Below are 72,089 nucleotides of genomic sequence, written 5' to 3'. Positions count from 1 at the left end.
TTCCATACATGAGGCTATGCCAGACCCCATGGCTGGAAGAGATGAAGGAGCCCATCTGCCAGCCTCCTTTCAGCTCAGAGGGCCAAAGGGAATAATTAAGAAAGGAAAACTGGCCTGGGGATCAGGAACATGGGTGGTAGTCTTGTCCTGGCCTCTAACTAGCTGTGTGGCCACCTTTCCTCTCTGGATCACAGTGTCCTCTGCTGAAAGAGAGGGGCTTAAACGGGGTGCTTTAAAAAGTCTTTCCAACTCCAAGTCTGTCTCTAAAAGCCTGAGCTGCTGCCCAGGGATCACCTCTCTTAGGAAAGAAAAGAGGAAGCAGCAGAGATCTTTTTCCCAGCTTCTCATTCCACTTTCTAGGTCTTCATGATGCTAAATGATGAAGCATATCCAGAATTGGTTCTGGCACCAGAAGGTGAAGGAGAAAAAAGTAACTCTCTGCTGAAGAACGCAGGCTCCAAGGTCTTCCAGCTCCGGCTCCAGCCTTGGGGCCGAGGACATGGGCTGTGCCCTCTCCTGAGTACTGTGTGACATTTAAAGTGGCAGAGACCATGAACTTCTACCCTGTAGCCTCAAGGGAGGACATGGGCTGTGCCCTCTCCTGAGTACTGTGTGACATTTAAAGTGGCAGAGACCGTGGACTTCTACCCTGCAGCCTCAAGGTAGGACAGTTTTGTAGTATTCTTAAAGGTCCACAGCTCCCCATGGAATGGCTCGGGCCTCCTTTGCAGCTTCATTGCACTTCAGATTTCTCCTCTACTTGTTCTCGCTTCCTTTGCGTCTCGAAGGTGTTGATCCTAAGTGGTCTAGAGATCTCCCCAATAACTTCCTGCATATAAATATCGATCTCAGAGTCTGTTTCTCAGGGAACTAGACCTATAGGAACATAACTCATGGCCTACAGGGTCCTTCATGATCTGGTCCCTGCCATCTCTCTCGTCTTATTTCTCTCTAGTGCCCCCTCGCACTCTACTCTTCAGCATCACTCAACCTGAGCATCACTCAAACACCAAGTTCTGTCTTGTTCTGTGAAAATTTGTGTGTGATGGTTTCACATAATTCATTCTACAAATATTCATTATGCTACTGTATCAATCATGATGCTATCAGAAAAGAGATGGCATACTCAAAAGGAGGAACTGAAGGAAGTTTAATGAAGGGACTATTTAAAAGATGTAAGCAGGGTTATGGGAAATCAGCAAAGCATCCTAAGACTAATAGCAGTGGGAAGCTCCTAGGCTTGATGGGGTAAAGGGAAGAGTGGTTAGTGGAAGCTACACTGCCAGAGCTGTAGCTACAGGCAAAAGCCATCTGACAGGAGCTGTGACCTTCAGGAAGCAGGCAGCCATTGCCAATCCAGCCCAGCTGGAAGTGAGCTCGGGTGAAAAATACCCCAATCTCTCTCTCCCGCCACCCTCCAAACTCCCACGGGTATAGCTGAACCCAACTGGAAACCCCAGAAAAAAAGATGTGGTCCACAGAGCTGGGTGGAGAGGTGGAAGAGTAGATTTGGAGGGGCGAGGAGAAATCATTCAGCATAATCCCTGTTGTGTGCCAGACACTGAACAGCACAGAATAGCAGTGCCCTTGTCTCATTTACTCTCAAAGGGCAAAATGGACTCCCATCAATGAACCATTAAAAAGTAATGAAAATACTGATTATTTTCATGTTCACATAAAACTCTCATTAAAAATTCACCATGAGGCCCCGCCCCGCCTGCTGCTAAGTTCTGCGGAGTTGGCCAGGCCGTGCTCCTAGGTTCCCGTGCCGCGCGCTCCCTTCCGCGTTCCGCCGTCTGCCTCACCTGCGCCCCAGCCCGGCCGCTGGGGCCCCGCGCCATGGCCCGAGCGTCCGGGGCGCGGCGCTGACGGCAGCTTGCAGAGGGCGCCATGTCTAGCAGGACCGGCCGCAAGATGGACAGGAGCGGCGGCCGCGGACACTTGAAGGCGCACTACAGCGGGGACATCCTGATCACCAGCCTGGACTCCACCACCACCTTTGACAAGCTCTGTGAGGAGGTGCGGGAGATGTGCCACCTCCACCAGGGCCACCCGCTCACCCTCAAGTGGGTGGACAGTGAAGGTGACCCCTGCACTGTGTCCTCCCAGATGGAGGCCTTCCGCCTGTCCTGTCAGCGCAAAGACGAAGGGCTATCCTTCACGTTTTCCCCGGCATCCCCGAGGAGCCAGCATGCCCTGTCCTGGAGAAGACATTGAGTACCGCCTCTCCCACGACGTGTGTCACGGTGATGGGTTGACATGTCTGCTCTGCGAGGCGGGGAACGATGGAGCTTGGTGGCCCGAGGCTTAGGTGCTCCTCGCGAAGAGTCTGAAAGCAGAGTGGGCAGCGGGTGTGGCCTCGTGTGGGGTTTTCACTGGTGTCCTCGCCCTTGGCTAGGGGTGTGTCCACCATCAGGGCACCGGCTTGGTCAGTGGTGCCGTGAGGTAAAGCCCAGGAGAAGCCCTGATGCCCCCCGGCGGGAAGGGCCCTGGCTGGGATGGCTGGACACTGCTCCCGTGTGTCTGTCCCAGCTGCGGCCACCCCCAGACCTGGTCATCGGCCCCTCCCAGTCCCTACCGGGCCCCCCAGGGAGGCATCCGTTCCTCCTCCACGGCAGGTCTGTTGGTTGAATATAGAGTCCCAGGGGCTGTGGGTCAGAGGAGAGCTTCTGACCATGACCCGGAGGCCCCGACCCTGAACAGCGTGCCCTGCCTCGTCTTCCAGGGCAGGGCCCCCACTGGGCATAGAGAAACTTTACACCAATCACCAGACCCTCCTCGGGCCCTGGCCTGGTGCTGAGGGGCTCTGGACCACGGTGGCCGCTTGTTCAGTTAGGGGAACTTGGCTCAGCCTCCTGCCAGCAGGGGTCCCAGGGTGGGCTCCGGATCAGGTCCCTGGGCCCAGCCTCTGGGTGCCAGCAGCGTCCTGTGTGGGGTGGGCGCAGATTTGAGCAGAGGCCGGACTCAGTCTGTGGTCCGTCAGACCCAGTGAAGCTGTTCAGTGGGCACTTGGGTGCGTGAGTCTTGCATTTCGGGGAGCAATCGGGGCTGAAGAGAGATTTGGGAGCCCTTAGCATAGAGGAGGTTGTTGAGGCCACGGAGGGTGTGGCCAGTGATGAGGGCCAGGCCCTGGGGTCTCCCAAAGAGAACAGTGGACCCTGGAGGAGCAGTCAGCAAGGCCATGGAGACATCCCGATGGTGGAGTCCTGGTGGGAGTGGAGCAGGCAGTCTGAAAAGGCCGGAGCAGCCCAGGGGCCGGCGGGAGGTGCTGCCCCAGCAGGTGGTTGTGGGGGCAGACGTGCGGGCAGGTCTGGGAAGGCTGGGGGGAGAGTGAGGAGTCCCAATGCGTCCTGGCTGGGAGGCAGATGTCCGCCGGTGGTAGATAAAGCTAGAGGTGGGGGGTGAACCTGGAGCTTCTGAGGCCTGGAAGTCGCCCTGAGAAGGTGGGCGGGGGGGGGGGGGGAGTCAGTCCCATGGGTAAGACTTTCTGGCCGCCGCCCGCCCCGTCCAGGACAGCAGGCTCCTGTGTGCATGTGTGGTTTCGCTGCGAGCGGCCCTTGGACCTGCCAGGACGTGGCTCAAGGCAGGACATTGAGGGGGTGGAGAGTGCAGCCCGCTGGGAGCAGACCCCATGAGCAGACACCCACCCGCAGGAGCCCCAGGTGGCCAGAGAGGAGCTCGTCGGTGGGGGGCTCGGAGGCGGGTGGGCCTCCCAGGGGGTCCTCATCCCCCGCGGGGTGCCCCTCCTCATGACCCCCCGCCCTGGGGTACCCACGTATCACAGAAGGGGCGCACTTTTGATAGTTCACGTTGTCTTTTCAGACACATAAAAGGATAAAATAAGGTAGACCTTCCTGCTGGAAGGAGGGTCCCCTCCATTGTGCTCTGTACGAGGGGTCCCCCAGCTCGTTTCTTTGCCCCCTTGATGGCTCTCAACCACAGTGACAGGCTGTCTGTCTACCCAGAGCCGTCGCCAGCAGCCCGTGCTGGCCCGCGGCACAGGGGTCACCCAAGCATCTCTGCGTCTCGGTCTCCGGCTGCCCGACCATCAGCTCAGGCCAGGGCCCTGGCAGTGCCGCCCCGAGGGGTTCGGGCCTGTCCGTTCTGTCCCCGACTCGGTTCCCTCCTGGCTTCATCCCCGCGTGGACGCCTGTCTGGGGCCTCACGTGGGGGATGGTGATGGGGGTCGGCACAGCCGATGCGGTGCCCTCCTGGGGTCGTGGGGGTCACGGGGTCTCTGCTGGAGGGTGATGTGGGGTGACGCGTGGGCAGGGGCTGCATCACCGAGGCGGAATGCGGAGAATGTGGGGCCATCCCCACTCGCAAGCAGGTCCTTGAGATGCTCACCAGGGGCGGCTCCGAGCTCCGGGCCACTCACTTTTGTTGGAACATTCCAGTAGCCTCTCGGCGGCCAGTGGGGGGTGGGGTGGACGGAGGGTGGGGGTGGCGTCCTCTCCCGGGCTCTGCTCGTCCAGCTCGATCGTGACAATGACCTTGGGCAGTTAGGACGGCCCTGCGCTGGTCCCCTGATGGTCCGGGTGCAGGCGTGATCCTGGCACCTGCGTGGGCATTGGTGTTCACTGCCAAGGCCGGGCGAGTGAGAAGGGTCAGGCTGGTGGGACAAATGGCACCCTTGACCCGGGTCAGGACCGCATGCAGATGCCGGCGGGTCTGACGGGCGGTAGCCAGACAGGGACACACGGCAGAGATGCAGCCTCGAGGTCATGCCTGGGCATGTCTGGCCGGGCCTGTGTTCGTGGCAGCAGAGCCCCTTCCAGCACCTTCTGTGCAGGTTGTCAGCCTGAATTTAATCGGTTCTATAGGGTTTTTAAAAAATGGTGTAAAGTACACCTAACATAAAATGTGCTATTTTGACCACTTAAAAAAAATAAACTGAAGAATTCAGTGGCATTTTGTAGGTTCACCACCTCTGCCGTTTCTGAAACACGTTCAGGAAATAAACCTCGTGCCCACGAGCAGTCGCAGCTCCTCCGCTAAGCACCCGACAGCCACCAAACTGCACCATCTCTACGGAGTTACCTGGTGTAGACATTTCATGTAAATGGAATATATGATGTGTGGTCTTTTGTAACTGGCTTCTTAGCGTGATGTTTTTGAACTTCATCCATGTTGTAACGTGTATCAGAACTTCAATCCCTTTTTTTCCCCCAATTTTTTATCACGGTGAAATACACATAAAATAAATTTATCATCTTAACCATTAAAAAAATAAAATTCACCGTGAGCTAGTCCATAAAGCAAGTTCCCACAAATTTTTAAAAACTGGCATCATACAGACCATGCTGTCTGCCCACAAAAACATAAAGGAATTTATCCTCACACTTAGAAATTTTAAAACATGCCTATGTAAAACTCAGGGCAAAGAAGAAATCACAATGGCAATGAGAAAACACTTAAAACTGAATAATAACAAAAAATGTTACATATTAAAAGTTATGGGATGCAGCAGTAGTTGTATTTAAAGGGAAATTCTGAACGTAAATGTTTACATTAGAAAGATTGAAAGAAAGATTAGAAAGATTGAAAGATTATAAAATGTTTACATTAGAAAGATTGAAAATCCATAAGCTAAGCATCCAACTCAAGAAATGGGGGGAGGGGCTTCCCTGGTGGCGCAGTGGTTAAGAATCCGCCTGCCAGTGCAGGGGACACAGGTTCGAGCCCTGGTCCGGGAAGATCCCACATGCCATGGAGCAACTAAGCCCGCAAGCCACAACTACTGAGCCTGAGCCCACGTGCCACAACTACTGATGCCTGCACGCCTAGAGCCCGTGCTCCGCAACAAGAGAAGCCACCACAATAAGAAGCCTGCGCACCACGACGAAGAGTAGCCCCCACTCGCGGCAACTAGAGAAAGCCCACACACAGCAACAAAGACCCAAGGGAGCCAAAAATAAATAAATTTATTAAAAAAAAAAAAGAAGGTCCTGGGAAAATGGACAATGGAATAACCCTAAAAAGAAGAACAAAGATAACTAAGACAAGAGCAGAAATTAATGAAATAGAAAACAAGAGATACAATGGGAAAACAACCAAACCAAAAGTTGGTTCCCTGAGAAAAAGCAAATGGCTCGACTGCAGTACATGTGCACATTGGAATAATACACTGCAGTGAAGTGTATTATACTACAGTGACAACAAATTAGCTTGGATAAAAATCAGAGACATGGGAGTGAAAATAAAGTTACAGAAGGTTAAATACAGGTAACAGCATTTTTGTAAAGCTCAAGAACATACAAAACCAAATTATGTATTGTTTAGGGTACATGTGTATTTGGGGAAAAAAATTTTTTTTTAAGCAAGAGAATGATAAGCACAATAGTAACCTTGAGGTGGGGGAGAGAGGCAGGGGACTGGCATCTGGGAAGAGCACAGAGGGCCTTCAAGACCATGGTAATGTCCTGGTCCACAGATTTACAAGGATGTTACACATGCTTTTTTGCAGGTAGCAAATAGTAAGTAATAATTTTTTTTTTTTTTTTTTTTTTTTTTTGCGATACACGGGACTTTCACTGTTGTGGCCTCTCCCGTTGCAGAGCACAGGCTCCGGGCGCGCAGGCTCAGCGGCCATGGCTCACAGGCCCAGCTGCTCCGCGGCACGTGGGATCTTCCTGGACGGGGGCACGAACCCGTGTCCCCTGCATCGGCAGGCGGACTCAACCATTGCGCCACCAGGGAAGCCCATAAGTAATAATTTTTAAAAATTGTAAGCAAATCCTGCTCAGTAGAATGTCTCAGACTAATTCTGTGTTGTTTCTCTACGTTCCCAGCTTGGAACCAGGAGCAGCTCCCTTAATTTTCGGAGCCTGTGGCTTCACATTGAGCCTGGCAATCGCCTCATCCTTTTAGCTTCCCAGTTCCTGGAATCCATACATAGAAAGCCTCTGAGCAGATACAAACTACTATGTATAAAATAGATAAACAACAAGGTCCTAGTGTATAACACAGGGAACTATATTCAATATCTTGTAATAAACTATAATGGAAAAGAATATATATATGTGTATATATATATATATATATATATGTATAACTGAATCACTTTACTGTACACCAGAAGCTAACACAACATTGTAAATCAACTACACTTTGATTTAAAAAAAAAAAAAAAGGCCTCTGATTTAGCACATTGCTAGGTGCTTGAGTGACTTTGTGATTAATCTTGTTGGGAAGCCATGCTAAGAAAACAAGGAAGGCGGAAGAAAGGAAACAGAAGCTAAGGGGGTCTTCTTACAATGAAAAAAAGTCCAGAGATTTAAAAATGAACCAGAGACCCAGCTGTTTCCCCTCCATGCACAGGTTCCAATCTATAAATCTCCTTCCACGACCTGGCCTCCCAGTAGTGCCAGAAGACTGGAGCAGCCCAAGAGGTGAACTGTAGTGGACATCTGTCAACCTGGAGCCTGTCCTGAATCTAGGTCCCTTTTCTAAATGTTCTTTGATTACCTTTCAGGAATTACTTCTCCACTGAATGCGGTTTTAGTGAGCAGGCAAATCTAGGCGCTTGTCTCCCACCGTGGAATCTGGAGGGGAGAGAGCCTTCCAGTTCAGAACCAGTACAGGTAGGAGATAGGCCTGGGGCCCATACTGGGCCAGTTGAGAAAATCCTCCCTGGCTGTGGATGCATCAGGAGTGAAGATGGTTCTTCACAGCCACAATGAAGAAGAGTTGCTCTGGTTCCAACCCACTGATTCTATCTATGAGCCTGAACTTATAGTTTCCTGTTGATTTTGTGAGCCCTAATGTCTTTCCAATACATATTTCCTTTCTCCTAAATTAGCCATTTCATTCATTTTCTTAAATTACAAAAAAAAAAATAGATGTTCATAGCAGATGAACAATACAATAACAGAAAATCAATACACTAAAAGTTGGAAGTTCTCTCCCTAGGAAAACCACTGTTATCATTTTGATATATATTCTTACAGACTTTTTTCTATGCATGTATATAAAGAGATGGACTAGATCTCCAGATAATTTGGTGTTATGGAAGAATGGAAGGGATTTTTATCAAAAAAGGGGTCATACTAAATATATCCTTTTTTTTTTTTTTTTTTTTTTTTTTTTTTTTTTTTTTTGCGGTACGCGGGCCTCTCACTGTTGTGGCCTCTCCCGTTGCGGAGCACAGGCTCCGGACGCGCAGGCTCAGTGGCCATGGCTCACGGGCCCAGCCGCTCTGCGGCATGTGGGATCTTCCCGGACCGGGGCATGAACCCGTGTCCCCTGCATAGGCAGGCGGACTCTCAACCACTGCGCCACCAGGGAAGCCCTGCCTCCAACTTTTTAGTATTACAAATAATGATGCAATAAACACCCTTGTACTTACATAGCTTTGCACACATGTGCAAATATTTCTGTAGGTAGGGACTCCCTGGAAGTCATTTCTGGCGCAAAGGATATATACATTAACATTTTTTGTAATATTTACTGCCAAATTGCCTTTTGCGGCTGTATCCACTCCCCGACAACATAGGTAGTGCTCATCCTCCACACTTATGAATAGGTTTTTCATATTTATTTTTAGTAATTTGACAGATGAAATATCATCTTGGTTTTCCCCGATTGTTAGTATAGATGAACATCATTTTTCAAATATTTATTAATCAGTTTGCCTTTAGATTTTTTGATTGATTTCTTCATATTATTAGGAATATGAACTTTTTATCAGTTATATATTGCAATTGTTCTCTCTAAACTAGTGATTAGTCTTAATTTTGGTTTTGGTGTCTTTGGCTCTTACATATGTTCTTTATATAATTTCTATCACTTTTTTTCCTTATGGCTTCTGGGTTCCTGATCATATTCAAGAAAGTTCTGCCTCAGAAATCTCTGGCATTCCTATACACTAATGATGAAAAATTGGAAAATGAAATCAAGAAAACACTCCCATTTACCACTGCAACAAAAAGAATAAAACATCTAGGAATAAACCTACCTAAGGAGACAAAAGACCTGTATGCAGAAAATTATAAGACACTGATGAAAGAAATCAAAGATGATACAAATAGATGGAGAGATATACCATGTTCTTGGATTGGAAGAATCAACATTGTGAAAATGACTATACTACCCAAAGCAATCTACAGATTCAATGCAATCCCTATCAAACTACCACTGGCATTTTTCACAGAACTAGAACAAAAAATTTCACAATTTGTATGGAAACACAAAAGACCCCGAATAGCCAAATCAATCTTGAGAATGAAAAACGGAGCTGGAGGAATCAGGCTCCCTGACTTCAGACTATACTACAAAGCTACAGTAATCAAGACAGTATGGTACTGGCACAAAAACAGAAAGATAGATCAATGGAACAGGATAGAAAGCCCAGAGATAAACCCACACACATATGGTCACCTTATCTTTGATAAAGGAGGCAGGAATGTACAGTGGAGAAAGGACAGTCTCTTCAATAAGTGGTGCTGGGAAAACTGGACAGGTACATGTAAAAGTACGAGATTAGATCACTCCCTAACACCATATACAAAAGTAAGTTCACAATGGATTAAAAACCTAAATGTAAGGCCAGAAACTATCAAACTCTTAGAGGAAAACGTAGGCAGAACACTCTATGACATAAATCACAGCAAGATCCTTTTTGACCCACCTCCTAGAGAAATGGAAATAAAAACAACAATAAACAAATGGGACCTAATGAAACTTCAAAGCTTTTGCACAGCAAAGGAAACCATAAACAAGACCAAAAGACAACCCTCAGAATGGGAGAAAATATTTGCAAATGAAGCAACTGACAAAGGATTAATTTCCAAAATTTACAAGCAGCTCCTGCAGTTCAATAACAAAAAAATAAACAACCCAATCCAAAAGTGGGCAGAAGACCTAAATAGACATTTCTCCAAAGAAGATATACAGACTGCCAACAAACACATGAAAGAATGCTCAACATCACTAATCATTAGAGAAATGCAAATCAAAACTACAATGAGATATCACCTCACACCAGTCAGAATGGCCATCATCAAAAAATCTAGGAACAGGGGCTTCCCTGGTGGCGCAATGGTTGAGAGTCCACCTGCCTATGCAGGGGACGCGGGTTCGTGCCCCAGTCTGGGAAGATCCCACATGCTGCGGAGCTGCTGGGCCCGTGAGCCATGGCCGCTGAGCCTGCGCGTCCGGAGCCTGTGCTCCGCAACGGGAGAGGCCACAAAGGTGAGAGGCCCGCGTACCGTGGAAAAAAAAAAAAATCTAGAAACAATAAATGCTGGAGAGGGTGTGGAGAAAAGGGAACACTCTTGCACTGCTGGTGGGAATGTGAATTGGTACAGCCACTATGGAGAACAGTATGGAGGTTCCTTAAAAAACTACAAATAGAACTACCATATGACCCAGCAATCCCACTACTGGGCATATACCCTGAGGAAACCATAATTCAAAAAGAGTCATGTACCAAAATGTTCATTGCAGCTCTATTTACAATAGCCCAGAGATGGAAACAACCTAAGTGTCCATCATCGGATGAATGGATAAAGAAGATGTGGCACATATATACAATGGAATATTACTCAGCCATAAAAAGAAACGAAATTGAACTATTTGTAATGAGGTGGATGGACCTAGAGTCTGTCATACAGAGTGAAGTAAGTCAGAAAGAGAAAGACAAATACTGTATGCTAACACATATATATGGAATTTAAGAAAAAAAAAAAATGTCATGGGCTTCCGTGGTGGCGCAGTGGTTGAGAGTCCGCCTGCCGATGCAGGGGACGTGGGTTCGTGCCCCGGTCCGGGAAGATCCCACATGCCGCGGAGCGGCTGGGCCCGTGAGCCATGGCCGCTGAGCCTGCACGTCCGGAGCCTGTGCTCCGCAACGGGAGAGGCCACAACAGTGAGAGGCCCGCGTAACCAAAAAAAAAAAAAAAAAAAAATGTCATGAAGAACCTAGGGTTGAGACAGGAATAAAGACACAGACCTACTAGAAAATCGACTGCAGGATATGGGGGGGGGGGAAGGGTAAGCTGTGACAAAGTGAGAGAGTGGCATGGACATATATACACTACCAAACGTAAAATAGATAGCTAGTGGGAAGCAGCCGTATAGCACAAGGAGATCAGCTCAGTGCTGTGTGACCACCTAGAGGGGTGGGACAGGGAGGGTGGGAGGGAGGGAGACGCAAGAGGGAAGAGATATGGGAACATATGTATATGTATAACTGATTCACTTTGTTATAAAGCAGAAACTAACACACCATTGTAAAGCAATTATACTCCAATAAAGATGTAAAAAAAAAAAAGTTCTTCCTGCCCCCCAACTGTAAGTATACATAGTTACATACATTTTCTCCTAGAGGCAGCACAGTGCAGTGGTCCTCTGTAGAAGCAGAGTTTCTGGTGCCGGACTCCTTAGTTTCACATCCCAGTTCTGGCACGTATCAGTTGCATGACCCTTAATCTCTCTATGCCTTAGTTTTCTCATCAGTAAAATGGGGTTGTGGTGAGGATTAAGTTAGTGAGTACAGGTAAAGCATTTAGAATAGTGCCGAGCATATGGTAAATAATGTGTGTGCTATTATCTAGTTCCTTTACAGCCTTTTTTCACATTTAGATCTTTGGTATACCTTTTTTTGCATGATGATTTGAGTCTATTTTTTTCTCAGATGGATAGCCAGTTTTGTTAAATAGTCGATTTTCCCACTGATCTGAAATGCTACCTTTAGAATATGCTAAGGAACAGGCCATCCCTAGAAGTGCCCTAAGAGGTCTCAACCAGTACATAGCCACCTGTGATAACTACACTTGAAAGCAGGCTATTCAATTAGCACTTTGTGGACTCCTTGGGGACCTGTTAAAGACAGAAATTCTGAAGTTGAATTTAATAATGTTCAGAAACTAGGCCTCTCCCCTCTGAGCCCCACCCAAACGGGTTTGGAAGGCCAGGAAGGCCACCCCAGTTGCTCTGCTTAAAGAACAAGGCCGCTGAGGACTGTGTTCTTGGAAAAGCATATGCAATCTAAAAATGTATATACCACAAACTATTTTCTCCAAAATAATAATGATGAGGAAGAGAACTTAGTCATTCTGAACTTTATAGTAGGAGAATATACGGTATATGCATAAAGATGGGATATATTTAGCTGTGAAAGATGGCTGGAGTTAGTGGAGAGTTTCACAAGTGTAACAGGCTTATCTACATTAGATGACTATTGTGTAGGGGAGGCTGAGAACCAGAGATTCAACCTTAGCTTTTTCTTTAAGACTTAATCACAAACACATCAACTGTTTAAGGTGTGCTGCCATCTCCTGGCCAAACTTGTGTTGCAGTCAGATCACAAGCAGTTACAGCAAAAAGTGAAGCAGCTATGAGTATGATGTGGTAATCCAAAACAAAACAAACACGCACACCCTCTGGGAGAAGGCATGCTGCGTGCTGACGGACAGTCCCTGGTGGCTACAGATAGTGCTGCTCTGCTGGTAGAGGCCTATGATGGTGTCCATCAGGCACTGCCGAGCAAGCAAATCTGAAGAGCAGGCTGAGGCTAAAAAGAAAATTCACATATTCCAAATGCAGATAGGCCCATATATAGATTCCACGCCCAGATTCTCTCACAGTGTAATGAAGAGTACATAGGCTTGTGCACAAGTTCAGAATGTTGCAAGTTCGTGCTGAAAAGAGGCTGGCGGAAAGGGTGTGAACCCAGGAGAGGCTCTGAAAATAAATTGCTATCACTCCACTTTGCCCCCGTCTTGGCTCTCCTGCCTCCCATTCCCGGGCCTTACCCTCTGGTAGTGGTTATGTCAAGTGCCCAGAGACCGAGAGCAATCCATGGGGGAGAGTAACATGTTCCATCGATCTCCAAGGCAAACTAAAAGACCTCTAGGGTCCCAGTGGAAATGGAATGGAATAGAGAGCATTCTGTAGACACAGTGAGGTTAAGGGAAAACAAAAGCCAAACAGATATGAACCTAAAATGTTAATGTGATCTTTATTATACAGCACATCTGGGGTTTGTGCACCCCAGAAGTATACACAATACTCTATAAAACCAAACCCAGCCATTCAAAATTACACTAAATGAAGACTTAACCCATAGTTGCATCTCTTAAAAATATACACAATTAACACTGTCCCGCTGTAACAATATCATGGAAAGAGACAGGTAGCACAAGGAGGGAGAGCGTGTAAGAACTGAAGTTTGTGCCAAAGTAATTTTCTCTTGTTATTGCACTTTTATTCTACACACTTAGTATATTACACTTTTTATTTAACACTGTAATAATAAACATTAGTCCTTTGAAACAAACAAAAACATTACATAAAGACAAAAGACAACAAGCTGTCCAGGCCAATTTCCTTTCCAACCCTCTGAGTAAGGTGTCCCCCCAGTGTCAGGTGTTCACACACAGTCTCTTCAGTCAGCTCTGTGGACTGGATGTTAGTTAACAAAGCAGATAAAGTTAAAAATAAAACCCTTTTCAGAACAGTAGTGTACTTAAAACCCCCCAAGGGAGTTTGCCATACAGGTTTCTCAAGTTGACTCCCTCCTAACCCACTTAAACATCACACTAGCCCTAACCCACCCCACCCCCACATTTAGAAAGATAAACCCTCTTTTTTTTTCTTTTAAAGAAAAAGTGGGTTATTTGATCCAGCAAATCCAAAAATCAAGCTTTGAAAACTCAAAGAAAGCAACTACTCTTTCGGCAATGGACTCTTCGAGGGCCATTTATTCCACTCTGATGCAGTATGAACTTAGGAGGTTCCCTGATTAGTCAGATGGAATACCATGCATGCCGTCTCTCCAAAGCAAGGCCAGAGGGAGTCTGTTCCCCAAAGTGCTGTTATAATCACCAATCCCTTTTGGCTTCTCAGTGCTAAATAATAAGCCAAAAAATAAAGTGTCATTCAGTGCAGTTATCACTTTGCAGCCCCGCTACCCCAAACCACTTTGCTGATCAGGAAAAAGCTTTGTCAACACCTCTTTGGCAGCTCAAGTGAAAATGCAAAAAAAACGCATTGGAGAGCTGACAGGTACTGCTTGAGAGTTCTACCAGTCCCCTGTTTCTATCCGTGGTAGTAATATATCCCTCCCTTCACTCTTTCCTTGAATTTTAGTGTTAAAAATTAGGAGAAGCTGCTGCCTAGGCTCTGTCCCCTTGAAACTGATGGAGTCACAAATGACTTCTTTGGTCTGGGAAGAACCAGCACAGTCCTCCTTCCCAGAGAAGTGAAAGGCTTTTGCTCAATCAATGAGCCACTCTCTGCAGAGGATCCAGGGAACTAGGGCATGCCTGTGGAAACCTCACCCCGACGTGCATTCCGCAACGCCCCCAGACTGACCTTGCCGCTGGCTCCCTAGGCACTAAGGCAGCTACTCTGGAGCCCCAGGCTCCACCGCGTCTTCTGATTGCTCTGCAGGAAGGTCCGTCACTCAATTCTGAAGCAACAGAAGCGACCAGACCTCAAGCACATTAAAAATGGCCAGGTAATCATTTTCAGGCTGGGGTAAATTGCCCTAATTAAGTTGGTAAGAAGGATGGAACACAGTGAGGGTAACTCTTTCATCCCATCCTTCTTCCTCCCCCTGCCACAATCTCACCTCACCACGTGGGAGCACAGACAACCAAAGCTAGGAGGTAAAATCTTCAGGACTTTGGCCTTGTTGAGCCCTCTACGGCCCAAGTGCTGCCAGGCCTCTTTGAATATCTAGTGTCTTCCCAAGTAATATACAATACAGTACATTTCATGGCATTGCATCACCTAAATAATGGATGCCAAGCAACAGAAGAACCCCAAATTAGCAGACACTGTTATTCAACAAAAGCAAAGTATACACACGTGTTATACATATGTATTCCTGTACTCAGCCTGCTGAGCGTTTAAATAACACTTCCAAATATCTACATGTGGACTCTGGCTGACCTGCACCTTTTCTCAGAATACTTTTTAAAAAATGAACTGCAACCACTCATCTCCTTACTAAGCGTTAGCCCCTCCCTTGCTTCTCCCTACTCAGGCAAAATATGTGCGCAATCTGCTAGAAAACTGGTATCTGAGAGCAGACTAAGCCACGGGGGATAAACTGAAAAGGGACTCTGGGTGGAGAAAAACCTAACCTCCCATGTGTAAACGGAGCTATGAACTAAGACTTCCAAAGAATGTTAGGAATGTGGGCTCCACTATGGGAGCACAGAGTCCCGATTATGGCTGGAGTTAAAAGACAGTCTGGAAAAGGGAACTAGGTAAGACTTTTCTTGAAATTTCATACAGAAGAGATTTATACTGACTTTTTGGCTAAAGAAACAGCTTGGGCATCAGTGAACTGCTGGATATGCTCAAAGCCATCCAACTCTTCCCTATCCAGGAGTCATCTCTGCCTGGAAAGGTCTCAAGTTGCCCCCGCAAGCATCAGTCCCCTTGGGAGCTCTCTGTAATGAATGTCAAATTCTTCCCATAGCCAAAAGGTGAGGGGAAGGAAAGAAAGAAAGAGCGAAAGAGAAAGGTCTCTGCTTTCAAGTAGAATCATCGAGTCCTCTGTTTGGCCTCTCAGAATGTGACTTGCATAGCCGGTCCATGATGCCCTGGAGCATGGGCTGGACAATGCCCAAGAGAGGTCTCTGCGAGGGGTCACCATCCCAGCAGGCTTCCATCAGCTGCCAGCACTCCTCGTCAAACACAGGGAGGCGTTCTGGACGGGCCCCTAGAGAGAGGAGCATGGAAATAAGACCCGAGGTGGCGAGAAGGGAACCGACACAATGAAGAGGCATGATCAGCTCACAGGCTCTGTCCCCTTGAAACTGATGGAGTCACAAATGACTTCTTTGGTCTGGGAAGAACCAGCACAGTCCTTCCCAGAGAAGTGAAAGGCTTTTGCTCTATCAGTGAGCCACTCTCTGCAGAGGATCCAGGGAACTAGGGCCCCAGTTGGGGCTCAGGATGCTACACAATGCAGTGAGCTTTGGCTTCAGCTGCAGGTATCTAGGTTAGAACCTAATAGTAACTGTGATGAAAAACTGGAATACACTGGCAGAGGATGTTGAAGAATTAGAAATTTTAAAGATAAAAACCTGTCTGAGAGTTCAGAACCACGCTGCCTGGAAGCAGAGGTTTGACTTAAATGTCCTTTCTGGATTCCATGATGGTTTAAATGTGTATGAGGTCCTGCTGTGGAGTGGCCAGAGAGGAGGACAGGAGGCCGCTGCGGCAGTGCCTGGTCTCAGTCTGCTCTCTTCTGGGGAGTCAGGGCAAAGCAAGGCTCGTGGTTCTTACCTCTCCGCACATTGTTCCAGAGATGGTCTTTGCTGGCACACCTCTCAAATGCCTCAGGGAGCTTGACAGAGCCTGAGCAGATATACCAGAAAAGAATGCCAAAAGCGTAGACATCCACAGAATTATCATACTTCCCTATAGCAAGAAAGGGTGACAAGTAGTGAGCCAGGGAGGGAATCAACAGCATCACCACTAACTTGCATCTGCAGAGGCCTTTACACATTCTTTCCTAAAGCCTTTAATGCCCATTATCTCTTATAACAACCCTGTTAGGCAGGACACATTTATAATGCCCATTTTATAATACGAAAAACTATGGCACTGGGAGGGCTAAAGATTGAAAGAGCCAAGACTAGAACTTGACAAAGGGGAAGGAAAACAGGCCTTTTACTTTATTTATTTTATATTTCACTGATAGTCATTATATTTTGTATTTGATTATTGTTTGTGTGAAGTACTTTTTTATTTTTAAAATAAATAAATTTATTTATTTATTCTTTCATTCATTCATTTTTGGCTGTGTTGGGCCTTGGTTGCTGCACACGGGTCCTCTCCAGTTGCAGCAAGCAGGGGCCACTCTTCGCTGCGGTGCACGAGCTTCTCATTGCGGTGGTTCCTCCTGTCACGGAGCACCGGCTCCAGGCACGCGGGCATCAGTAGCTGTAGCACTCGGGCTCAGTTATTGTGGCTCACAGGTTCTAGAGCACAGGCTCAGTAGTTGTGGCTCACGGGCTTAGTTGCTCTGCGGCATGTGGGATCTTCCCGGACCAGGGATTGAACCCGTGTCCCCTGCATTGGCAGGCGGATTCTTAACCACTGTGCCACCAGGGGAGTCCGGGCCTTCATTTTAATGGGACAATCAAAAAGATTAATCCTGAAAGGTCATGTTAGGGAAATAAAGTTGGGAAATACAGGTGGGTAGATAGGTTGGAACCATAACATAAAGATTTTTAAAGTCGGACAGAAGAGTCTGGATTTGATGGGCAGCAGGAGTAATTTATCCTTTAGAGCAGGAGGTGACATGAAGAAAATATTTTAGAAAGATTATTTTTACAGCAGTAGGATGAACTGCAGTAGAAATAATCAAATGAATTTAAATATGAAGTAGCCAAGATAAAATAATAAAAGTGGGAATAGAAATTTTTTTAAAAGTCAGGGAAAGAAAAATGATGACTGTCTATTTCTTTTCAATGTGCGTAGGACTACAGCTATCCAACTAACTCCTAATCCTTATATGTATCACTCAATGAAGGGTTGGGGGAAGACTTGTGGCTAATGAGAGAAATCCAAATATTATAAATTGCTAATTTTAAGTCTTACCAATACTAACAAGTGACCTGCCATTCCCTTTCCACCTTCCCCGGCGATGACGCAACCTTCCTCATCCATTCAGCCTCAAAACCTCGGAGTCATCTTTTAGTCATTCATTCCTGTTCATCACCCATATCAAGTTAGTTACAAAATCTTGCCCATCCTTCCTCTGAATTGATCTCAAATCTGTAACATTTTTTGTTTCAGCACTACTACCAACTTAATCCTAGGTCTGGTCTCCACCACTGGTCTCCCTACATGGCTCTTGCCACTCAATCTGCCTTACCTACTGCTACTAAACATTTCCATGAACATCTCTTTTCATCCGTCACCTGTTCAAAAGCCCAATAGCTCCTTACTTCTTTCACATCAAGCCTTCACTCCACTGCATAAATTTCAAGCTCAAATATATCTTATCTCCAACTTGTTTGCTATTACTTCCCACACTGATTTCTTTCCTGTCATGCTTATTTCTAATCGGCAATTTTGCTCCTATTTCCTCTCCCCCAGCCTCCAGAATTTTCTCTCCTACCTAACATGGTTGGACTCTAGAGACAGAAAGACCTAAATTCCAATCCCAGCCTCATTATGTCTAGCTCAGTGTTTTGGGGTGGGTTTCTTCATCAATCTGGCCTCAACTTAATCCATGACATGGACATAAAAATGCATCACTATCACCACAGAATTGTCATGAGGATTAAATGGAACAAAATATATGATATAACATACCCACAGTGCCTAGCTCAAAGAATATATTAATAAATATATTGACTTCCCTTCCCACCTACTAAATTTTCCAGATCTCATTCAGTTTCTATCCAGAATGTCACCTCTACCACAAAACCATCTAACATTTCTTCTCTGAACACCAACATTATGTAGCACTTAATCACATGTTGTCTTATACTGCTGCTTAATTATTTTACCTCTCAATATATCTCTGTCAACTGTAAGTTCTTTAATGATAGAGGACAACTCTTATTATATAGGAGTTATTCAATCAATACTTTAGGATTAAATAATTGGTTGACTATGGCAATGATGGCACTGACAGCCCAGAGAGACATCCAAAACAGCAGTTGGTGACTCCCATTTACACTTTTCTTTCTTGCCCCTTTACCTCTTCACTTGTCCCCCTACTTGTCTTAGGTTTCCCCTGTTCTGGTTTCTCCCCTGCCTGTGCCAGAACTGCCAGTAGTACTTGTGGATACTACTTAGCCCAAAGGGTAGCACTTGGTTAAAACACGGAGCCCTGCCCAAACCCACTCCCTGCCCTCCAGCTTACCTGTGAAAAGTTCAGGGGCCATATGAATTGGTGTCCCCACAATGCTGCCTGACATCATGGCCTCTGGCTTGCAGAATCCTAAGTCAGTGATCTTGGCACGGTTCTGCTTGTCCAACTGCCAACAAAGCAGGGTGAGAGTCATCCTATGCCTGGTCCTGCACGTAGCGCTCAGCTGCATACCCAAGCTCAAAAGTAGGCATCTACCTCACAGCAGTACTCAATCAACTCTGCCTCTATTCTCCCTGTCTCTAGATTCACTCCCATTACTGTCTTCTCCCCATACTGTAAACAACCTGATGGCAAGGACTGCCTTTTTCATCTTTGTACCCCCAGCACTTAGCATAGTGCCTAGCACATATCAGGAGCTTAGCAAATCTTGGAAGAATGAATAAATGAAGGGCACTGAGGAAAGTATTATTAGTTCCTGATTATTCTCCTCTGACCTCCAGAACCCAGGGCAGGAAGTTGCTAAATAAGAAGGTTGAGTCCTCTAGTCAGTTGAGGAGGGTTTTTTAATTCCCTCTAGTTTCCTTTCCTGAGGTCCAAGACAATAAATCTGTCCCAGGTGAACGGATAAAGAAGATGTGTGTGTGTGTGTATATATATATATATATATATATATATATATATATATAATGGAATACTACTCAGCCATAAAAAAGAATGAAATAGTACAGTAACATGGATGGAACTAGAGATTATCAAAAGAAGTGAAGTGAGTCAGACAGAAAAAGACAAATATCATGTGGTATCAATTCTATGTGGAACCTAAAATATGATACAAATGAACTTATTTACAAAACAGAAGCAGACTCACAGATATAGAAAACAAACTTATGGTTACCAAAGGGGAAAGGGGGTAGGGGAGGGATAAATTAGGGGTTTGGGATTAGCGTATAACAACTTCTATATATAAAACAGATAAACAACAAGATCCTATTGTATAACACAGGGAACTACATTCAATATCTTGTAATAACATAAAATGGAAAAGAATATGAAAAGGAATATATATGTAGAACTGAATCATTTTGTTGTACACCAGAAACTAACATATTATAAATCAACTATACTTCAATAAAAATAAAAATTAAAAAAAAAATCTGTCTCATTTGGCTATTGACAAGCCTCTTAGGTTTCAGCCTAGAACTTTAGGAAGATATTTCCCTCCCCCCAAAACTGCTATCATCTTTATATCATTTTTTAAAATTTATTTATTTATTTTTTGGCTGTGTTGGGTCTTTGTTGCTGTGCGCGGGCTTTCTCTAGTTGCGGCGAGCGGGGGCTACTCTTCGTTATGGTGTGTGGGCTTCTCATTGTGGTGGCTTCTCTTGTTTCGGAGCACGGGCTCTAGGTGCACAGACTTCAGTAGTTGTGGCACGTGGGCTCAGTAGTTGTGGCTCACAGGCTTAGTTGCTCCACGGCATGTGGGATCTTCCCAGACCAGGGCTCGAACCTGTGTCCCCTGCATTGGCAGGCGGATTCTCAACCACTGCGCCACCAGGGAAGCCCTCTTTATATATCATTTAACTGTTGCCAGAGACACTTCAGTGATAATCCAATATATTTTCAAAAGGAGTATGTCAAAAGATTCTTTATAATTTAGATAACAGGACTGGTAGGTTCATGACTATCTTACCTTTTAAGGTGTGTTTACCCATCTCAGTCCTCATCCACCATCTCAAACCCTAAGCAATAACAAGACCTGGAATCCTCAAAAATATCAATGTCACAAAAGCAAAAAAAGGCAGGACTATTCTAGATTAAGAGGCTAAAGAAACATGACAAAATGCACTGTATGATCCTTGGATTGGATCTTGGGCCAAACAAACAAATAGACCATATTTGGGATAGTTGAACATATTTGGGACAACTGGAAAATGTTAATATAGACTGTGTATTACCTAATAATATTGTATCAATTTAAACTTCTTGGGTGTGAATAATGGCATTTTAATTAAGTGGAAGAATGTCCTTTTCCTTAGAAGATACAAGCTGAAGTATATAGGAGTAAAGTTTTATCTGCAAGTTACTCTCATAGTTCAGTAAAAAATGTGTGTGTGTGTGTATGTGTGTGTGTGAAGAAAGAGAGAGAGAGAAACAAAGAGAGACTACAATAGGAAAGAGAATATGAATCTGGGTGAACAGTATGTGGGTCTTCATTGTACCACTCTTTTAGCTTTTCTGTAAGTTTAAATTTTCTCAACAGTGTTGGGAGAAAAAACCTTAAGCAATATAAGCTAGGCCTATGATGCAACTCCCCCCTAAGCTTCAGGTCCAAGATACCATCCATCCACTCTGCTGTTAACTGGTCACAGTCTTTTCCTGTGACCGAATTTACATTCATGTGTACCTCCCTCCACAGGCCACTTACACATAGAGACAGGGAGTTATCTTGGGGAAACAGCTCTTACTTACCAGCACATTCTTCAGTTTGATATCACGGTGGACAAGTCCCTGGCTGTGCAGGAAGCGGATTCCTTCCACCACATCTAGGGCTATCTGCAAACGGGTCTCCAGGGTCAGCCCAGCCTTGGGGAGACAAAAGGGTTTACCTGTCACTAAGAAGACAACTCCTCAATCCAACTTGCTTATACCAACGAAGAGTTCCTTCTGTGAGATACTGAAAGACTGACCACACTAGGGTACACAAGGGCAGAAAAGTGGATGAGAATAAGGGAAGAAGAAGGCAGTCAGTAGAGGAAAATAAAGGAAAAGCAAGGAAGGGCAAGCCATAAAGGCCAGGTCAGATCCCTTGGAGGCAGCACTTAGGCCAGCCAGATGATCCCCAAATGTGACTAGGAGAGCCACAACCAAACGCCTGAAGGCATGAGTGCATCTCTAACCCTGAACAAACTCTAGAACTGCCTTAGAGGCTCAAAGTGAGTATTTCTAGGACTCTCAGGCAGATTTACTTCCATTGCTTTGTAGGACTGGTTAGCCTTTGGTTTTATGGATTCAAATACCAAAGTCACCCATCTTACTTCTACCAAGCCTCCAATTTAGGGTCTCTTGAATTCTGGAGAATGTTATATCACTCATCCAAAAGCCCATATATGGTTGTCTAACCCACTTATGGAAAAGAATCACACGGTACTTAGCTTAACTCCCCTGAAATGAAGAAGGAAAGCCGCTTGCAGAGTCATTTTATTCACCATATTGATTTCTCATGGCTCCTGCAAGCATTTCTAAGGATTCTTCTGTCTTATTCCATATAAACCGGTACAAGAGGCACCTGTGAGAAGGGACCTACCAGATACTCTGGGGTTAGCTTTTCCAGCTCCAATGTAGAGGACAGACGAAAGAAACCTCTCTATTTCCCTGCTGGTGGCTGTTTTAGATGAGGGGAACGCAACATCCAACTGAGGGTATTTCACCTTCATTCAAAATCTTTCACTTCTCACTGTCTACGGCAGAATTTGAATGCTATGGAACTTTTAACGTTTTTGGTCTTCTATAATTTGTTCCCAACATTTCTTTGCATATTATCTCCCCTCTATTCCCCAAATGAACCAGCTCCTCCAACACAGTCAGTGTCCTTCAAATGTTCTGGGCACTAAGCTATTCCTTCCCCCGGTATGACCTCTTCTTTCCATCTGCCCAACTTTTACCCATCAGGGTTCATTTATCCAACTCAAATGCCACCTGTTCATGAAATATTCACTGACTACAATTATTTTATTTTATTTTTAAAAAATTTTTTTGAATTTATTTTTGGCTGTGTTGGGTCTTCATTGCTACGTGCGGGCTTTCTCTAGTTGTGGTGAGCAGGGGCTACTCTTCATTGTGGTGCGCGGGCTTCTCATCGCGCTGGCTTCTCTTGTTGCAGAGCACGGGCTCAGTAGTTGTGGCGTGGGGGTTAGTTGCTCCGCGGAATGTGGGATCTTCCCAGACCGGGGATCGAATCCGTGTCCCCTGCACTGACAGGTGGATTCTTAACCATTGCACCACCTGGGAAGTCCCTACAATTCTTTTAAAAGCCCCTGGCCAATTATACTTTTTGACATCCCCTCATGTTGCTTAATACAGGGCCTTGTACAAAGTAGTCACTAATAAATATTTGTTGACAATAAAAACTAGCTTAATTCACTGAGAACGAAAAAAGAGAAAGAATAGCAGAGTTATAGAAAGCTTTTCTGCTCTTCTGTGTAGTCTAGATTTTTACACTACCACGAGAGGTAAAAGTGGTGAACTGCAGTATTCTGGATATAAACTGGGCAAAAAAACATGTTCTGAGACATTTTTAAGGTTTTTTGGAAATGAAGGTAATAAAGCTTGATTACTCCAACATTGTCTTATGAGAGCTAGAGGCTCTGAATAAAGAAGAAAGGAGGAAAGGCCAGAAAGGAACCTGTGGATCTGGCTGCCAGCTGGGCCTCACTCCCTCCTTGCCCTGCCTCACCTTCAGCCCACTGTAGAGGTCCCGGTGCAGCCGCTCCATAATGAGCAGCACAGCGATGCTGGAACCACCACCATAGTTGTAGTCGATGACGGAGCCGTGCAGATCCACCAATCGCTCATGCTTCGGCAGAGACCTGGTGAGGAGCGGAAAGGTCTGGGCTAGAGCTAACCTTGCATAGCATGTCACTACAGTGGAAGAAATAACCCTGAGACCGTGCAGAGTCCAGGCCCAGAGGTAATAGCCCTCAGTACAGCGAGAGGGCAAAGAGAATGGCCTCTCTAACGAGGACAGAGAATTATGGAATCTAAAAACTGACAGGCCTTAAGGACTAAGGAAGAAAGTCAAATGGAAGGATGGGTCTGAAAAATTAGGACGGTGGGGAAAGGGCAGGTAGAGGCAGGAAAGGCCTTGAAGAGAGCACATTTCTGGGCCAGACACTGGAATACTGGTCTACAACATTTTGAGACATAGGAATGGAGAGACAAGGTTTACTATAGCTCTTGGTACAAAATTTATACCAGGCTTCTAAGCTTCTTCTCTGGATCGTTCCCCACGAAGATGAATGAGACCAGAACCCACCTCATGTAGTGGAACTCCAAAGCTAGGTCATTCCAGTGCTTCTCATCTGGAGGGACAACTGACTTGAGGGCACAAGGGAAGTGTCCCCCCCAGTTGTCACACAGGTACACCACACCATACTGGCCCCGGCCCAGTTCCTGTCCCAGTTTAGGTTTACCTATAAGGTACAGAGACAGAGATAAGGCAGGAAGGATGGGAACTTGCTGGGCAACCTCCCTAAGATTCTTAGACATGGACCTGCCTAGAAGCAGGAAGTCATAATTATGCCAGGGGAAGAAATTTGGATGTTTTCTAAACCAGTAGTAACCTAACTGGTTTAATTTGAATAAACTTTGGTTGTGTTATTTGAACTATATAAATAGCAGGACCAAACAGACTTCATCAGAAATTCAAAAATACATCAATGGGTGTTTAGGCAGCTTCACAAGGAAGCAGCTTTAGACACTGGGGTTCTCCAGGGTTGGACATGAGGATGTCAGGTATCCAGAACCTTCCTCCTCCAATTTACTAGGGAAAAAAATAAGGACTCACGATGCAGCAAGACATCCTGTAAAGAACGGCTTTCCAGCGAAAGGCGGGCCAGGCGGGGAGCATGATCTTTCCGAACCTTCAGCCATAGATCTTCAGTTTTCTCCAACCGGCCTGAGTGGCCAGCTTCCAGCTGGGAAGGAAAAAGAAGAAAGAAATATGACTTATCAGGTCCCCAGCTTTGGCTTCTTCACCTATTATATGGGGATAATAATATCTACCTCATGAGGATACCTGTGAGAATTAAATAAGATATATGTAACATAGCTCAGAGATTGGCAGACCGTGAGCATTCATTAAGTAATACTTTTTCTTCCTGGATGCATAATCACGTCTACCCACCCTCCCCTCCACACACATGTACACATGCACACGCGCACACCCCAAAGGGATAAGCAGATGTCACATAACTGCAAACTACTATGGAAGTTGGAATGTCATCCCTTTCTGTCACTCATCCCTAAAATACTATATAGACTCATATAAAATTCCTACCCCTCGATTTTCATTCCTCACTCAGTGAAGTGGGGAGACATTAATTGAGTTCCCTCCATTCTCTCTAAAGTTAGAGAAATATCCACATGAAAAAGTCACTGATGAAACAACCTGTAACTTAGTATTATCCTTTAACAGAATAGAAAGGAAATATACTGATGACTTTTTAAAAATTATGTAGACAGCAGTAGATGAAACATTCCACAGTGGATGAGGTTCCTCTCCGATTGATCCAGCTGTATGTCCTTTCCTATATACCCACCTGCCGCAAGGAGGCTGCAAAGGCCTCATGAGAACTGTTGAGCCGAGTCCGGAATTGGCTGCAAATGCTCTTGGCCAGCTTGGAGGCGCTGAGGCTCTCGATGGCTTCCTGGGCCACCTTTCTCTTCCACTCTAATGTGATGGCAGGTGGGCTCACCCATGTGATGCGCTGGATGATCTGTCAGGGTGAGGACAGTGAGAACACTGAGGGATGGGAGACAGGAACCACCAGGAAGAACCAGCACCCCTCCCTCTCTGGGTTACCCACTCGTTAGGCCAGGATCTTAAGACAAGAGCTGTATGAAGTCCAGCACTCCTCTCCAATTCCATCTACCTCAAAATCGGGGCTCAGCCCAGCGGAAAGCATCAAAGAACACTAGGCCTAGTCTGCGTGCTCACAAATCAATACGTTACACTCAGTACTGGGGGTGCCTGATAAACCCCTTTCTAAACACAGCAAATAACTCTACGGAAGAGTCAGATGGAACATCAGAAAGGAAACCGCACTCATGGCCTCTGGCAACAAAGCCTGCTTCTGAGAAAACACTTAGGTTGGGAAAAAGAAATATGAAGAAGATAATGAAGCAGGGTTTTATGGCTCCATAAAATATCATTTAGACACATCACTTTTAAGAGTTAAAGGGGGCACTGTTAATAATTATTTCAGAACAGGCATAAACCAGGATTCTCCCAGGCAGGCAAACCACGACAAATGGCCACCTGCCCTGACAGACATCAGTTTGTTTAGGACAGACACCCTAGACATCAGTTTCTGTTGGAGCGACCAGATTCACCTAAGCCAACTAGGGGCTGAAAAACACTTCCCTAAACAACCTCTACCTGTTTGATTTGCTCCCACAGCATCCTTGTAACTGAGGACCCTGAGTGAAATGTGACTTCAACATGATAGGCAGCATTTAAGATCTGAAAGAGAGTACACAAACGAAAGTCAATATTCCCTGAGTAGAGTGGCTAATTAAAAATGCAATAAATGGGGCTTCCCTGGTGGCGCAGTGGTCGGGAGTCTGCCTGCTGATGCAGGGGACACGGGTTCGTGCCCCGGTCCGGGAAGATCCCACGTGCCACGGAGCGGCTGGGCCCGTGAGCCATGGCCGCTGAGCCTGTGCGTCCGGAGCCTGTGCTCCGCAACGGGAGAGGCCACAGCAGTGAGAGGCCCGCGTACCGCAAAAAAAAAAAAAAAAAAAAAAAAAATGCAATAAATGATATTTATTTCAAGAACATGGTGCAGTTTCAAGGTTCCCAAATCTATCCCTCAGTGTATGTGCAGAGTCAATGCAGGCTGATCATCTATCTGGTGACTATTTGGGCTCCTTTACTTCATCTTCATCTTCTTGCTCATTGACTTAACCGCAATTTGACCGTTCACAAGCACCTCCCACGGACAGCGGTCATGAGATAGGAAAATAAAATAGAATTCAAACTGGACTGGCAAAAAGTTGAAAGGGAAATTCTTGACCAACTTGAAGCTGGGTTCGTGGGTGGATTCTGTTTCATGTGTTATCTGTGACACGCTCTTAACTACCCTTTGAGTACCTGTTTGAGATAATTACTGGTGATGTGAACCGAGACATCCTGAGACTTCTCCAGGCTCTGCAGACACCGTTCCAGCGTTCCGACGAAGCTCTCACGTAGGTAATCCACAGAGCTGATCAGCTTGTTAGCCACTGCTTGATTAAGCCGGGAGATGATGAGTTCCTGGATCTGGCGGATGCAGCATTTGATCTCTCTGGTGCCCACTGGTTCTCCATTCTCAGGGACAATGACATCTATGGAGGCAGAGCAAAAAGCTAGTTGGCTGTGAGGGGAAGGGGCAGGCACACTGAATAAAGGCAGCTCCCAAGTCAGACCCAAGGAGCTACCATGAACAACAGCTACTAAACGCATATGGCTGACAAACTGACTCTCAGTATGACCATGGGCCATGCAATCCTCAACTACTTAAGGCATCTAAGAATCGTGAGAAGGAGCAACTGTGTACAGAATGAACCTATTGATTTTGTCAGCTCTTATATCACATTTATAGAAGAGGAGAAACAACATTTATTGACTGCAGACTATTTGAAATGCACAGTAAGTATTTTTCATATGTAATCTAATTTAACCCCAACAACAACACTGTCAGGGGTATATTACTGGTTATATTTTATATGTCAGGAAAAAGCCTCAAAGAGAGAATAAAGTGGGTACTGGGAAGGGATGGTACAGTTAGGAAGTAATATAGCTAGCATTTGAATCCAAAGCTCATGGATTCCAAAGCCTCTTATCTTTGTAATAATTCACACTTCCTAGCATATTAATGAGAAAAATCCAAGAGTCAAGAATTCAATTTTAATCAACTACTAGAGAAATAAAAAGTAAAACTGGAACGTTGTCCCCACTATGCTACTAGCTCTCAGGATTAGAAAAGTCTGTTTTGCAAACCAGAGGACAGAAGAACTTAAGAGAAGACAAATCACCTATAAAAATTCCACTCCTAAAAAGGCCCTCTCTAATGTTAGAAACTTATATTGGTACTACCTCTTTGGAAGATATCTGGCAATATCTATCAAAAATTTAAGCTAACCAACCAATAAACAAAAGAAATCTATACACCCTTTGACCCAACTACTCTTTCTGCTTCTAGGAATTATTTTTCTAGAAATATACCCTTACAAGTCTCAAATACATGCATGCACAATGATGATCAATGCAGTATACTCTGAGAGAGAAAGAGAGAAAGAAAGGAAAGGAAAGGAAAGGAAAAGAAAGGAAAGGAAAGGAACGAAAGAAAGAAAGGAAGAAAGAAAGGGAGGAAGGAAGAGAAAGAAGGAAGGAAGGAAGGAAGGAAGGGAAGGAGGGAGGGAGGGAGGAAAGGAGGAAAGGAAGGAAGAAAGGGGCTTCCCTGTTGGTGCAGTGGATAAGAATCCGCCTGCCAATGCAGGGGACCCAGGTTCGAGCCCTGGCCTGGGACGATCCCACATGGCTGTGGAGCAGCTGGGCCCGTGAACCACAACTACTGAGCCTGCACTCTGGAGCCAACGAGCCACAACTACTGAGCCCGTGTGCTACAACTGCTGAGGTCTGTGCACCTGGAGCCCATGCTCCACAATAGGAGAGGCCATCGCAATGAGAGGCCCGTGCACCACAACGAAGAGTGGCCCCCACTCGCCGCAACTGGAGAGAGCCCGCGTGCAGCAACAAAGACACAATGCAGCCAAAAATAAATAAATAAAATAAATAAATTTATTAAAAAAAATAAAAGAAAGCAAGAAACAGCCTACATATCCAGCAGTAGGGGAACAGTTAAATAAATTAAGGTATATCCATTAGAAGAAGACAAATTCCTCTGCACATTTATGGAAAGATCTCTAAGATATGGGGTAAGTGAAAAAGCAAGGGCAGAAGAACATATAGAGGAAAACTAGATGACTAGGAGACAGTACCTTTTTATCTTTGAGTAAAGTACCACGTTTATAGGTACTATCTTTTCAAAACATAAATAATTTATAAAGTATGTATGTCATGATACCTAGTATGCATGCATTACCTTTATTTTAAAACAAACAAAAATCAGTAATAAAAATCTGGCTCCGGGGCTTCCCTGGTGGCGCAGTGGTTGAGAATCTGCCTGCTAATGCAGGGGACACGGGTTCGAGCCCTGGTCTGGGAAGATCCCACATGCCGCGGAGCAACTAGGCCCGTGAGCCACAACTACTGAGCCTGCGCGTCTGGAGCCTGTGCTCCGCAACAAGAGTGGCCGCGATAGTGAGAGGCCCGCGCACCACGATGAAGAGTGGCCCCCGCTTGCCACAACTAGAGAAAGCCCTCACACAGAAACGAAGATCCAACACAGCCAAAAAATAAATTAAAAAAAAAAAATCTGGCTCCATAGGATATGTGGCAGCTGTCTTCTAAATCTACTTGTCATTGCCTGAAGGATACCCAGAATGTATTAGAACAAGGTAAGAAGCAGCACGTAAGTCCTGTCTAAGATGTAGCCAACTAGGTAAGTAGAACCACAAGTCCATGATGTAGTTAACAGAGCCAGACATTTGATGTACTTGTTCCCAGTTACGCCACATCTGAACTAACCACTGTGCCCCAGGTACCAAACATGATTACCTGGTACATGATAGACAATCAAATGTTTTCACTGACTGCTCAACCTACCTGCCCTGACAACCCTTTATCATGTCTACTCTGATGCTGGCATTGATGCTCCGGTGTCTTTTATTCAGGCACTGAATTAAATTAAACATTCAGAAGATTTCCTAGGATTTCCACTGCAAGTGAGCACTTCTCAGCAACTCCTCCCTACAATGGGAATTCGCCAAAGAGGTATCTTCGTTCATCTTTAGAAAGACCTATAAGAAATCAAGCATGCTATGCTTGCTAAAGTATATTTCCTTTGTATCTATAAGTGTGACAAACATATACCATCACTCACACACTCATTCATTCTCCAAAGATATACTATACACAGACTCTGTTATTTGCTGCAAGGGATATAGTGATGAATAAAGACCCAGATCCTGTTCTTCATTTCTAGGATTTTAGAAAATAGAGGAACATAAACAACTATAATAATAAGATAAAAAGTGAAATATACCAGAAATTTCAGTGCCAGATGAAATTCTATGGGAGTTCAGATGAACTGCAATCATTATTAGCTAAGAAAATTAAAGACAACTTCATGAAAAATGTTATTTGGAAGAGGCCTTGAAGGGTAGGTAGGATTTGAAAATTCACAAATAAAAGAGATTCAGGTTTAGGGCAGGGCATAAGCAAAAAATAAAATAAAATAAAATAAAATAAAGGAAGCATACAGAGGACAGGAAGCAGTTGAAACCAACCAAAAAAGAAATTACAGGAAGGTGCATAGTGGGAAATAAGACTGAGAAAGTTGGAAAGGGTTAGGCTTTGGAAGATCTTGAATACTAGGCTAAAGGAGTCTTAACTCAGTCTGCAGAAATAGAGCCAATAAAGATGAACTGGGGAAAGGAGAGAAAGATCTCAGTGAGATCAGTCAGGTAACAGTAGTTCAGTTAGACTAAAGAGGAAGGAATAGAGAAGCAAAGGTATATATGAAATAGGGAAGAAGACTCAGCAGGACTTGGCAACTGACTGGATACGGGGACAAGAGAAAGAAAACAGTTAAAGACCATGCTGAGGTTTTTGTTTGAGACTTTTTTTTTACTTTTTAAAATATTTTTATTTTTTTTATTTGGCCGAGCCGCGCAGCACGTGGGATCTTAGCTCCCCGACCAGGGATCAAACCCGTGCCCCCTGCATTGGAAGCGCAGAGTCTTAACCACTGGACCACCAGGGAAGTCCCTATGCTGAGGTTTTGAAGCTGGTTCCCAGGAAGATGGTAGCATCGGTCACTGGGAATAGATTAAGAAGCAGTAAAGCATGGAAATTAAGAGTATGGGCTCAGGAATCAGACTGTCTAGATTCAAATTCTGCCTCTACTATTTAGTAGCTGTGTGACCTTGAGCAAAGTACTTAACCTGTCTAAGCCTGAGTTTCCTCATCTAGAAAATGGCAATAAGCAGAATCCACCTAGGGAGGTTGTTTTAGAAAAAAACAAAGACAAAAAACTGAGGCTAGGTCCCATGTCAGAAATGCTGATTAGGTCTGGAGTGGTCTTTAATGGTCTCAAGCATCTACATTTTCAAAAAGCCTCCCAGGTTATTTGGATGCATAGCCATGACTGAGAACCTAAAGGGTAACTTGCAAACCACGTACTTTAATTAATAGGTAGTAGAGCTAATGTTCATACAGAAGTCAGTATACAAAGTCAGTAGCATCTAAACCTCAGACACCAAAAGACCAGACTAAGCATTTGGCCCAGTTTTGTTAACAGTCATTCATGAAGAATGGGAACGCCAGAAAAGCCAAAACCGCTACTTTGGGAAATCCTTCTGAGTTAGGTCTCAGGAGCAGCCTGAAAAGAAAATGAGACCATGACACACAAAAAAGAACAGACAAAGAAGCATGGGCCATGCCAAAGGAGCCAGGGTTGAAGCATGACTCAGTGACATTCTTCAAGCAGCTCTTCTCCAGTTTTATCAAGGCCAAGGGGATACAGATATAAACGGGAGACTAAAGAGCACTATTGGGATGAATTTACCAAAAGCTGGACTAACAGTCCTAGGAAGGAATGATGGTGGAATCTTCCAGGAAGGTCTCTCAGAACAAAAGATGCCACCTTGGCTAAATGATTTAAGGTGGGCTCCTGCTAATGACAGTGGGGGTAGGTGAGATGATCCTGAGGTTCCTTTGGGCTTCAGAATTAATGAACTCAACTTCCAGCTGGAAAAGAGTTAGAGGATGCTGTAGTCCCCACGCCCTACCAAGTTCTCTAGGACCTACCTTTAAACTCCATGTTGGCAGCATCATCCAGAAGCTCCTCCTTCATGGTGTTAAGCGTCTCAACGATCATGTCCTTCATTTCCTCCTGCTTTCGGTTGGCAATATTCATCAGTGATTCGTACAACTCATTCTCCTTTTTTCGTGTATATTCTAGACGTTTGGGAGTAATCTGCAGGTCCCGCTGCATGTCAAAGGCCTGGTTAATAAAGATGTCGAGGCAGCGGCAGTGCACCAGGTTCAGGGCCTTGGCTGCGTCCACCAGGTGAGTCTGTAGCACCTGGTGAGAAAATGTGTTCAAGTGTCTCAGCTTCTCACTTTGCTCCACCAACACGCTCTGAGCTTTGGTATCCTGGCTGGGGTTCCCACAGTTACAGTGACTGCTGCTCAGATAGCCCAGGTCAGTTAGCTGGCGATGGAGTGGTGATCTTTCATTCTCCATTCTTCTGGTGGAGGAGCTGATTATCTCCGAGCCCAGCTTCGGCACTTTGAAAAAGAATACGGGAAAGGAGAAATACTTTCGGATTTCCTGAAGCTCTTGCTCATCCCTTTCAGAGAGTTCATCTTTGTGGAGTGCATAGGTTATCACAGGCAAGAAATCATTCACCAAGTCACCCAGAACATCCACTGTGGGCCGGAGGCCTTGGCACGGTGCTACCACAATGTCCACTTCCTAGAAGGGGAAGGGGGTCATATCAGCACTTCAGGGTCAGAACCAATCCTTGCCTCCCCAAAGTCCCACACTGAGGCCAAAATCCAGATCTATGATGGGGCAACTGAACTTCGGTATGCCCCAATCATTTGTCCACCTCCTTCCTTGGTTACCAACACTCCCTGGTGCAGCCTATGCAGGCAGGCACTCGTCCAGAGAGAGTGAAAAAACAAGTAAGTAGAAAGGATGGCAGTCCTTTTAGCCATTTTATTTATTTTTATTTATTTATTTTTTCTTTTAGCCATTTTAGATAAAAGAGACTATTTAGTCCCTTTTGTTGCTTTGGAAACTCCCATTAATTCCCTCTGATAAAGAAATAAGACAAATAGTAGATGAAGAAAGAACTCTTAACAGACTGGGAGTGAATCTGCCTAGAACATTCCTCCCCCTCTTTCTAACCTGACTAACTCATCCCTATCTTTCTAACACGGCTAATTCCCAAGGTCCTTTAAATCTCAATGTATACATCGTGTCATACCCCTCGGGAGTCTTTCCTATTACACAATCCCGAGCACTCTCTACTTCTCCTTTTCTTAATGTTCAACACATTTAAAATTTATTTATTTAAAACCTAATTCTTTCCCATTAGCCTATAAACTCTTTGAGGACAGGGACCATGTATATCTTGTTCACTACTATAACTCCAGTGCCTAGTACAGAGTAAGTCCTTAACTTTGTTGAATCAATCAATCAAGCAGCAAACTAAAGGCTAGATCTGCCAAACATTACGGTCCTATTCTAGGAGTTGGCAGGCATCCCAAAGTCTTAGCCACCTAAGTCTTAGTAATACCTTTACGCTCATGTTCACTTGGTCTGGCAGAGATTAAGATTTGCCTATCCAATATTTAACCTCTGCATTATTGGGAAGGCAATGTCTTTTATAGACGGGGTAGCCAATAATAGGTGGGGCAACAGGAAAGCTCTTTAAAGGGTTGATTCTACTAGTAAGTACACCCTTTGGACTTGCCCTTCTTGCTTGGAGCACAGATGTGACAGACAGAGCAGCAGTGATCATCCTGCAGTCCTCGGGCAAACGTGAGAGTAGAAGCCAGCCTTGAGGATGATGAAGCAAAAAGAAATAGGGGGACTTCTCTGTGGCGCAGTGGTTGGGAATCCGCCTGCCAATGCAGGGGACACGGGTTCAAGCCCTGGTCCAGGAAGATCCCACATGCCGCGGAGCAACTAAGCCCATGCACCACTACTACTGAGCCCGCGCTCTAGAGCCCACGAGCCACAAATACTGAGCCCGCGTGCCACAGCTACTGAGGTCTGCGCGCCTAGAGCCTGTGCTCCGCAACAAGAAAGGCCGCTGCAATGAGAGGCCCATGCACCACAGCGAGGAGGGGACCCCGCTAGCCGCAACTGGGGAGAGCCTGCATGCAGTAACGAGGACCCAATGCAGCCAAAAATAAATAAATAAATTAATTAATTAATTTAAAAAAAAAGCAATAGGGAGCTTGGATCTCTGATGACTACAGAGCTGCCACACCAGCCCTCAACTGCCTAGCTTTAGACTTCTTTTATGTGAGGGAAAAAAACTAACCTCTGTCTTGCTTAAGCAAGCCCCTACTTTTCTGATTGTTTTGTACGATGAATCCAATCATAACTGATAAACCCAACGCCTGAAGTGAGTTTCAAGAATGATCTTTGGTTTAGAAACAACTTTCCACAGGTCCTTTCCCTAGCTAGTAGTTTCTTTTTATTGTTCTACTTCTTTCCTAAGGATCTTGAAGCACTTAAGAGCATGTATTTCCATCCATGCATAGGTTCCTCCAAATCTCTGAAATTGCCTACTTTGCCTGGCACTCCAGACCTAAGTGTTGACCTGGAGACTTGTGCCTATATCACCATTGCAGGCACACCAACTCCAAAGTCTGCAGACTCAAAATCAATCCTTTGCAAAATTCTAGTACATTTTAAAGAGTTATGAAAGAACTCAACACAAATCTGCTCAAGTCTGTGTCCTTAACGGTTATCAGATGTAGCCAATTTACTTTATTTGAAATCTAAGCTATGCAATTTGTTTATTTTCTTTCAGACTAATACTCTGTTTTTATTCCTTTTTTGAGCAATAGGTATCATTGATGAAAGATTTTTAAAAATCAAAACCTGGGATCTTTTCCTTTTTGATCTCCTCCAGGTAAGGAAGAAAGGGCTGGGAAATGCCAGCCTATTGTTTCTTGGTGTGTGTGTGTGTGTGTGTGTGTGTGTGTGTGTGTGTGTGTGTGTGTGTGTGTGTGTGTGTGTGTGTGTGTGTGTGTGTGTGTGTGTGTGTGTGTGTGTCTGTTGTGTGTGTATGTGTTGTTTCTTGTAGTGTGTGTGTGTGTTGAAGGACAGAGAGACAGAGAGACAGAGAGACAGAGAGAGAGAGAGAGAGAGAGAGCGCTCTCCTATTTCCAGCAAAGCACAAAGGTCTCACCTTCTTCCTCAACAAAGAACTCATAAATTTTATTTGCAGGTAGGTCACAGAACTTTCATTTGGCTGGCCACTTTGAACTCCCTAAAGCTAAAAGTGCTTTTACCATCTCAGCATTTGTAATTTGAGCAAACACTGTATAAATCCTCGTGCTTTCTACCCAAGCCTAGGCCAAGAAGAAATCTGCTGTTTCATGTGTGCCTCGAATTGCATGGAATGTTTTCTGATTGGAAGACTAGTGTGACACTCACCCTGCTATTCAAAACAAGCCCCTTCACTACACTGAGTCACACGGCTGGAGTACCAGTCACTTCATGAGGCACATTCAAAAAGTGGGTAAGTAAGAACTTTTAGGGTTTAGAGTACCACATGCAATTGCCTAAGTGCCAAAACTTTAAAGACATATAATAATTAGATAGGCTAGAAGAGAACCCCAAGAACTGAAAATTTATAACAAGATAATTACAGATGACAGTGGTTTTTTAAAATATTTTAAAAATTGCTTCTGACTTAAGTAAATATCTTTTTAAAGGTACAAATCAATCAAACTTATTATAGAAATATTAAGGGAAGAAAGCCTAAATATTCAAAACCTAAGTTAAGTGTTGTTTAGAAAGTTTTCAGGAAGAATTTTGTTGGCTTGTTTATTTGATGGATTTTCTTAAAATTCTAAAATAAGCTTCCAGGTTTTCCTCAAAGGACCATTTTGTGTGTGTAACACAACCATCAGCCAAAGCTGCCACGTCCATTCGTAGAACCAACATCCTTTGTAAGGGACAGTTGACTTTATTTGCTCATAGTTGCAAATTCATTTTTTAAAAAATGGATTCAGTGGATAAAGAAGATATGGCATATATATATATATATATATATATATATATATATATATATATATACACACACACACACACACACACACACAGTGGAATACTACTCAGCCATAAAAAGAATAAAATTTGGCCGTTTGCAGTAACATGGATGGACTTGGACAGCATTATGCTAAGTGAAATTAGTCAGAGAAAGACAAATACTGTATGATATCACTTACATGTGCAATCTAAAAAATAAAACAAACTAGTGACTATAACAAAAAAGAAACAGACTCACAGATACAGAGAACAAACTAGTGGTTACCAGTGGGGAGAGGGAAGGAGTGAGGGGCAAGATAGGGGTTATGAGGTACAAACTACTGTGTATAAAATAAATAAGCTACATGGATATATTGTACAATACAGGGAATATAGCCCATATTTTATAATAACTATAATGGAATACAACCTTTAAAAATTATGAATCACTATGTTTTACACCTGTAACATATAATATTATATATCAACTATACTTCAATTTTTTTAAACTCCCCCAAAATGAATTCTGATGGTAGGTACTGCCTGGTACATTGGCACCTAGAAAGAAGTTGTCTACTCCTAAATACATCTTGTACTAAACAAAAATGGATAGAAAACAAGTACCATGCTCTCCTCCGTTCCCCAGTTAATTAACTTGTGCAGTCAGTCTCACTGTTCTGACTACCAAGACTGTTGGAAGACAGGCAAAAAGAGCTGCTGGCTGAGACCCTGGCAGCAGTACAAATTAGACTGGAATGTGATATGTGATTCTGCAATACTCACGGCAAAGGGATGACTCATGCCTGACGGTTATAAACAAAAAGGGAAGCCATCACTGTCTCCTGGAGACAGGGAGTGAAAAAAATTCACAGAGAGGATGAGCCCTGTTCTGGGTCCTATTATGGCCACCTGAGAGGGAAGACTGACCTCAGACTGTTTCATGGAAGGCTGTGTTCCTTCCTGGCACTTAGAACAGTGTCTGGCACTTAATGAGCATCCAATAAATAAATGTGCAGTTGGACTTCCCTGGTGGTCCAGTGGTTAAGACTCTGTGCTTCCACTGCAGCGGGTGTGGGTTCGATCCCTGGTCGGGGAACTAAGATCCCACCTGCTGCTTGGCATGACCAAAAAAATAGTAATAGTAAATAAATAAATAAATGTGCAATTACTGGATGAATAAATGATGCCTTTACTACTTGCTCAAAACCACTTTCAATCATCCTATATAAAATTTTCTATTTTTAGCCCATATCCCACACATTTATCTGGAACTGCTATTTGCATCTACTCCAAGAATGAAGCAGTGAGTAAGCATTTTGCTCCTAACTCAATCAAGGAAGAAGAATCCCAGGGAATCATGAGAGTACGCCATAATTCCCATTTTGAGTCACAGCAAATTCCTAAAGAGATTTCTCTTTTAGAATACATCTGCACAAATCTGTCGAATCTACATAAGTTGATATGTTACCATCAATTTTCTTGGCAAGATTAAGAGAATGTAATAGAAAGGAGATTGCTACTCTGCAAACACCAGAATTTACCTCTCTGGTTTTGTTTTTTATGTAAAAGCTTTTTATGTAAAATGACACTACCTTAAGTGCCAAGAAGAAATGCCTCAATCACTGAAGCCTGACCACTTCCTAAGAATATTGGCTCTTACTGGTGAGGACTCCTTACTCTATGGCTCATGGCACATTACTGAAACTCAGTGATAGCTAAGGATGATTATCTTAACTGATGGTTCAAACAGAAGATGATCACGTACTCAGGTAGGTCATAAATATCTTTGTTTTCCCTATAGTTCTGAAGCCTCATTACATCACACAGAAGAGAAGTACATAACTATATAAGAGTCCTGCCCTTGCCCAGCAACTGACACAGCCTCGACTCCAATCCCTGTCTCTGTATTCTACCTATCGTCACTATCAATTCTCCTCCCATGCCCACTCTCATGGGAGGTTTTTCCCATCTGTTTTTACACAGGATTGATTTTTCCTCATTTTTATACAGTTCCCTGAACTATCACTCTTAAATATCAATTACATATAAAGGCAAATACCTCCCTCTTCTTGTTACACTGTAGAAAATCCCTTTACTCTTGGTACAAACACTCTCCATTGGGGAGCTGCTTTCTAGAATATAACAGGCCACAAGCAGCTGTGTCAACCCAGAGCTTCACCCCAGCAGTCAGCATAGAACAGATACAAGCTCACCTGCCTACCTAGTAAAAAGTAGGGAGTGGTAACTCAGAGGCCATAACAAGACTTGGGAAAAACCATAATCCCAACCAAAGCCCTGAACTAGCCACAGAAAACATGAGGCCATCATGCTAAAAGTGGAAGTATGTTTACAATCCCAAACACCCCAAAGTAAAGGCTTTAGGTCTGCGTCTCAACTCATAAGCATGAAGCCCTTAAGGATCAGAACTATCTGATTTCATACTGTGATGAATGAGATAACAGACAAGTTGACAAGAATGTACTGAATAGGTTCTGTGTGGTCTGTTGGGTTGGCCAAAAAGTTCGTTCGGTGAGGGAATACATTGTTTCATAAAATTCTTGGTGAAAATGAAAAACGTGTCTTTTATTTTTACTTAAAACCAAACGAACTTTTTGGACAACTCAATACCTTGTGGATATTCAAACATCCAGGTACCCACATATACAGATAAAAGCAGGAAAGTGAAGCTTTATTCTCTTATCACTTACTAGACCCAATCAAGAGAGACCATAGTAGAATGGAGAAGAAGGAAGAAGGGGAAACTTTACCTTTTAACTTTATAACTTTAACTTTTGTGTTTTTTACCTTTTTATAACATCTCTCATTTTATTACAAAAGTACTTCATAATAATTATGAAGAACTTTGCTTCTAACTAGAGCAGAATAACTCTAAGTAAGCTGGAACCAGAAGGACTTAAGTTTGACAAAAGGAAGGAGTCCCACGGTGGATGGCTGTCAGGGAAGGGACAGGTGACTGAGAGAATAGGAAATCCTCTTCTCAAGGACACTGATTAATTCATTCAAAGGGAGACTTGCTAAGTGCCTGACACTGTTCTAGATGCTTTACACTTAGTCTCTTATTTAAGCCTCACACCAGTCCTAAAAGATACAGATTACTACTTCTATTTTACAAATGGGGGACACCCCAGCACCACAGTCACACAGTTAGTTAAGTAACCAAGCCAGGATGTAAGTCCAGGCCCACCTAACTACAAAGACAGTGTTTAAACAGTAACTGAAGGTCCACTGTGTCAGGAACTGTCTGGGCTGGTGTTAGGAAAGTTCTGAAAGAAGAATAAAGGATGGACAAGATGATTTCAGGGACCCTAACAGTCCTACTGTCTATATTAAAAAGTATACGCTGGCTATAAGTAAAAGCCCTGCTCTGCTATGAAACAATGCTGCAAAAGAAGTCAAAAAGAAAATATTTTTAATTGCCCGAATAACAGAATTTCTGCCTGCTGACAGTACTTTCAACCTTTGCATCTCTGAATCAGGGAGGATTCCCTACCGCCACCATCCATTACCGAAAGGGAAACACAAACAGATCTTTGAGATAGTGAAGATAGAAAGAGATGCCATTTGGTGCAGGAAAGAGGTAGATAGGATCCTTAAAAAAGGGAGAAAACATGAGAGGAAGATTAAGACCATAATCTCTTGCCAGATTTTCCCCCAAAGAGCTAATCTTAGAAGGCCAAAAATGAATCAGTGGTGGTGAATTGAGAAAATATAGCCTCAGCTTTAAGCTGTTCTTTTTAAGAGGGATCAAGGCTACTACAGTGAGCATAGGGATTTTAAAAAGAATCTTGCCTCTAAACCACATATATCCTTAATAGGTAAAATTAACCTATTAAAAGTATTACCAGGTTTCTTGGCAAAGAGCAATGTATCGGTTATATTTCACTATGTATGTTATTGTGTGTTAGGGGAAAGGCAAGAGCGATGTTAAATTCAAAGAACATAGAATTACTGCCTAGAAGGAACTTATAATTTAGCATTTGCCTGAACTTCCCATATCCTTTTTTAACACATCACTTTAGTTCCCCTTTCTTTTTGCCCCATAAAATCAGGGTTTCTTTAATTATGTTTCTAGAATAGCATTATTTCTCTTATACATATTACCCCAACTTTGTTTCTTTTCCCTTAGAAACGGCCATCTTTGACCTAATTCCATACACTCTCTCCTCCCAAAAGTATCTGCTTACCTTGAAGACAGTCACCCAAGCTTCTTTCCAACTTTTTACCAGTCAACTGTTATCTTTCAATCTAGATACATTCAAGAGAAGACACGGTATCTAACTAAAAGTAAGCAACACATAAATTTAGTTTCATAAGGCACCAAAACAAATACTAAAAACTAGACAAAAATTGAGAGAAGCTAGTTTTCTAGCCACAAACAATGTTTAGTAAATTTGGGGGTTAAAATTTTGCATAAATTTGTGATTTTTTAGTAAGATACTTTGATTTGGGGTTATGAAAGTATTAACTGCTGATAAATTAAAACTAACAGTGCCTGTATGGATCAACAGAACAGAATAGAGAGCCCAGAAATAAACCCACACACCTACGGGCAATTAATTTCCGACAAAGGAGGCAAGAGTATACAATGGAGAAAAGACAGTCTCTTCAGCAAGTAGTGTTGGGAAAGCTGGTAGGTCAGTCACCCAAGGCAATAGAAATAAAAGCAAAAATAAACAAATGGGACCTAATCAAACTTATAAGATTTTGCACAGCAAAGGAAAGGATAAACAAAATGAAAAGACAACCTACAGACTGAGAGAAAATATTTGCGAATGATGTGACTGACAAGGGCTTAATTTCCAAAATATACAAACAGCTTGTGTAACTCAATAACAAAAAAACAAACAACCCAGTCAAAAAATGGGCAGAGGGCTTCCCTGGTGGTGCAGTGGTTGAGAGTCCGCCTGCTGATGCAGGGGACACGGGTTCATGCCCTGGTCCGGGAAGATCCCACATGCTGCGGAGAGGCTGGGCCCATGAGCCATGGCCGCTGAGCCTGCGCGTCTGGAGCCTGTGCTCCGCAACGGGAGAGGCCACAACAGTGAGAGGCCTGCGTACCGCAAAAAAAAAAATAAATAAAAATAAAAATAAGGGCAGAAAATCTAAATAGATATTTTTCCAAAGAAGACATACAGGTGGCCAACAGGCACATGAAAAGATGCTCAACGTCACTAATTATTAGAGAAATGCAAATCAAAACTATAAGGAGGCGACAGAGAAATGGATAAAGAAGATATGGTACATATATATAATGGAATATTACTCGGCCATAAAAAAGAACAAAATAATGCCATTTGCAGCAACATGGATAGTCCTAGAGATTGTCATACTGAGTGAAGTAAGTCAGACAGAGAAAGACAAGTATCACATGATATCACTTATATGTGGAATCTAAAAAAATGGTACAATTGAACTTATTTACAAAACAGAAATAGAGTCACAGATATAGAAAACAAACTTATAGTTACCAGTGGGGGAAAAAGGGGGGAGAGATAAGTTGGGAGACTGGGATTGACATATATACACTACTATATATAAAATAGATAACTAATAAGGACCTACTATATAGCACAGGGAACTCTACTCATTACTCTGTAATGACCTATATGGGAAAAGAATCTAAAAAAGAGTGGAGATATATATGTATAACTGATTCACTTTGCTGTACACCTGAAAGTAACACAACATTGTAAATCAACTATACTCCAATAAAAATTTTTAAAAATAAATGAATAAAATAGATCACAACAGCAAAACAAAACTGTAATGAGGTACCACCTCATACCAGTCAGAATGGCCATCATTAAAAAGTCCACAAATAACAAATGCTGGAGAGAGTGTGGAAAAAAAAGAACCCTCCTACACTGTTGGTGGGAATGTAAATTAGTACAGCCACTATGGAGAACAGTATGGAGGTTCCTTAAAAAACTAAAAAGAGAGTTGCCATATGATCCAGCAATCCCACTCCTGGGCATATATCCAAAGAAAACTATAATTTGAAAAGATACATGCACCCCAATGTTCATAGCAGCACTATTTACAATAGCCAAGACATGGAAGCAACCTAAGTGTCCATTGACAGATGAATAGATAAAGAAGATGTGGTATATATACACAAGGGACTACTACTCAGCCATAAAAAAGAACTAAATAATGCCATTTGCAGCAACATAGATGGACCTAGAGATTATCATACTAAGTGAAGTAAGTTAGAAAGATAAATACCATATGATATCACTTACATGTGGAATCTAAAATATGACACAGATGAACTTATTTATGAAACATAAACAGACTCACAGACAAAGAAAACAAATTTCTGGTCACCAAGGGGGAAAGAGGGTGGGGGAGGGATAAATTAGGAGTTTGGGATTAGCAGATACAAACAACTATATATAACACAGATAAGTAACAAGCTCCTACTGTATAGCACAGAGAACTATATTCAATATCCTGTAGTAAACCATAATGGAAAAGAATTTGAAAAAATATACATATATGACTGAATCACTGCTGTACAACACTGTAAATAACTAAAAAATTATAAATCAAATTTAAAACTTTTAATTTTTAAAAATTAAAAAATAAAAATATCAATGTCTGTATGAAATTACAAACAGCTTATTTCCATTGATGGCTACTGACTGAGGGTTATAAAGAGAAAATTTTACTACCCCAAATGGTTAAGAGTTCAAAGTAGTAAAAAAGAAAAAGTTTATTTGCAAGTCATTAGACCTTTCCTGGAAACATCAGTCTACTTTAGTTCCCTGAAATACACCCTACCAGACATCACCATGAGCCAGTAACCATGACAGTGTGTGGCAGCCTGGCTGTCAGGTGACATGTACATTTGTCCAGAGGGCCAGAAAACACCTGGTAGGGATAAACAGGCTATTGATTAGAGCAGAAAACTGAGAGCTATGAAACTGCCACAGAAAATGAAACGCCACTGCTAGGCTGCAGGAATCCCATCTTAGGCTGAGGACGTTTAATCATCTCTGCTCCTTTTTATTCCTTTTCTTAGAGGTGTTCATAGGGAAAAACATATACACACTCACACATCAGATTGAGGCAACTCTAAGGCAGACAGCTGTGTTCCACTGGACTTGTAAAAGGAACAAAAAAGAAAAGGAGGTGATGTATGTACCAGAAAGGGGGTGAAGGTTAGGAAGGGGAAGTATGTAAATGAAGACAGAACTAGTGAATATGGTGAATGGCAAAATGTGTTGCCAGCTGGAAAATGACTATGTTTTATTTATTTTTTATTTATTTTTTGCGGTACACGGGCCTCTCACTGTTGTGGCCTCTCCCGTCGCGGAGCACAGGCTCCAGACGCGCAGGCCCAGCGGCCACGGCTCACAGGCCCAGCCGCTCCGCAGCATGTGGGATCTTCCTGGACTGGGGCACGAACCCGCGTCCCCTGCATCGGCAGGCGGACCCTCAACCACTGCGCCACCAGGGAAGCCCGAAAATGACTATGTTTTAACACTACATGAGGTTTCAGAAACTAACAGCTTGATAGTATTCCTCTATTATTGAATTATGAACTGAGAATCTCAGGGGACCCAGAGCTAAAAAGCTGGGAATACTGTGGTATTCCATGCGGGTACCATGTGAGTTGGCCTATTCCAGAACAAACTGAAAATGGCTAATTTATGAGGCCTTTAAAGTAACGTATTAGAAGAATGACCATTGTATAAGAGGGTAAGGGGAAATTCTGTTTTAATAATTTGACAGTTAAAAATGAACATCTCACTTCCCCTATTTCAATCTTGGTTTCCTTTAGCTAAATGTTTCCTTTCTTTACCACTCCCTTTACAAACCAAATGGAAGGGCTGTTTAGAGCTAACTCCCTGGCCACAGCCCTGGCTGTTTAGACCTAATATAACGGGAGCTAAAAAAAAAAAAATCTTTCTCACTGGCACAAAGAATCTTCAAGGTACTTAGGAAATGCTCCCAGCAGTAAGCTGAGCATCCCTGATACACTAAATGGAGACAGGAGCCTGACTACAGTGACTGAGCAGGGCCTGAGGGCCCCAAAGGCTGCTAAGGCCCCTCTGAGGCTCAGCATCAAGGGATTCTAAAGTTAGAAATGCTGTTTCCACATCAAAACCAGTGGAGAATAAAGCAGATCCGGAGAAACACTAGCTAAGGAAGCCTCACAAACCACATGAAACAGAACAATGAGAGGCTGGAGAATTCCACAAGAAAAGAGAAGAATATTTCTCAAGAAAGAGAATATATATTTCAACTGTGCAGACAGAAAGTTAATTAGGGGTCTCAACTTCCCTCCCCGCCAAGTAGCCTCCTCAACTGTTAACTCAGTTTGAGTGCTTACTTACTACATATACCTGGAGCAGCGATGGGAACTCTCACCAGTAAGATACGTGCTCAGGTATGCACTTGGGAAATGGCTCTCACTTTCTTTTCTGTGACTTTACTTTATCGCCTCAATTCATGCGACCAAAGTAAATGAGCATTAAAAATTAAAACCAATAAAGTGAAGGGACACAGAAAAATCAATCAGATAATGTGCCTGTCCTGCAGATGGCTTTGTTCACATTCCAAGACTCTTTACAAAAGGCAAGAACAGGAAAAATCACCACCCAACCAATAGCAGTCATTTCAGCTATTTAACAGTGTTTTTTAAGTTGCAGGTCACAATACATTAAGTCAGATCATCAATTTAGTGGGCTGCTACCATCATTTTTTTAAAAAAGAAGTCAAATAGAATAGAGAAGAAAATATCAGTGTGTTTTGCAAGAAGTAAAAGTATTGTCTTATGAAACTTTATTTCAAATGTATGCGTGTATATATGTACTGGGTCCTGATAATAAAATGTTATTTCTTAGAGTGAATTAAAATCTAAAAAAGTTTGAAAACCACCACGCTATTGGACACTGAAGGAACTAGACCAGAGCAGAATACTATAGAGATTGTGTATGGATCAAATACTTAGGAATTGTGAAGAAGTTGGCGGGTCAACTGAGCAGGCTCAGTCAATAAACAAAGATCACCGTCAGAGCTACTGTCAGAGTTATCCAAGAACTCTAACATCGTCCTGGAGCTAAGCAGTGCACGCTGCCAGTCTGAACACAGAGGAAAGCCACCACTGAAACTGAGCTGAGAGGAAATGCTGGCTGGTATACAGAGCCCCCTCTAGCGTTTATCAAGATAAAGGAAATCTGGACTCTGGAAGGAAATGAGATGGCAGTCTCTACTTCTAGAGGATCATAGGCCGAGGCCACAATCAAAGGACTCACTCACTGACTGAGATCAAGCCTTCTAGAACAGGGGTAGGTGAAGAGAAGAAGAAACCGTTCTCCTAGTCCTGCCAAACTAGCCCTTCCTTCCTGGCACAGCTAACCAAGGTGATGGACGCTCTGTTTTGAGCACATCTGCATTCTTTTATTCCTACCAGCTCCTGATCCCTGACATAGTCACCTTCCCTGCCCATTCCCCCCATTCTCCTGACCCCCAACATAGTCACCTCCTCTGCTCAACCCCATTTGGCCTAATCAAATAGCCCAGTCCTAGCTATACAGAGACGAGTCCTTCCTAAATGGAGATCTGAATACCAGATAGACAATATGATCTTTTAGGAGATGCCGCAAGACCTATGTTCTGTTTGGGAGTTGGAAGAATATCTTTGAGAAAAGCAAAGATATTCTTCAGATGATGGGATCTCCATATCTCCTTACATTGAGCCAGACCTGTCCTCAAGTTCTGAAGTCCCTTAGAAAGTAGGAGACATGATCTGTCTCACTTAGTAAATAATGGCAGGTCTAAGGAAAACTTCAAAAGTTCTTCACTTGTTCTCAACTTAAATAAGAACATTAATCATCTTATTTGCACCTTTCAGAAAGGAATGGCTAGAGACAATTATAGCGACACCTTCCTGCTAAAAAATGAAAAAAGGATTTCTAACCCTGATCCTAATTCTGTCAAAGCACACTTGAGATGCAAGTAACACATTCCTTCAATTTTAGACAGGAATTAAGCAAATTGCCCAGGGCCTTGCAGCATGGTAGTAGAGGCAGCGATGGGCACTGCTACAGCCTTGTCTGGCTTTCAACTTCCTAGATCATGTTCCTTTGACTCTGAGCATCAGCTGATGCTCAGAGCCCAGAGTACATATTGCCAAATTATTTTCTGAGAAAGCTCAAATACAAGGAAAGCTGGTATATATCTGTGCAACTATGTAAGTATGAGTTTGGTACCTGTAAGAGAGCATGGTGCATCGTCACCTCCAGTTCGGCTAAAACATGGGCAGCATCCTCACTGTCCTCTTGGACCTCCAGGTCCTCCTCAGGGATGGTGTCCCAGTTGCCCTGGTGAGCAACCAGCGTGTGCACTAGTTCATACTGGCCAGGGAGTGCCAGGCTGACCCGAGTCTGAGTCCCATAGGTGAAGCGGAGGCGCCGAAGCTTACAGTTCTCCTCACTGCCCAGCTTGGTGGTGGGAAGCACCTGCACCCCCAAGAGCAGGTTCAACAGCTGGCACTTGACACTACAGTCCTGGCCGAGGATCAAGATGCAGGGGAGGCAGTCCACAATCTGCTGGAGGTGCTTCTCTTCCTTAGGCGGGAAGGAAATGCAGCTCAGCTGGCCTGGTTGGGGAAGGGGAGGGTGGAGAAGGAGAAAGGAGTACAGAGAGAAGAGTGAGGAGGGGTAGGGAGAGACTTCCAGGGAGATCCCATTAGGATGTCAGGCTCCTAGAAAAGACATTTCTAGGAAGCTCTTGGCTGAAGGAGGTACCAGGAAAACATCCCAGTCAGAAAAGGTTCCTCAAATATCAAACAGGATTCCCCTCTCTGGCTCATTCCCAGAACAGTTGTTTCTGTCCAGAAAGGTGGCAGTGACCTGATCTACCCTCCCCTCTCGTTTTTCAACCAGTGGAGGGACAGCCTAAGGAGTTTACAAGGACTCAAGTATAAGATCATTAAATTGACAAAGCCAGAAAAGACTACGCTAACTGGGATGTGAATCCAAGAACCGAATATATCAAAATGAAAACCTTCCTTGTGACACAAGACCTAATACTTGAACATATAAAGGCCCTTTAAAATGACTCTACCACATGCAGTTTTAGCTTATTTTCCTCATTTATAACATATTTGATAACTAAATGTATCAGCCAGTCTTTAAATACACATGTATTGAAATAAAATGTTATTCAGGTGTGTATAAGCTCTAGAATCTTTCCTGGTTCATTTCACTGATGGCTGGTGACAGCATCCCAGCTGCCAAGTCATCTGTTTTCTTAAAACACTGGGTGCTCAGTTAAGATCAATATCTCCTAATCAAATCATATTCTTTCAGTTTATGGAGGACGAGACCCTGAATAAGACAAAGGGAAAGAACTACCTGTTAGGATAAAATCCCGGCAAATCTAGGAAGAGATGTGATCCATCTCAGAAATATCCTTTCAGGGCACCACACTCATCTAAACAGATCAAATAATACTCAAGGGAAAACAAGGGACTTCCCTGGTGGCACAGTGATTAAGAATCTGCCTGCCAACGCACGGGACACGGGTTCGAGCCCTGGTCTGGGAAGATCCCACATGCCTCAGAGCAACTAACCCCGTGCGCCACAACCACTGAGACTGTGCTCTAGAGCCCGCGAGCCACAACTACTGAGCCTGCGTGCCACAACTACTGAAGCCCGCGTGCGTAGAGCCCATGCTCCGCAACAAGAGAAGCCACCACAATGAGAAGCCCGTGCACCGCAATGAAGAGTAGCCCCCGCTAACTGCAGCTAGAGAAAGCCCACGTGCAGCAACGAAGACCCAATGCAGCCAAAAATAAATAAATGAAAATAAAAAATAAATTAATTTTTTTTAAAAAAGAGAGAAAACAAAAGTCTTCCTAAAGTATGAGAACATCTTTTTGGGAAAAAGAACCAGAAATTAGTTGACTAGAACTCTCATATTCTGAACTCGATCACTCCCCAGCTTGTTCAGTGCCAGTGCCTGCCCAAGTCTAAGATTCAGGCAACTTTGTGTTTGTCCAGAAAGGCACAGACACACGGTTCTTAGGCTGTTAGAAGTCCAATCTCCGAGCCAAATACATACATCTTAATTGAAATTTAGGGTGGCACCAAGTGAAACAGTGTTTGCTTTAGTCATTTAACCATGAGCTATTCATTTTGTTTATGTAATTGAAGCAAGAGAGACCTGATTCATTTAAGAGGTTGTCCTACTTCAGACTCTACCTATCCTGCTTCAAACTCAGTATTTCAAATCCTCAAATCTTTTTCTCTCCCACAAGTGGCACCACCAAAAGATTTAAGGAAGTTGGCTTTCACCCAGCCCCCTTTATGAATTTCATTAAGCCCTTCCTTTCACATCGGCCTATAAGTACATCACCTGGCCAGCACATGTAAACCAGTAATACGAGACACTGAAACAGGAAATCTGTTCTCCTGGGACAGAGATGAGAAAGCAAAGTGTTAACTGAGTGCCCAATTCTGTGCAAGGTATTTACTAAGCTCGAGAGTAAAACACCAGACCACTGGTCTAATTTTTGACCCACTGATACAATCTAAAAGCAAGGGGACACAGCCAATTGCTGTGCTACCACTTAGCAAGTAGTGAGTCCTGAGTCCCTTCATATCTTATTGACAACTAAACAACACTTACCACAGTTGTCAGGGAGGAAAAACAATTTTCCTCTACCCTTTTAGTTTCCTCTGGCTGGGTCTAAGAATTAAATTGACATGAGACAGATTACCAGGAGAAAATGAAATTTAATTAGGTACACATGGGGAATCCGAACATGCGATTCCAAAGACGGGTTAAATGAGATACATATGTCATCCTGGACTAAGGAGAGGGGGTAGGGGGCTCAGTCTTCAAAGGGAAACAAGGCAATCCACAGTAAGAATGAAGAGTAAATGTTTGGTAAAATGTTTGCTGGGTCATCCAGAAACAATGGGACATAGAGAGGCCTTTGACCAAACAGGCCTTGCTAGGTTCCTCCCCTGACTACTACACCTGGTTCATATTACACTGTAGCTAGCCCTGGTGATAGCTCTCTTTCTAGGATAGGCCCTCTATCTAAATTCTTTTAGGCAGTTAAGGCAGAGGAGATAAAAGCTCTTCCTGAGCCTTTTGTTTCTTTAAAACAACCAAGCCTAAAGTAATCCTCATACCACAGAGACACACTTTGAGATGGCAGATTTTGCTCCCCTATACAGACTATTCTAGTTGTATGTTTATAATTACCAAAAGCAGGAAGAACCATCATATTTCCCTCTGTATCCTCAACACCCAACACAATGACTAAAAAATAGTTAGTGCTTTGTTATAAGCTTTCTTGCTTTGTGTAAGAATCCATTTACCATGGAGAATTGTCTACAGAAAGCCAGAAGTGGTTCTACTAAGTACTCAGAAAAGTCCAGTAGCATGATGAACAGTCCGGTACCATGAATAGCATAGGAGCAACTGTCATTCCTAAAAACCTCCTTCATCTCAACATGGAGAGTAGAGGTGGACAACAGAATAGTACCTCCCCATTCACCTGCAGACCACAGTCTCAGCCTGAGCAGTGAGAAGTCCAGTTAGATTCACTCTTATCTACCCTTCCTGTACTTTCTCTTTTCCCAGTCTTCCTCAGATCTCAGATGGGTGTCCAAACTCCTATAACAAAAGTTATAAAAATAAGTCTAAATAAAAACCATAATAAAAATAAGCTTAAATGAGTTTTGTGACTGGTGCTGCTGGGAGAGCAGGTAACAGAGAACAAAAACCAACTAACCATTTTTCAGGACCAGAGGGAGAGATCTTAACACCTCTGAGACCTCAGGGTCAACTACAGGAAAGCCAGTAAACCATGCTGCGTTGGCCAAAACCACAGCGGACATACCCCATTACTCATCCGGTCCAAATTATCACACCCCCATCTCTGTACTGACAAAAATAGTCACTATAAATAAACCCGCTAGAGTCTAACAACCATAGGCCAGTGCAATGGGAGAGGGGGCTGACAGCGAAACCGGTTCTAATTTTCGTTTCCACGCACTCTGCTAGCGTTCTGCGTGCAACCCACTGGACTGAGAAAAGGTCTTCAAAATGGATATCGCCATCTGTTTTTCGAAACGTCATTATCCAAGGCTTTTGCTTCTCCCACCAATCTTTAGCTTTTTCATTGCTCTTCAACGTGTCTACAAGATTTGAACAAGAGCATGGAGAGAAATGAAGCTGAAACGAGATCGTTTCACTCCTTGCTACTCTCGGCAAATGCGTTGGTGAGGGAGGAGCGCAGCGAGGGAGTGGGCAGAGCACCAGCCGAGGGCAGATGCTCTGATCCCGGGCTTCACCACTGACTGGCAATCTACTTGCTTCTCTCAGCCTTGGATTTCTCATCGGTGAACTAAGGGACTTGGATTAGATCATCTTTAACACCCCTTCCAGTTCTGAAATTCCAGGATTCCATCAGGTTTTAACTGTTGAAAGAAAAATAACTGAGGGGGATGGGCAGTTGGTCTGATTGTTTTTACTTTAAACTGTACGTGAATTTAATTACTCGAGCTCTCCCTGGACTACTATAAGGGCAGATCAAAAGCTGACTGAACTAGCCAGGGGCTCTGAGGACCTACCAGGCAGTTTTAGCCGTTTTCTTAAGAAGAGATTAAAAACTGTAGACTGAAGGTAGGAGGGAGGAAGAAAATCTGTTTCAGATTTGAGCAGCTGCCTCACTGACAGTTAAAGGACTTTCGAGTTAATCAGGTTTTCTTTTGTAATTAATATAACAGCATCTGCATATGGGGCTGCCGGAAGGTAACAGCACGGCCTCTCGGCTGGAGCGCTTTAACCCTGCCAACTCTGGCTGCAGGAAAATTCAGATTGTCTTCAATGCAAGCCAAGACTTCTTTTTTTCTTGATGATTCTTAAAAACAGATTATCTTGATTTGGGTTACTTCTAAACAAACGTTTCAAACTACAAGGAGGAGAGCAGCTAAAGCAGCAACGCATTTTGTTTATCTGTTTTAGATAATGAAGGGGAACGAAATATATCATCCCAAAATATGCCTCTTTGACATATTATTTTGAACAGGTTATTTTTACGAAACAGACACAGGTGAAGCTCTGGAAACTGAGAAGTTACCCTTTCGTAAGAGACATATTTAAAAGAGAAATCTCCATTTGTAAGGGGGTCTTCCTCCAGTACCAGGAAGAGGAGGGCTCAAAATCTCTAGAAACTCTTATCAATGCAGAAAGCAACCACTTAAAACTGCACAACCACCTTACCCTTCTTTACTGTGCTTTTCCTGATAAACGCCCATAAATGACTCCCCCCACCTCACCCCACCCCAGTAGTGTTTTATCTTTAGCGGGAAATCGTATTTAAGGTAGTGGCTCGGGCCATTTTGGAGTCACGCAGTTTTTCCAGGGTATCTCCCACGTGTACAGGAGGTACACATGTTATTAAATTTCTGGTTGTTTCTCTCCCATTAATCTTTTTATAACAGGGGTGTCTCGGCCAAGAACCTAGAAGGGTAAAGGGAAAATTATTTTTCCTCACCCACAATAATGTTTACTGAGCCCTTTCTAAGTACATCACTTTATTTGCCCCATTTCATTTAATGCTCACAATTCTACCAGACATAAACTATTATTATCCCCATTTGTAGATGAGGAAGCAGTAGCTTAAAAGGCAACACAGAACAAAAAAGAAGCCATGTTTCTCCATTTCTCTAAGCAGATAAAAAGTGGAACACAGGGCAGAGCAGGAACTGTTCTTAAGTCTCAGGGGGCCAGGTGAATACTTAATAAACAATGTCCCTGAAGGGTGGCAGAATATGCCATCCCCCAGAATGCCACTTTGGCATAAGGATTATTTTGAGCTAAAGGCACTCGACAAACAGCAGGTATAAGAAGGGCACTCTGACCTCCCCTTTATCTTCCTGAAAGCAAGATAAAACCCCCATTGGGAAGATGTCCTCCCTATAACAGAAGGAAAGCAAAATTCGTTATCACCAGAGACTGGGAGTCGAGATCAAGAAAAATCTGTACAAATAAGCCTTGTTAAACTAGCCAGTACCTTCCTACTTACTTTCCCACCGTTAACTTCCCTAGCTCAAGCCCCTCTGTCTTGTCACGCTTTCATAATTTACTTCTTTGTCCACTTCAACTCTGTTTCTTTGGGTCTTCATTCTTTTGTGAGGACTCCCATGTACATGTAAAATTTAACAAAGTGCTTATGCTTTTCTCCTGTTTATCTGTCTTATGTCAGTTTAATTCTTAGGCCCAGCTGGAGATAATAAGAAGATAGAGGAGAAATTCTTCCTCCTCCACCTGCCCTACCACACTTTCTCCCAATGTGGGGACAAACACAACTCAGTAGTTGTAGGACCCCAATTTAAAGCAGACTGACAGAGTCCTTACAAAAACTGCCCAAGACGATGAGGCCTGGGAGAAAAAAACAGCATTACCACTATCGGGTGAACACTTTTTAAAAATGTTATTGCTATTCTACCCAACAGCTCTAGAGTCCCTTTTCTAAAAGAAACAGTAGGTACTTTTCAGAGAAACTTTTAATGTTCCCCTCATCAGTTAGTCTGTATTACCCTTTGGGTTGAGGTTAAGATTATTCTAAAGAGGAAGAATTGGCGGGAAGTAATGTTAATGACTTTTTATTTATTTATTGAATTCTTGAATTTTATTTTTTTATACAGTAGGTTCTTATTAGTCATCAATTTTATACAATGTTTATAATGACATTTTATACATGTCACTCCCAATCGCCCAATTCATCCCACCACCACCCCCACCCCCGCCGCTTTCCCCCCTTGGTGCCCATTCTTTTGTTCTCTACATCTGTCTCTCAATTTCTGTCGTGCAAATCGATTCATCTGTACCATTTTCCTAGGTTCCACATATATGGGCTAATATACGATATTTGTTTTTCTCTTTCTGACTTACTTCACTCTGTATGACAGTCTCTAGATCCATCCACGTCTCTACAAATGACCCAATTTCGTTCCTTTTTATGGCTGAGAAATATTCCATTTTATATATGTACCACAACTTCTTTATCCATTCGTCTGTCGATGGGCATTTAGATTGCTTCCATGACCTGGCTATTGTAAATAGTCCTGCAATGAACATTGGGGTGCATGTGTCTTTCTGAATTATGGTTTTCTCTGGGTATATGCCCAGTAGCAGGATTGCTGGATCATATGGTAATTCTGTTTTTAGTTTTTTAAGGGACCTCCATACTGTTCTCCATAGTGGCTGTATCTATTTACATTCCCACCAACAGTGCAAGAGGGCTCCCTTTTCTCCACACCCTCTCCAGCATTTGTTGTTTGTAGATTTTCTGATGATGCCCATTCTAACTGGTGTGAGGTGACACCTCATTGTAGTTTTGATTTGCATTTCTCTAATAATTAGTGACGTTGAGCAGCTTTTCATTTGCTTCTTGGCCATCTGTATGTCTTCTTTGGAGAAATGTCTATTTAGGTCTTCTGCCCATTTTTGGATTGGGTTGTTTGTTTTTTTAATATTGAGCTGCAAGAGCTGTTTATATACCTTAGGGATTAATCCTTTGTCCATTGATTCATTTGCAAATATTTTCTCCCATTCTGAAGGCTGTCTTTTCATCTTGTTTATGGTTCCCTTTGCTGTGCAAAAGCTTTTACGTTTCATTAGGTCCCATTTGCTTATTTTTGTTTTTATTTCCATTACCCTAGGAGGTGGATCAAAAAAGATCTTGCATGATTTATGTCAAAGAGTGTTCTTCCTATATTTTCCTCTAAGAGTTTTATAGTGTCCAGTCTTACTTTTAGGTCTCTAATCCATTTTGAGTTTATTTTTGTGTATGGTGTTAGGCAGTGTTCTAATTTCATTCTTTTACATGTAGCTGTCCAGTTTTCACAGCACCACTTATTGAAGAGACTGTCTTTTCTCCATTGTATATCCTTGCCTCCTTTGCATTGACTAGTTGACCATAGGTGAATGGGTTTATCTCTGGGCTTTCTGTCTTGTTCCATTGATCTATGTTTCTGTTTTTGTGCCAGTACCATATTGTCTTGATTACTGTAGCTTTGTAGTATAGTCTGAAGTCAGGGAGTCTGATTCCTCCAGCTCTGTTTTTTTCCCTTAAGACTGCTTTGGCTATTCGGGGTCTTTTGTGCCACCATACAAATGTTAAGATTTTTTGTTCTAGTTCTGTAAAAAATGCCATTGGTAATTTGATAGGGATTGCATTCAATCTGTAGATTGCTTTGGATAGTATAGTCATTTTCACAATGTTAATTCTTCCAATCCAAGAACATGGTATACCTCTCCATCTGTTGGTATCATCTTTAATTTCTTTCATCAGTGTCTTATAGTTTTCTGCATATAGGTCTTTTGTCTCCCTAGGTAGGTTTATTCCTAGGTATTTTATTCTTTTTGTTGCAATGGTAAATGGGAGTGTTTCCTTTATTTCTCTTTCAGATTTTTCATCATTAGTGTATAGGAATGCATTAATTTTGTATCCTGCAACTTTACCAAATTCATTGATTAGCTCTAGTAGTTTTCTGTTGGCATCTTAAGGATTCTCTATGTATATTATCATGTCATCTGCAAACAGTGACAGTTTTACTTCTTCTTTTCCAATTTGTATTCCTTTTATTTCTTTTTCTTCTCTGATTGCCTTGGCTAGGACTTCCAAAACTATGTTGAATAATAGTCGTGAGAGTGGACATCCTTGTCTTGTTCCTGATCCTAGAGGAAATGCTTTCAGTTTTTCACCATTGAGACTGATGTTTCCTGTGGGTTTGTCGTATATGGCCTTTATTATGTTGCGGTAGGTTCCCTCTGTGCCCACTTTCTGGGGAGTTTTTATCATAAATGGGTGTTGAATTTTGTCAAAAGCTTTTTCTGCATCTATTGAGATGATCATATGGTTTTTATTCTTCAATTTGTTAATATGCTCTATCACATTGATTGATTTGCGTATATTGAAGAATGCTTGCATCCCTGGGATAAATCCCACTTGATCATGGTATAAGATCCTTTTAATGTGTTGTTGGATTCTGTTTGCTAGTATTTAATTGAGCATTTTTGCATCTATATTCATCAGTGATATTGGTCTGTAACTTTCTTTTTTTGTAGTATCTTTGTCTGGTTTTGGTATCAGGTTGATGGTGGCCTCATAGTATGAGTTTGGGAGGGTTCCTTCCTCTGCAGTTTTTTGGAAGAGTTTGAGAAGGATGGGTGTTAGCTCTTCTCTAAATGTTTGACAGAATTTACCTGTGAAGCCATCTGGTCCTGGACTTTTGTTTGTTGGAAGATTCTTAATCACAGTTTTGATTTCATTACTTGTGATTGGTCTGTTCATATTTTCTATTTCTCCTGGTTCAGTTTTGGAAGGTTATACCTTTCTAAGAATTTGTCCATTTCTTCCAGGTTGTCCATTTTACTGGCATAGAGTTGCCTGTAGTAGTATATTAGGATGCTTTGTATTTCTGCGGTGTCTGTGTAACTTCTCCTTTTTCATTTCTAATTTTAGTGATTTGAGTCCTCTCCCTCTGTTTCTTGATGAGTCTGGCTAACGGTTTATCAATTTTGTTTATCTTCTCAAAGAACCAGCTTTTAGTTTTACTGATCTTTGCTATTGTTTTCTTTGTTTCTATTTCATTTATTTCTGCTCTGATCTTTATGATTTCTTTCCTTCTGCTAACTTTGGGTTTTGTTTGTTCTTCTTTCTCTAGTTCCTTTAGGTTTAAGGTTAGATTGTTTATTTGAGATGTTTCTTGAGGTAGGCTTGTATAGCTATAAACTTCCCTCTTAGAACTGCTTTTGCTGCATCCCATAGGTTTTGGATCATCGTGTTTTCATTGTCATTTGTCTCTAGGTATTTTTTGATTGCCTCTTTGATTTCTTCAGTGATCTCTTGGTTATTTAGTAATGTATTGTTTAGCCTCCATATGTTTGTGTTTTTTATGGTTTTTTCCCTGTAATTCATTTCTAATCTCATAACGTTGTGGTCAGAAAACATGCTTGATATGATTTCAATTTTCTTAAATTTTGAGTCTTGATTTGTGACCCAAGATGTGATCTATCCTGGAGAATGTTCCATGCGCAGTTGAGAAGAAAGTGTAATCTGCTGTATTTGGATGGAATGTCCTATAAATACCAATTAAATCTATCTTGTCTATTGTGTCATTTAAAGCTTGTGTTTCCTTATTAATTTTGTTTGGAAGATCTGTCCATTGTTGTGAGGTGTTAAAGTCCCACACTATTATTGTGTTACTGTTGATTTCCTCCTTTATAGCTGTTAGCAGTTGCCTTATGTATTGAGGTGCTCCTACGTTGGGTGCATATATAATTGTTATATCTTCTTCTTGGATTGATCCTTTGATCATTAGGTAGTGTCCTTCCTTGTCTCTTGTAACATTCTTAATTTTAAAGTCTATTTTATCTGGTGTGAGTATTGCTACTCCAGCTTTCTTTTGATTTCCATTTGCATGGAATATCTTTTTCCATCCCCTCACTTTCAGTCTGTATGTGTCCCTAGGTCTGAAGTGGGTCTCTTGTAGACAGCATATAGATGGATCTTGTTTTTGTATCCATTCAGCAAGCCTGTGTCTTTTGGTTGGAGCATTTAATCCATTCACGTTTAAGGTAATTATCGATACATATGTTCCTATGACCATTTTCTGAATTATTTTGGGTTTGTTTTTGTAGGTCCTTTTCTTCTCTTGGGTTTCCCACTTAGAGAAGTTCCCTTAGCATTTGCTGTAGAGCTGGTTTGGTGGTGCTGAATTCTCTTAGCTTTTGCTTGTCTGTAAAGCTTTTGATTTCTCCATCGAATCTGAATGAGATCCTTGCCAGGGAGAGTAATCTTGGTTGTAGGTTCTTCCCTTTCATCACTTTAAGTAAATCATGCCACTCCCTTCTGGCTTGTAGAGTTTCTGCTGAGAAGTAAGCTGTTAACCTTATGGGAGTTCCCTTGTATGTTATTTGTCGTTTTTCCCTTGCTGCTTTCAATAATTTTTCTTTGTCTTTAATTTTTGCCAGTTTGATTACTATGTGTCTTGGCGTGTTTCTCCTTGGGTTTATCCTGTATGGAACTCTCTGTGCTTCCTGCACTTGGGTGGCTATTTCCTTCCCCATGTTAGGGAAGTTTTCGACTATAATCTCTTCAAATATTTTCTCTGGTCCTTTCTCTCTCTCTTCTCCTTCTGGGACCCCTACAATGCGAATGTTGTTGTGTTTAATGTTGTCCCACAGGTCTCTTAGGCTGTCTTCATTTCTTTTCATTCTTTTTTCTTTATTCTGTTCCGCAGCAGTGAATTCCACCATTCGGTCTTCCAGGTCACTTATCTGTTCTTCTGCCTCAGTTATTCTGCTATTGATTCCTTCTAGTGTAGTTTTCATTTCAGTTATTGTATTGTTCATCTCTGTTTGTTTGTTCTTTAATTCTTCTCGGTCTTTGTTTTCGTTTTTGTTTTTTTTTGCGGTATGCAGGCCCCTCACCACTGTGGCCTCCCCTGTTGCGGAGCACAGACTCCAGATGCACAGGCTCAGCGGCCATGGCTCACAGGCCCAGCTGCTCCGCGGCATGTGGGATCCTCCCAGACCGGGGCACGAACCCGTGTCCCCTGCATTGGCAGGTGGACTCTCAACCACTGTGCCACCAGGGAAGCCCTCTCGGTCTTTGTTAAACATTTCTTGCATCTTCTCGATCTTTGCCTCCATTCTTTTTCTGAGGTCCTGAATCATCTTCACTATCATTATTCTGAATTCTTTTTTTGAAAGGCTGCCTATCTCCACTTCAGTTGTTTTTCAGGGGTTTTATCTTGTTCCTTCATCTGGTACATAGCCCTCTGCCTTTTCATCTTGTCTGTCTTTCTGTGAATGTGGTTTTAGTTCCACAGGCTGCAAGACTGTAGTTCTTCTTGCTTCTGCTGTCTGCCCTCTGGTGGATGAGGCTATCTAAAAGGCTTGTGCAAGTTTCCTGATGGGAGGGACTGGTGGTGGGTAGAGCTGGCTGTTGCTCTGGTGGGCAGAGCTCAGTAAAACTTTAATCCACTTGACTGCTGATGGGTGGGGCTGGGTTCCCTTCCTGTTGGTTCTTTGGCCTGAGGCAACCCAACACTGGAGCCTACCTGGGCTCTTTGGTGGGGCTAATGGCAGACTCTGGGAGGGCTCACGGCAAGGAGTACTTCCCAGAACTTCTGCTGCCAGTGTCCTTGTCCTCACGGTGAGACAGAGCCACCCCCCGCCTCTGCAGGAGACCCTCCAACACTAGCCGGTAGGTGTGGTTCAGTCTCCCCTGGGGTCACTGCTCCTTCCCCTGGGTCCCGATGCACACACTACTTTGTGTGTGCCCCCCAAGAGTGGAGTCTCTGTTTCCCCCAGTCCTGTCGAAGTCCTGCAGTCAAATCCCACTAGGCTTCAAAGTCTGATTCTCTAGGAATTCCTCCTCCCGTTGGCAGACCCCCAGGTTCGGAAGCCTGACGTGGGGCTCAGAACCTTCACTCCAGTGGGTGGACTTCTGTGGTATAAGTGTTCTCCAGTTTGTGAGTCACCCACCCAGCAGTTACAGGATTTGATTTTATTGTGATTGCTCCCCTCCTACCATCTCATTGTGACTTCTCCTTTGTCTTTGGATGTGGGGTATCTTTTTTGGTGAGTTCCCGTGTCTTCCTGTCAATGATTGTTCAGCAATTAGTTGTGATTCTGGTGTTCTCGCAAGAGGGCGTGAGAGCACGTCCTTCTACTCCACCATCTTGAACCAATCTCTCGTTAATGACCTTTTGATGTCTCTAGTGACCCATTAGGTTAGATACATTGCTTAAATTGTTTTTGGAGTAATGGATTTATATCATCACACTCTCCTTCTTGCCTGTTTTCCATCCCAGTCAATAGTATGAGTGAAAGCCGGGTAAGGTATAGTCCATGGCCAAGGAGGGAAGGCACTATATGGAATAAGTGAAGTGGAACTCTATCTTTGCCTTATCCTATTCTTGAAACTCATAAGGTTGATGGGGCTTCAGAGTCAATTCAGGTCTCAACAGAGTTACTACTGCAATACTTGTTCCTGATACCCAAGGATCTCCCTCCTTCGGTAAAATTTTTTACCTCACCTTTAACACTGAACTTGAAGTCCTCTCTGAAAGTGAGTTAAATACAAAGGATTTTATATAAGTCACTGAAGTAATCAGTGACACAAATATGCATTTCCACAAATAAGTAGTGATGTTTTATTTGTTATTAACTACATGTGCCAAGAGTACAGAACAAATCCTAAATTGAGAAATGAACATTATACAGTCTTTCTACTACAATCAATTCTACTACAAGCTTCAAAGTATTGAGCTACAAAAACCCCAGGAGCTGAGAGAGAAATAATTCTGCCAAGAAGCATTTATTTATCATTCCCAAACAAGCTCTCTGACCTTCAGCTAAATTTAAAGGATTCTGAATTTTAGAAGGGCATGCCCATTTAAGGAAAACATATGCTTAGGGAGCCTGGGTTTCAGAATCTTCAGGACCAAATAATATAAGGTATTTTGGTTGAAGGGGATGGTTTTTGGAGATTAGAGATGGAAATGTACTCAAGCAGCTAAAGCTCTTGTTGGAAGCTGAAAGTCAAGCTGGCAGAAATGTCACTCAAGTTATCCTACCTGGTGGTCGTGTTAAGATCTTGAACAGCTTTTGAAAAGCAGACTGTACTGGTACCTGGGAAGGGGGACATAACCTCCCCCCACCCTTTCCCCTGCCCATACCGCCCCCCCCCCCCCCCCCCCCCCCCCCCCCCCCGCCGCAGGGCTTATATGTCCTGGGAGTCATGCGACATGAAGAGACCATACTCAGCAGCCTGCTGACAAGTTCTCTTCTGGGAGAAACTGCTCCTGAGGCTGGTCGAGCTGCAGAGGGAATAGAAAGGCAGCTGGCAGCTGAAGCTGTAATTTACGGGATGCAGAGATGGAAGCGCTTCTTTGAAGAAGCCAACCCCATGCTTCACTCAGGGCTTAGTTTCTGTCATTTGGAAGGCAGCTTCTTTCAGCTAGTTACCATTAAGAATGATCCAATGGTGGGAATGTGTTAAAAATGACACAGGAACCACCTAAAAGGGGGGCTTACTCACCGGACTGGGGACAATTTAAGCATAAAATTTTTTTTAAATGATAATAAGAAATTATAATCCATTGAAAAAATTCAGAAGTCCCACACTGATATAAATAAATAATAAACAAACAATGGAAAAGGAATGCTCTAACTTTGCAAATACCAACTAAGAAATATAGAAGAAATAGTGGATAGAAAAACCACCACTGAGGCAGGTGGGCGTTGTCAATGGATGCTAGGTCTAGTGGAGGGAGGCATTTTCAGGAACAAGATCATCCGTGAAACCTTAGAACACCTTCCCACAAAAGACTAATCAATTGCAAAAGGAAAAAGTGTGACTTTAAGGTGGAGAAATCTAAAGGACACCAACATGACCAGAGATCAAGCTTAACATCTCCAAGGGTGGGTGGGCCGACAACATGTACCCCTGATGTGACTGCATATCACGTCATTTCTGTGCCTAGTCCTGCTGAGAGCTCATGACCTGAGTCTAGTCATGAGGAAGCAGCTAGATCCAGGCTGAGGGTCATCCCATAGAATGTAAAGCCTTCTCTTTAAACCTGCCAAAGATATAAATGCCAGGGAAAGGCTGAGAGACTGTCCACATTCAGCGAGTCTGAAGACACATGATAACTAAATGCAACATGTGCTTCTGGACAGGATCCTGGATCAAAAGAAAAAGACACGACTGGGACAGTTGGCAAAACTTAAATGGGGTCCATGGACTGGATGGTAATACTGACTCAATGTTGATTTCCTGATTTGGGAAGTTGCATGCTGATAGCATGTCCTTGTTTGGGAGAAATGCACACTGGAAGTGTTTAGAAGAGATAAGACAACCTATCTAGAGCTCACTTTCACAAGGTTCCAAAAAATATATACATATATTATAATAGAAAGAGAGAGATTAGGTGATGGGGCAAATGCAATAAAATCTTAACAACTGGAGAACCTGTGTGGAGTGGGTATGAGAACTCTTTGTACTGTTCTGGTGACATTTACATAAATTTGAAATTATTTCAAAATAATTTTTAAAATATTGGCCAAAAAGATAACCAGCAAAATGTATCCAGGTCTGGATCTCAGAGAAAAGAGATTAAGAGATAGAATTTTATTCATCAAAAAAACTGGGCTTCCCTGGTGGCGCAGTGGTTGAGAGTCCACCTGCCGACGCAGGGGACACGGGTTCATGGCCCGGTCTGGGAAGATCCCACATGCCGCGGAGCGGCTGGGCCCGTGAGCCATGGCCGCTGAGCCTGCGCGTCCAGAGCCTGTGCTCAGCAACGGGAGAGGCCACAACAGTGAGAGGCCCGTGTACCGCAAAAAAAAAAAAAAAAAACCCAGCAGGTAAAAAATACATCATATACAGTAATAATACAATTTAAACAATAAGTTTCTTCACTGTCGCCACTTCTGCCCTGCACATTACCTTCTTTCTCCTCAATCTTCCTGTGATCATTTTCTGATGCCAGTTCTGAGTCTGGGGAGTCCAAGGCACTCATCTAAACAAGTAGTTCAGGATCAGATTTAGAACCCAAGTCCTCAAGACTAAGCAGTATAGACAAACACCCACTCCAGGACAGGACACTTTGATGAAAGTTACCTATAACCATCCAGTGCATTGAACAAGAAGCCACCAGAAGAAGCTTGACCTTGCACTGCCTGCAGCGGCCTCCTGATGTGCAGCAGTAGGGAACACACCTCCACTTCTTCTGCAGCTCAGGCCTCTTTATCACAGGCCAACTACTTTTATCCTCGACTAACCAACCACGTTTCCAAGTTGCAACAGCAGAACTTCTCCACTTTTCTCCATGGAATATGAGCCAGCAGAGCAGGCCAATTGTTCAATCAGGAGAAACTGAGATAGGTTTCCCCAGAGGACTTCTTATATGCCAAAAGAATAAGAATGACTTCTCCTACTAGCTGTTTTCCCCCAAGTTCTTCATTCCTTTTTGCCCCTACATATCTCCATAATATTAAAAGTTCAGGCTACAGTATATTGCACAGAATATTCCTAAAAAGTAAGCTCCATATTGGTTCAGTCACTGTCCCTCTAATTTGAATAAAAACAGAGCTTTTATTCAAATTAGTCTTGTTATCCAGTTGCTTTTATGATACGGCCTTACTTAATCTTTAGTCTGGAAAGCTTGGCTTAACCAAGAAAATCCTGGGAAATATAATTCTCTCCCATTATATAAACTAGAAAGGGTAAAATCTGTCTGGCATAAATAACACACTGAAGTCTTAATCTGATGAAGCTAAAATTAGACCTTTTTTTATATCTGAGTAAAATAAAAGTGATAAAAGCATTTTTTTAAAAAGAAGTATGAGGGTTTTTTTTTTTAATAGTCAAGGGCTTTTATGAATACATAAGCTATTACTATTCTTTGGGATAGTTTTGATGTCTTATTAAACAAGTGAAAAGCAAAACAATCCTCAAGTTCTACTTCCCATCTTCCTGCCCAGAGAACACCACCCCAGGGAACGGAAGCACATTATAAAGCCCAACTCCAAAGACTTGCGGTCAAAAGGTTCCCGCAGCCACATGGCACCCCACAGGCTGGGGACACGTCCAAACCACTCACACTGCACACTGCCTACTAAATACGACAGAGAAGGCACCGCATGTGATGGGCAATTCAACCAGGGTCCCACAGGGGATTCTGATGAGTCCCCATGCTCTGACCAACTTTCCTTCAGAGAGTTTTGGTTTGGACTTCGGAGGAATACTATCTATAAGGAGACTTTCTCAGAGAGGCTGATTTATAGCTTTAAGCAAGGGGGCACATAACCACTGCTACATCTGTTCTCCTCTGTTAAAGTGTCAAGTTCCAGGATCCCCAAGATTACCAGACTCCCCATTTGGCAAAGAATGGAATCAATTTTCAAGCATGGGGTGGCCTATACTTAGACTGAAAATCCTACAGGGGACTCCAGTCAGACCTCTGAGAGTCATGAAAGAAAAGCTGCATCTTTCACAGGGACTCTACACTCTTGTTATGAATGACACCATTCAGATTCCCTGGACCACGCAGGAAGCAAAACCCACTATCCCTAGAGGTGAACTATTTTCCTACAAAAAGTAAAGAGCAAATTCACCTTAGGTCTTAAAACAGTTAGGGAAAAAACCGCATCCACCCACACTCCTCACACGCTTCATATTGGCATCCCTGTGAGTAACCTCTGATGAAGATAAAAGATACCCTAACAACAATCTTCATGAATGCATTCTGCTTTTGAACCATGCAAACAAGACAATTATAGTTATTCCATCCCAGAGACAGACTGGGGCTAGTTTTCCTGTACTGTCAGAAAGTTAGTAAAGCATCTCAACTACTGTTTTTATCAATGCCATTTAATCTTAGAATTTCTCATATGCCTTATCCTCCTGTCCTCAAAGACTAATGGTTAAGCAGGAAACCAATGTGTAGGAAATCCTCTAGAGGGAACATGATGAAACACTAATCCTTCTTTCTTTCATTCTAACATTCTAGCATCTAACATCTAACAACATTCTAACGTGTTAGAATTCTAACAATTCTAACATCAGCTTAGAATTTAAAATATCAATTAGTTAGACAATGTTTCACCATTGTGTGTCCTGTACCCAGTACAAAGTTAGGCATTAATAAAGATTTGTTGAGTGAATGAATATTTACTTCCCATATCATGGTGAAGCTCCGGTGTTGCATGCAACTCATTCTTTGGGACATGAAAATCATTCTTTGGGATACTAGCAGCTCCAGCCTAATGAGTCATCTATCAAATGCTTATCATTGTTCTATTTTAGGGGCCCAGAGAGGAAAATCTTGGCAAAGATACAAAATCCCATATCTTTCATGGGGGAAAAATTGCCCTTCTGGAGTGGAAAAAAACATTATTCCAATATCTACCAGATATGTAAACGATCTAACAGATACTTGCCTGTTATGTACAAAGCACTATGGTAGGTCACTCTTTACCCTTAGGAGTTCACGATCTAGTAAGCGAGATAAGACAAATCTATCCATAGCTATCATATGAATGAATAAATAAAAACATGACCTGTATGTCCAGAGCCTATAGGAATTGAGCAATAGGTTTAAGGTGAAATTCATATTTCCCTTTACTTCAGTAACATATTTTTTGAGGTTCTAGTTTCAAAAGATTGCTTTTGAGAAGTGCATTTATTGCAGGAAGATTCTTTGTTGACTTAACATAGTGAGACAGAGAAGCATGGAGAAATAAATGCTGATGACTGGAAAGTGGACAGAGCATAACAAAATCTAAAGACCAGATGGATTTTTATTTAAATCCATGCTTTCTTTAAATGCTACTTGCAAGGCTGAAGAACTAACCATATTGAAATCAGTAATGCCTTTTAAGACTAAACTAAACATATTAAAAATTATAATAATCTTAAAGGTAATAATGTCTTTTCTTTCAAGAGCAGGCAGAATTATCCAAGCCTTTTTAGTAGTGCGCTGCCCCGTGCCATGGGAAACAGATTATCCTAGCAAAGGAAGATTAGGAAGGGGAAAGGAAAGGGACTGGAAATTGGTATAAAAGGCTTGAGTAGGTAGTGTCACATTATACTCACTCAATCAGATAAAATCTCCCACTGAAGTAGATTATGGTTCCATGTCAAGCTATGGAGCCTGGGTTATGACTCACTTGTAACGTAATCTCTCCATTGCCAGGGTGCATTTTCTATTCCCATGGCCAGATCAGGAAAGAACAAGGGAGGAGTCACAGAAGCAGAACGGGACTGGGAGCTTAGAGACCTGGGCCTAAATCTGGCTTCAGCTCAAAACTGTTCTGTTCCTCATTCCATTCATCACTCCTCTTATTCTTCCCCCGACACCCCTGTTCCAGCCTCCTAATCTAATGTTCACCAAGTACATACACACACACATTCAAATGTCACGTATGTTTAGTACTAACTATATGCCTGTGCTAAGTGCTTTAATGTATATTATCTCTAAATATCACAACAACTTTGTGAGGTGACATTATCACTCCCATTCTATTTATTTATTTAGATATAATTCACATATCATAAAACTCACACTTTAAAACCACACAATGTAGTGGTTTCTAGCCTATTCACAAAGTTGTACAACCATGACCACTATCTAATTCTAGAACATTTTTATTGCCCAGGAAGAAATCCCATACCCATTAGCAGTTATTCCTCATTTTCCTCTCCTCCCATCCCCTGGCAATCACTAATCTACTTTCTGTCTTTATGAATTTGCCTGTTCTGGACATTTCAAATAGATGCATTCATATAATATGTGGCATTCTGTATCACTCCCATTTTACATATGAAGAAACCAAGACTCCAATAGGTTAAGTAACTTGCCCCAAGTCCCACGGTTAATAAAAGGCTGAACTAGAAGAGGAACTCAGGTCTGATTCAAGTACTTGTGCTTGCTTTTGACTACTTTTTTTTTTTCCACTTGTTACACCAGAAAACAATGGTGGTTAAAACTTTTGACTACTATATGCTGCTCCCATACAGGAAGAAAATTGAGAGAAAGTGAAAGTTTTAGATATAATTGGGGAAATGGGGTTTTGTTCATCTAAGGTAATACAAGTAACAAATAAGAATCACAGTTATAGCACCATCTCTGCTAAGCTTCTGTTGAAATGCTGAGGCAGCTCTTCTAAACAGATCATGGCAAATTACTAGAAAGCACACCCTTCCCAGTCTCTGGCTGATTTACCCCACAACCGACTCCCCTCCACCCCTCAGCCCCATGAAGATGGCAACTATAAGAAACCAGGCTGTAAAGAAAATCCTCTCTCCCAACTTTCCATCCCTTGCCCAGATGCCACTCTGCCACTTAAACTGTATTATCCATACAAATTTCTGTCTAACAAGTCCAAGAAAAATGTGCACTAGGGCTTTTCTTAAATAAATAAGTACACTAGTGCTTTTCTTCTCCCTTTTAATTCTGGCAACCAAAAGAGGGTGAAGGATGTTGGAGAAACGAAGTTGTTAGCAAACCAATGGCAAAGAGCTATAAAAACCTAAGAACTGTAACTCACATAAAATGCCTATAATCTACCTTTAGCTTTTTCCAATTTTTCTACTTTATATGTTGCGTATGCATATGGCTGAGATTAGATTACCCCTTTCTAGAGGGCCAGGTTCAGATCTTCGATAGTCCTTTTCCTCCCTCATCCAACATAAACAAACAGGTGCACTGTAATGATAATTATATTTTTTTTCTTTCTTAGCAGAAAACTATAGAAGGGGAAGACTGATCTCCACTAACCCAAGGCCAAGACCAACGTTTGTTTTTACTTTTTAACCCCATTACCAGGGGCTCAAATGTTTATTGACTAGTAATAGCTAATACTTACACAGCACCTTACCAGGCACTGTTCTAAACACATATACTAACTCCCAACAACCCTAGAGGCAACTACTATGATTATAATCCTCATTTCCAGATGAGAAAACCGTGGCACAGCGCCGTTGTGATCTGCCCAAGGTCACTCAGTTAGTAAGGAGCGGAACCAGGAAGAAAGGAATGTGGCACAGATTAAAGCATTCCAACTAAATACATTTAAGTCATTCCAATTTCTTAAAATTGAGAGGTTTATGATACACTGCAACAGCTTGGAACTCTACTAGATCATAAAACAAGAAAAATACTTCTCCCTCTGCTACTCTGTAGTACTCCACTCTGCCTGTCTTCAGAAGTGGTCGAAGCCTTTATCTCGTTACTTCTGAACCCTCTGACAGAGGAAAATCAACAGATAGACGGGCTCTCATTCCCTATAGTTAAGTGAAAAGAAGGCCAGTGCTTTGGGAAGAAAAGGAGGAACTGAATCAAGGCGGTTTCATTATAATTCAGTTTTCCCTGTACAGGCCAAGCTACTCTCATTTTAGATTCCACCTACTTTTTAACTTCTAAAACATCATGTACATTATATACTCACTATACTGCCCTCAGTGAATTGAAAACTGTGAAAAATAAGAAGGAAGCATTATTTGGGGGGTTGTTCCCATCTCTTTTGTGGTTAAAAGTGAAATAATAAAAATTTACAGTTAATCCATGATCTTCAATTGCTCAAATACCATACTACATCCAACCTAGAAGACACTTCCATTCTGAAATGATAATTAAAACCTTCAAAAGAGGTTTTAAGAATTGAGGTTAAGAATTGAGTGTTCCTTCGCTTAAAATTTCAAGTTCCTATTAATCAGAAACCAACATTCACAGAAGAAAGTTGAGACAGTCTCTGAATGAACTTGACCTTCTAAAGATAGTCTGTAAAGGGAGAGAACAAGAGCAAGTTGTCTTTTTTTTTTTTTTTTTTGAGCTAGGTGTCTTTTAAGGAATGGTTTCTACTTTCTAACACAATCACCTAAACAGCTGGGAAAATGGCATCCCCAAAATATACACAGTAAGTGCCACCTCACTAATTTCTCCTGATGCTCCTTTTCACCTCCAAAAATAAAACTGTCCACACTAAAGGAATGGAAGCATTTCATGGAACAAAATCAAATGGCTCCCAGTCCTGTCATCTGTACCCTCTCCTGGTTTTTATTTCAGATGGACAGACTCCAGAGGGTGAAGAGAGTTAAATACGAAAAGATTAGTTCGTGATGCAGTCAACTAGAAAAGCCAATGAGGCAAAATACAAAGGTGCATTTGTATTTCTTAAGTTGGCTTTTAAAGAATAAAAACAAGAGCCAGCCAAGGTGCCTTGAAAACCTCCATCTCTCTGACGTGAATCTACTCTCTGATTTTTTATCAGTAGTAATTCTAAAATAGTTGTTAAAAAATTACAGCAACAGAGGGCTTTTTAAGATAAGCTATAAGAAAAACTTGTGAGCAGCAGGGAAAGCCGCTGGAAAGCATTGCTGAGGGAGAGGGTGAAAGTACACGTTCTGGGGCTCATCCCTGAAAACATCTGCCCTTCTCACCAATTGTTTTTGATAGCCTCACAGAAATTAGTTCCCTCTATGGGTCCATTTTAAGAATAACAAATCTCTGGGCAGAAGATGGCAAAACCACAACTTCAGAAAAGCTAGTCATACCCCCTTGTCCCACTTATCCCATGAGGTAAAATAAAAGCTTTTTTATTTACATCCAGGCCAACTAAGTGGAATATCATCAATCAGAATCTTATTTTTATCACCATTTCTGGAGTCTCAGACAAATTTAGGATATTAAACATGCAACTTTGGAAATATAGGGCCCAACACACAAACTCTGAAGAGTTTAAGAATTCACTGTATTCTACGCCTCATGTTCAAATTTGCTGTCAGCATCTAAATTAGTGTTTCTGAAAGTGTGCTTGCTGGCCCACTTGCGTCAGAATCCCTACCCATGGCTTGCGTTTAGATTCTTAGGACCCACCCACTAGACATAATCAATCTGTGGGATAGAGCCTGAGATATTTTCAACATTAATCTTAATACACACTTTAGTTAGAGAATCACTCAATGAAACCCACTGACTGCTATACTGTCCCAAGGTATCTGTCTGCATGGGATGCCAGTCCCTTCTTCCATCCAATCTGTTATTTCCTAATTAGACCAAGTTATCAAACCCTCCAGTTCCCCACCAACAGCAGTTTAAGAGGAAGCAAGAAATTAGGAAAGGCCAAAAACGCTGCACGATTTTAAATGCTTTAGGGCCTCTAACACATCCCAGAGAGAATCAAGTCAAGTTTCAGGACCAAAAAACGATCCTTTCCCTGTCTAACTTCTTCACCCTAAACACAATCCGCATCTCTGGCAATTCCCTGGCACCCATCAGACATCCTTTCCTTTAGCGACCCCAGCCCCATTCCCCAGTACATTCCTTTCACAGAGTTGCCAAATGATTGATGCAAGCGTATTTCACATACATAGTCAAACACACAGACGCGCGCGCGCGCGCGCACACACACACACACACACACACACACACATCGGACACACAAAATCCACTACAGTTCCCTGGCCTCCTAGGGCTCCCTGCCTACCGCCCGTCCTCCATCCCTCCATTCCACCATCCCTAACTGGGACTCTGACCACAACTGCTCATCCCCGAACTCAGAGCAACTTTCCTCACTCCGAGGCTTAACCTCCGCCCTCTCAAACTGGGGCCCTCCGCCCTCCCGCCCGTGCACAGCCCGGTCCCCTGGATCCTGCTCCTGGCACTCCTGCCTTCGGGCGCCCCTTGCCCTCTGGTCCCCGCGGCCGAGTCCTTGGAGCCCCTCCCCTCCCCCACCCCGAGAGATGCCCTCCCACGGCATCTCGGATCCGGCCAGCTCAGGCCCGGGGGCCTCGCCACGCGGCCCTTCTTCCACTTTCCGCCTCTTCCCGGGGTTGTTTGCAGGGGCAGGGGTGTGGCCCACCCTCAGTTTGCCTCTCCAGCCCTGTCTTCCTCACGGCTACCCTCCTTACCCGCCTGCAGCCCGATCTCGGCGACATCGCCGGCAGGGCCGCGCTCAGCCCCGCCGCCTTCCGTGGGGGAGGAGGGACAGCTGTGGTTGTGGGAGCCCTTGATGTCGCGGAAGAACTTCTGCGTTTCGCGCAGGTTCTGCCTCAGCCGTCCCAGGTAGCGGCGGTAGCGGCCAAAGCCCCGGCAGAGCTCGCGGATCATTCCGCCGCCTCCCGGGCCGGGACCCGAGACCGGCTCGCTCCCCCACGGCACCCCGTCGCCCTCCATCGCCTCAGCCTGCTCTGCCTTCGCGGCTTGGTGCCCGGCCCTCTGGTCCGGCTCCCCTCCTCCCGCCCCCCAGTGCTTAGGGCAGGAGGAATCCGCCTCCTGACGCCCCCGCCTGCAGTCGGCCGGGTTCCCAACCTCCGTCACCGCCGTTGAAAACAAACCAAACCGCAGTGCGCTGCGAACGGAACCTTTATCTCCACTATCCAGAGGAATGAGGGAACGATCACCGGAGCACCCCGTCACTGCGGGGTCTCCTGGGACTTGTAGTCTGGGCCGGGGCCGAGCTCCAAAACCTGGAGACTGTGGATGCGACCGACCGTCCTTTGGTATACATCTCCCCCGTTTTCACACAGAGCTCACACGCTCTTCCCGACTTAAAAACATGTTCCTGCTCCCTACAGAAGTGTCCCTGAGGAGAGAGAGCACCTGCAGAACCCGGACTCCTGCAGAAGGAGGGGTGCCTTACTGAAATCAGAGCGAAAGATTTTAATAGCAAAGAAAAGTAAGGAAACAAGACTGAGGCTAGTACTGTCTCCATGGCTACCCTAAATGACTCTCACTTTCCAATACAGTAGATACTGGGGAAGCGGCTGAAAATACCACGGAAATAGGGAAACCCCTCATGTCTGCATTGCATTCTCCTTTTCAGACTTTCCTTCTCCAGGTGTGGAAGGGGGGTTGTAGAAGGGTCGTTAAAGAGCTGTAAGCTGAAGTTTAGAGACTTGAAGTAGAGAGACCGAGCTGGGTAAGGGGAACTTGAGGTTAGTAGCCTTCCAAACCAGTTCTGATTATCTTAATTTGGCTTCTGATAATATGGAAGACTTCTAGTGACATGGATTGTGACGGAGCCTGGGACACAATTAGGAATAAAACAAAACTTGACAACCACTCCTTTTTCACTTCCTGCTTTCTTTCTCCTCTTCTCCAGGCACAGAGCCCTCCTGTCTTTCTTGCCGTGGAAAGACCCCATCTTCTACCCAGGCCAGATGTCTTTTCCCACAGGCTGGATAGTGTAGTCCCCCAACAGAATTTAAGAGGAGACTTGAGTTTGAGTCTGAACTTCTCCAATGCCTTGCCTTGAGACCTGTGAAGTAAGGGTTTGGGCTAGTTGATCTTTATGCCCCCTAAAATTTTGTGAGTTTTGCTTCAAAATGTTTGCTTTAGTCTTCCAACCTCTCATTCCTTGAGTGCAAGTGCTCTTAGCTTATTGATGTTGTGATAATTGGGTTAATTCCATGTAAAATGGGAAGGTTTTACCTGTCCAGGGGCTTTTAGTATTGTATAAAAAGGGGTCACTGGCTCACATGAATCTCTACTTGGTAAATGCGTGTGAAGTCTGCCCCTAAGGAGGAACTTCAAATTCCTTCTCATGTTCTCCTTCCCTTTTACTTGCTCACGTATTCTCCATTTGTCATTCTTTATCTTTGAAGACCCCTTCAAAGTCCATTGCAACCCCTAAAAGGCTCAGTGAAACAAATGAAAATACAAAATGAAAAGTTTAATGCAAGATGGTTTATACTACTTTTTAGAAGTGGTGTAACAAAGCAATGTGTGATGATTTGCCACACACAGTAATTTCTAGCAAAGGAGATCAGAAGAGAGAGTAGTTGAGCTGGAGTTGTCCAAAAAAGGAATTGGGAATTAACATCTTGAAGAAGGGGTGAAACATGGCTAGGTGGAAGTAATCAGGGAGAGCATTCTGTAAGGTAAAGTTCATGGAGCTCATCCTTTTAAAAACTATTCATTAGTTCTTTATTTCTAAAGTAAGTACAGTAAGTCCCCTACATACCAACGAGTTCCATTCTGAGAGCACGTTCATAAGTCCAATTTGTTTGCAAGTCCAACAAAGTTAGCCTAGGTACCCAACTAACACAATCGGCTATATAGTACTGTACTGTAATAGGTTTATAGTACTTTTCACACAAATAATACATAAAAAACAAACAAAGAAAAAATAAAACATTTTTAATCTTACAGTACAGTACCTTGAAAAGTACAGTAGTACAGTTCAATAGCTGGCATACAGGGGCTGGCATCGAGTGAACAGGCAAGAATTATTGACTGGAGGAGGGAGAGGAGGTGGGAGGTGGGAGATGGTAGAGCTGAAAGATCATCAGCCATAGGAGACGGAGGGCAAGCTGCAATTTCACTCACGCCTGACATTGATGGAATGTCACATTCGCATCTTTGAAAGTTCGCAACTTGAAGGTTCGTATGTAGGGGACTTACTGTAATATAGGACTGTGATATAAAATTCAAATGGTGCAAAAGGTATGCAAGGGAAAACTAAGTCTTCCTATTACTCCCTGTCTCCCAGCCACTTAGTTCCCCTCCCAGGAGGTAACTACTGTTGCAGATGTAGATACTATATAAATATATTTTTTAAAACACAAATATAGCATACTATACTTACTCTATTCTGCCCTTACAGACTCTTCCACAGCAGAACATAAAGATCTGCCTCATCCTTTTTGACTGTATATTATACTACCATATGGATTGGGATGTTTTAATTAACAGGTCCTCTGTTGATGGACCGTTAGGTTTTGTGCGGTCTTCTGGTATTATGAACAATGCTGCAGTAACTAACCTTTTACACACATGATTTTTAATATGTGTATGTCTCATCTCCATTTTTGATCTGCTGGGGAAAGTGATCAATTTTTTCCTGCTACTTAAAACTTTAAAGGGTGTGAATGACGGTGAACTCTTCCTAAATTACAATCAGCTACAAGTAAAAATACATGTTTCATTCCAATATCTAATTCTAAGGACAAATGTGGGAGAATAAGGGTTTGAATGATAACGAGAGAGGATTTAAGTTAGTGTAGGAAAGTGTTTCCTGCAAGTGATGATGTTAAACACACAGAACTACTTTTGTTCCCT

At 43.1% G+C, this 72,089-nt stretch overlaps 1 protein-coding gene across 2 annotated transcripts; it reads right to left on the bottom strand.

The window, feature by feature from the left end:
* Nucleotides 1-12,947: 12,947 nt before the first annotated feature.
* Nucleotides 12,948-69,299, bottom strand: DSTYK (dual serine/threonine and tyrosine protein kinase). Of its 2 annotated transcripts, XM_059996076.1 has the most exons (13): nt 68,939-69,299; nt 45,696-46,084; nt 31,482-32,151; nt 26,661-26,893; nt 25,947-26,030; nt 25,108-25,284; nt 24,354-24,483; nt 23,823-23,979; nt 23,244-23,376; nt 21,260-21,373; nt 18,842-18,956; nt 16,246-16,380; nt 12,948-15,676 (listed from the first exon to the last, which is right to left on the bottom strand). In XM_059996076.1, the coding sequence occupies exons 1-13, from the start codon at nt 69,201-69,203 to the stop codon at nt 15,489-15,491; spliced, it is 2,790 nt and encodes a 929-aa protein (XP_059852059.1). In that variant the 5' UTR covers nt 69,204-69,299; the 3' UTR covers nt 12,948-15,488. The 2 variants fall into 2 exon arrangements, with proteins under 2 accessions (XP_059852059.1, XP_059852066.1); XM_059996083.1 differs by lacking the exon at nt 45,696-46,084 and having other exon boundaries at nt 68,939-69,077.
* Between the last annotated feature and the right edge of the window lie 2,790 nt (nt 69,300-72,089).

The sequence above is a fragment of the Delphinus delphis genome, chromosome 1 (assembly GCF_949987515.2).
Source record: "Delphinus delphis chromosome 1, mDelDel1.2, whole genome shotgun sequence".
Taxonomy (NCBI): domain Eukaryota; kingdom Metazoa; phylum Chordata; class Mammalia; order Artiodactyla; family Delphinidae; genus Delphinus; species Delphinus delphis.
The sequence above is the reverse complement of the archived record's forward strand: the minus strand, read 5'-3'. Positions and strand labels throughout refer to the sequence as shown.

What these genes read in the sequence shown, in the direction of transcription:
- DSTYK (XM_059996076.1), bottom strand. Translation starts at nt 69,203, where the DNA reads ATGGAGGGCGACGGGGTGCCGTGGGGGAGCGAGCCGGTCTCGGGTCCC. An exon ending in CCAGTAATTATCTCAAACAG is followed by an intron (nt 26,031 to 26,660) that starts GTACTCAAAGGG and finishes ACTCTCTTTCAG; the next exon opens with ATCTTAAATGCTGCCTATCA. An exon ending in TTGCAGCCTCCTTGCGGCAG is followed by an intron (nt 24,484 to 25,107) that starts GTGGGTATATAG and finishes TTTCCTTCCCAG; the next exon opens with CTGGAAGCTGGCCACTCAGG.